At 39.0% G+C, this 72,089-nt stretch overlaps 1 pseudogene; it reads right to left on the reverse strand.

The window, feature by feature from the left end:
* On the reverse strand, positions 18,166–35,419 carry LOC102168402 (annotated as a pseudogene).

Here is a 72,089-nt window from a genome sequence, read left to right on the forward strand (position 1 = left end):
TAACAAAGCAGAGAGGTAACCTTATTTTCTATAAGAGTGCATAGTATAAGTACCATGAACCAGCAGTGGCCTTGGTAGACACCTGCTGCTGCTGCTGCTGCTGCTAAGTCGCTTCAGTCGTGTCCAACTCTGTGCGACCCCAGAGACGGCAGCCCACCAGGCTCCCCTGTTCCTGGGATTCTCTAGGCAAGAACACTGGAGTGGGTTGACATTTCCTTCTCCAATGCATGAAAGTGAAAAGTCAAAGTGAAGTCGCTCAGTCGTGTCCGACTCCTAGTGACCCAGTGGACTGCAGCCCACCAGGCTCCTCCATCCATGGGATTTTCCAGGCAAGAGTACTGGAGTGGGGTGCCATTACCTTCTCCATAGTAGACACCTAGCCATGCAGTTTGTTGCCAGGCAGAAGGTTTAGGTGCACCACTCCAAAACAAAAGTCAATAACTTGGCAAGTTATCCACATGCGTGCATATGTGCTCAGTCATTCAGTAGTATCCGATGCTTTGTGACCCCATGGACTACAGCCCACCAGGCTCCTCTGTCCATGAAATTTTCCATGCAAGAGTACTGGAATGGGTTGCCAGTTCCTCCTCCAGTGAATCTTTGTGGCCCAGGGATGGAACCTACATTTCTTGTGGCTTCTGCATTGGCAGGCGGATTATTTACTGCTGAGCCACCTGGGAAGCCCAAGCTATCCATTCAAATGCCTTATAATTTATGATCTTATGTGGTAAGTTAGCTGATTTAGTTCTCCTGGCATGTATTTTGTAAACAGTGCTCTACAGAACAGCCTGCTATTCAAGATTAACTACTCTAAGGGTACTTTCCTGATACTTAAAAAAATAAATACGACCAAGGAGTAGGTGTGATACTGGGAAAGATTGAAGGCAGAAGGAGAAGATGGTGACAGAGGATGAGATGGTTGGATGGCATCACTGATTCAGTGGACATGAACTTGGGCAAACGCTTAGAGATATTGAGGGACAGGGATACCTGGCATGCTGTAGTCCATGGGGTTGCAAAGAGTCAGACACGGCTTAGCAATTCAACAACAACAACCTTCATTTTCAGGCTAACTCTTTTTGCAACCATCTACTCTTTCATTCTTGCCCGGGTAATCCTGTGGACAGAGAGGCCTAGGAGGCTATAGTCCATGGGGTTGCAGAGTTGGACACTGCTGAGCATATACTCACAACCTTCCACTGCAGAACTTTGGGGAACTTTTGCTCCCTTCATCTGCATATGCAAAATTACATCCCTAGGAATGTCTTACATCTTCTCAGAGGAAGAGAAAGCCTTTCTGTGCACCCTCCATACTGTTGGGCAGGCACACAACTCTTCTAAAGTGAAAGTGAAAGTTGCTCAGTTGTGTTCGACTCTTTGCGACCCCATGGACTATAGAGTCCATGGAATTCTCCAGGCCAGAATACTGGAGCGGGTAGCTTTTGCCTTCTCCAGCGGATCTTCACTATCCCGGAATCAAACCAGGGTCTCCTGCATTGGAGGTGGATTCTTTACCAACTGAGCTATCAGGGAAGCCCAACTTTCCTAAAAGTCCATCCCAATTTAGGTATAAGATTCCAAGCTAAGACAAAGCATCGGACACTTGTGCCTTAGGTCCATGTTAAGGAATATCACCTTAAGGTCCCTGCTGCACCAATTTTATGAAAAACTCACTTGAACAGAAGTATATTTGTAAACATACACACATCACTGTAAGAGTATGTGGTCCAGCTGAGAACTGCATTAACTGACTTCTTTATTGCTGTGACCCCTCATATAATTGCTTTTATTGAGTTATTTCTTTAGTGCAATGCCCCAGCCTACAGTGAGTAATTTTATAAGGAAACAGTCTTATGAAACTTAATGCTATATCTAGTGTAAGAATGTTGAGTTTGTTTCATCACCCAGTGCCATCTTTATGAGGACCCATGGGAGAAGAGTTTCTTGGATTTCTAAACTAGGAATGCCTGCCTTCAGCCACATGTGCCCTCTTCATCCATGTTGTTAACAAGGTACTTGACAGGGCCACTTCTGAATCCTGAACTTCCTGGCTCTGTCCCCCAAGGCCTGCCCTGGCACTGGATTCTAGAAAAGCTAGGGTCAACATATGGCCTTCTTCTAGTGAAGGTCCAGATCCATAGGAAGCTTATGTATTCATTTCAGTCCTGGTATCCACTAATTTCTTCTAGTATTGTTTTCTCTTGGTTTCATTTCTTTATCCTCTTAGTTGAGATTTTATTTTTTCTTAATATATAGATTTTGAAAGCTACCTTAAATTTTTGGAAGTGAGGGTGAGAGTTTGCAGAACAGTTAAGGCCTTAACCTTTCATTCTTCTGTGTCCTTTTGAGTCCAGCGATTCCTGTGTTCCTTAAGCTGACTCTCTGTGTAGTCAGGCTGCACTCCAGATTTGCTCACTGTTCCATCTATAGGGTTTTTTTCTATCGATAAAATGATATTATACCACTTTCCCCATGGAGGACATGAAACATGGTTGGTGTGGAATGTCACATGTGCTATGTTCTTTATGCATATAAATTTTCATATAAATTTTAATGCTTCTTGGAAGTATTGAATTTGGTGAGCTCAATGTTTTTGATGACTCATATTGTCACTCAGTTTCTTGGGTGATTTAATAAAAGATCTGAACTCTTCTCTGAAATGAACATGCTCAATTAAAAAAAAGAAATGTTTACATAATTATCTTGATAGGAGTTGACAGTAAAGCAGAAATTCTGAGAAATGCTAGTAAATATTGTCAGTAAACTCATTCCTCCATTGTCTGAAAATACTTAAATGGCACAGCAGACATTCAGTATATCCTGTGATTCAGTTTACCATTCACATTTTTTGAATAACTAAGAGGAATGTGGGAAAATCTTTCTGAGTATGTTATCATTCATTCACTCGTCCACTTGTTCCTGTTGTTAGTAACTACTCTGTACCCTACACTATTCTCAGTATTGAAGATACATGAAGAAAATTAAAAATCCCTGCCCTTGTAGAACTTATATTCTGTTAATAGCTAGGGGAGACAGATAATAAACACACTAATAAATTCATAAACAACCAAATGAGATAATCTTGGATGGTTTTGAATACTATGAAGAAAAAGAAGTGGCCAAGTGTGGTGATGACTTTAGTTAGAGGAATCAGGACAGGACAATGACCTTTGATAGGAGACCTGAACGTTGAGAGGGAATCAGCCACACAAAGATCAGGGAAAGAATCCTCCAAGCAAAGAGAACAGCTAGTGCAAAGGATCTGAGATGAGAAAAGGGTTGCATGCTCTAGGTCCAGGGAGAAGGCCGGTGTGCTTTGAGCTGAATGTGGTAGACCAGGAGGATGAGGGGCAGGCAGGTAGTGGGTCACTTGGGGTTGTTAACTATTCATGTCTAGTTGTCCTGTCTTAGTTTCCAGAAGCAAATGGGGAGGATTAAAGCTCCTTCATAGGCTTGTTTGTGAAGATTTTGTGTGTTAATCGCTGGTAAATGCTCAGGAGAATGCCTGGCACTTGGTAAGAACTATCTGTGTTGTCTACTATTCTTATGCATATGTGCATGGTACAGTTTTCCTCTAGCTAACAATTTATTGTCCTGATAGACTTTTAAAGCAAGTGTAGGTCTTAATAATCATATCCAGTCTTGATGTTTTACAGATCATACTTTAGCTCAAAGAGGTCAAATGGACACGCAAACTCCCACAACTAGTGAGTAAATGTTTAGACGAGAATCTTGGTCTCTTGACTCTCAAGCCAAGAGCTTTCTCTGTTAGACTGTGTTGGCCTTTAGTTATCAACCTAACGGGCATAGAATTGTTTTCCTTAGTATTTGCCTTATAGGTTTATATTTAGAAATGTATAATTAAACCTGACTTTCTTTGTATAAAGATCAAGATAGTTCCCTGAATTTATAAGTTAATGACTTACTGATAATTGAAAGATATTTGGAAATAATTCAAATTTCAAATGATTCTAACAAATTAGCTGCAGATTTAAATATTCCATTTGTAGCTTTAGCATTTACACTTTTTTGAGTAAGATGGATCTAGGAAAATAGTTTCATTTCATTCATTCATCTCAGCAACTCCTCTGTGCCTATACCCAATACAAAGTGCCTGCCCTCATGGAATCTGTACTTAAAGAAGCAAATAATAAACACATGAATAAACTAACACATGACTAAAAAGGCAATTTCAGAGAAGTCCCCAAGATACTTTAAAATGAGGAAATCAAGTAGTCAGTGATTTGTTATTATGATAGATAAGAATTTTGTCACTAAAATTGGAAAACCTAATCACACTTTAAACCCATTTAAAAAACATTTTGTTTGAGCACTTCTTACCAGTAAACAGATGAATGGTTTATGTAAATTCAAACGTAGTTATGTACATGGTATTATTGAACAGTGGCATTTAAATTAATATGTACGCATGTAAGAATTAAAGATTTTAAAATTTAAAAAATAAAAAAATAAAATTAAAAAAAAATAAATTAATATGTAGCATAGTCTTTGTTAAAGCATCAATTTATAGGGCTACATTTATTTTACCCAAAATGTATGATTTGGTGGCTTAGAATAATTTTAAATTTTAACTTGTCTCTTTTTACAACTTTATAAGTTTTCCTAGTCATAGGAAAATTAGTTTTGGGGACATTTTTCCCCCCCTTTGCTTGCCTTTTTATAGGAGATCCATTACCTGGGAAAGATTTTGTTCTGAAAGTTCATTTGTAAACCATTTTGAACTCATTTGTCATAGAAGCAGGCTTAACATGGTGGTTAGTTTCAAATGCCAGTTCACAGAAATTTATTCCTCATTTTTGAAGCTGAGTGTCTGTAGTTATGATGCTTCCATGAGTTCTGACCCAGTTTGGTTTGGAAGTGAACAGGGGAGAGACATACTTTTCTCCTTCTCTGAGCTCGGACCTTGGACCTAGTCTATTCCTTAAAGCTGAGAAGCTCTCTGCTCCTTACTCACTTCTTTTCTGCACTCCTGCCTCCTATGGCACCCTTCTCTTTAGGCTCTTATAAAATTAAAAGGATTTTTTTCCCAGTAAGAATACCTGTTCCTTACTCTGTTTTCCATTTCATTTGGAGTCATACAAAATTGATAGTTGGGTACACAAAATGAGTATTTGATTTTCAAAATACCAAGCATATATTTCACACTGTTGAAATGATTTCTTTTAACGTTTGTTCAGATACCTGTTTTTAGGAGCTAAGAACTTATATTCTCAATGTTATCTCCTTTTGCTCCCTAACAGCACTCTCCATTCAGTTAGAGCTGCAGTTCACACATCCTTAGATGTTCACAGAATGTCCTTGTTTTTTGCTTTGAGATGGTGTGTTTGTTGTTGTTTAGTCGCTAGGCTGTGTCTGACTAGCACTTGCAACGCCATGGACTGTGGCCTGCCAGGCTCTTGTGTCCATGGAATTTCCCAGCAAGAATATTGGAGTGAGTTGCCATTTTCTTGGGGATCCTCCTGACCCAGGGGATTGCACTTGCATCTCCTACATTGCAGGTGGATTCTTTACCACTGAGCCACCAGGGAAGCCATGAGATGGTATATAGGATTTGAAAATTTAAGAGATTTCACTGAGGGCAAGCTTAGTCCTGTAAGGAAAGGCTGACAAATTATAGCAGTATTATTCGACTGGTTTGAGTCCGCCCTGCTGTTGGCATCTGCTTTGTTTTCTATATTGTCTTTGTGCCCTTTGCTGTCAACTTAGAGAAATAGGCTACATGGAATTCTTGCCGAAGCAGAAACCAAACGGAAGTGGTGAGTGTTTCCTGCTCAACTCTAAGGACAGTGCATAGGTCTGTTGCCCGCCAAAAATAGATGTAGTTCATAGTATGTTCAACTCCATGGCTCATATTTTTTCATTTCCTCTTCCCAGATGAATAAATTGGGAGGAAAGAGAAAAAATTACCCCCATAAAAAGTACATTCTCCCCTCTATGTTCTATTATGGAGGGACATCTATAAACACAGGCATAGAGCCCAGAGGAAAGGAGATATTTTCAAAATGTTGTCTGAGAGTCACTTTAGCTTCCAAATAAAAATTGTTTGAAAATACATTTAGGACATCTAAGCAGAAATATTGACATATGGTATGGGATATTTGGCTGAGTTCGTAGATGATATATGGGCCTGCCTGAAGGAGTTTGCTGGTAATTGTATAACCTAGGAAGAGACTGATTGTCAGAAACACAGACATTCAAGGATCTGTGGAAACTTAATGGTCATGTAGGAGAATTTATTTGGTGATTGAAGGAGTGTAACTTATACAGAATAGAAATAAAATTAATGAGACTTTTTAGAAATAGCTGAACTATTTAGTTTCTGTTTTTGCAAATTCCAAAAGATGCTATTTGCTAGGTCTTCAGGAACCACAGCAGAAATGTGCCCTTTGTCAATATCTACTGTTGAATTCTGCCTTTCAGGCAGTTTAGGGTATGGCACGCATTTGTCCATTGCAGTTTTGCCTCTAAAGAACAAGTCATATATGCTTGTAGCATATTTAAAGTTATACAACCAATAGATTTATGAGAGACAGCAAGGATTGCAACAGTTCATGCTCAAACCTGTATGTACTTGAAAAGTAAAGTGTCAAAGAGATAGTATAGTTTATTGGAATGTACATTTAGTTAAACCTAGGAAACTTGGTTTCTACTTTTGCCATGGAGTTTTATGAGTTTAGATAAGTGACATAACCATTCTTGGATTTATTTATATATCTCTAAAATACTACATATATATATCTAAAATAGAAAGATATATATATATGTATATATATATCTAAAATATTAAAAAGCAGAGACATTACTATGCCAACAAAGATCTGTCTACTCAAAGCTTTGGTTTATCCAGTAGTCATGTATGGATGTCAGAGTTGAACTATAAAGAAAGCTGAGTGCCGAAGAATTGATGCTTTTGAACTGTGGTGTTGGAGAAGACTCTTGAGAGTCCCTTGGACTGCAAAGAGATCCAACCAGTCCATCCCAAAGGAAATCAGTCCTGGATATTCATTGGAAGGGCTGATGCTAAAGCTGAAAGTCCAATATTTTGGCCACCTGATATGAAGAACTGACTCATTTGAAAAGACCCTGATGCTGGGAATGATTGAAGGTGGGAGGAGAAGGGAATGACAGAGGATGAGATGGTTGGATGGCATCACTGACTCAGTGGACATGAATTTGAGTAAGCTCTGGGAGTTGGTGATGGACAGGGATGCCTGGTGTGCTGCAGTCCATGGGGTTGCAAAAAGTCAGATATGACTGAACAACTGAACTGAACTGAAAATGGGAGGAGAGTCTAGTTGATGTCCAAGGTTTCTCCCTTTTCTGACTATCAAATGATTCCCACTGGGATCAAAAAACCTGGAATAAAAAAACCCATTTCCCATGCCAAGAGTAATGACTGCAAAATCTATGAAATTATATAAAAAGTATCTAAATCAATGATCTGTTTCTTTTTTTAGTGTTATGGAAATATAATTAGAAAATAAAATTGCAAGATATTTAAAATGCACATGATGATTTAAATAGCTATACATTATGAAAGGATTCTTCCTATCAAGTTAGTTAACACATTTATCACCTCACCTATTTACTACTTAAAAATCTTTTTTGGTGAGAACATTTGTTTTACACTCTTGACAAATGTCAGTAATACATTACAAACCATCATCACTATGTTATACATTAGATCCTCAGACCTTATTCATCTTAAAGGTTAAAGTTTGTACTGTTTTACTAAATTCTTCCTTTTGTCATTGATTTTTTTAGCATTTATTTTTATGCGATCTGAGACGTATTCTTATATTTATGGTTTTGAATTCAGGAAAAAAGATGTCCCCCTCCTGTTGTAAACACTTTAGTGATAGGTCCTTGAGGAACCATCTTTATCTAGCAGCTGTATCATCATAACCACCTGTATCATTGTCCAAAAACAAGATGATTTATACAGGTAAGGAAAATAAAGAGAGCTTAATGAACTTAAGCAGTTATTGGAAGTTGTACTAGAGTAAAGGATAACTGAAAAGGAATAGCAAAACCTGTTGGAGACAGGCAAGAACAGGGAGTGATGAGCACATTTAGGTCCACAGGATAAAAGAAGAGAGCGGAGATTGCAGTCTCTAGAGAGACTTGTATATAGCTGCAGCTGAAGGTGGGGGCCTCTGACCAGGGCTTTGGTCTTCAGTGAAGAAACTTGGCCACGTCTCAGCAGAAGAGGAATCAGGAAAGAATCAAATCTACTAATCTCTTTCTCCACTGACTCCAGTCTCCTGCTGCTGCTGCTGCTGCTAAGTCGCTTCAGTCGTGTCCGACTCTGTGCGACCCCATAGATGGCTGCCCATCAGGCTCCCCTGTCCCTGGGATTCTCCAGGCAAGAACACTGGAGTGGGTCGCCATTTCCTTCTCCAATGCATGAAAGTGAAAAGTGAAAGTGAAGTCGGTCAGTTGTGTCCGACTCTTAGTGACCGCATGGACTGCAGCCCGCCAGGCTCCTCCACCCATGGGATTTTCCAGGTGAGAGTACTGGAATGGGCTGACATCGCCTTCTCCGCCAGTCCCTTGCTAGTGTCTCCCATTGGCCAAACTCCAGGAGAAGTCAGAGGCTGGGGAGCCAGAGGGATGCAGTCTCGTCTGGTCAATCTCCAAAGGTTCATGACATGAAAGAAAATGCTCAAGAGTGGATCTAGAGGCACAAAAAAAGAATATCAGATAACTCATCATTTCTACATGATAGAAATGTTTTCTTTATCCTGTAAATGTAGTTATACTTGATTTTGATAGGCCTTTAGAATGACCCTTGTCATGATTAACTTTAATGGGAAAGGTCAATTTCTTTGGCTTTGACTTGGGTATTTGTCACTATATTGGTGTTGTGATAATATTATTACTTGGACCCCAACTGACTGTATTGCTGATTTACTTACACCCTTTGAAGAGATAGGTATGTGACCAGACTTAGGAAGGAAGGGACTAGAAACGTATCACAATGTATGTTTATATATTGTTGGATTTAGTTCAGATTATATGCACATTCCGTTCTGAATGAGTATGCTTTCTGTTTCAACAAACTGTAAGTCTTGTATCTCTTCATTATTTCTCATTACAAATAGTTGTATATAATGATACCTATACTATATTTTACTTATTTTTATAGGCCATTGCTCTGCTTTTGTTAGGACCTGAGATTTAAATCCTTGAAAAAAAAACAAATCTGTTGTAGAGTTTGAATTATATTGCAGTATCTGAATTGATGGAATAATAAAATGACTAATGATGATTACTTATTTGAACTTACAAAATTTTATATATGCATATGAAGAGAGATATTCACATATAATTTTATTCTCAGCCCCTTGTGGTATTCTGAGAGCTTTGGTTTAAATTATACGTAAAAGAAATTATTTTATTATGACAGTTAGACAACTGTGGTTGTTATAATTATGTGTGGGCATACTGAATCCATTAGTCCAGGGGCCGTAAAATTGCATGTCCTCATCCCTTTGAGAAGAGAATAATAGCATTTCTATGACTCTTTATCTCACTCATTTAATTTATACTTTGTGTATATTTTTAAAATATCACAATATATTAGAATAGCAATGCATATATAATATTTTTGCATTATACAATTTGAGTCACTGACAATGTGTTGAAAAATGAAAATAATTTGGAAATTAACTCTTTTGGAAACAGAAAATCATCAAAATTTGCTGCGTAAAATGTTACTTAATTTGGGAGTAGTGTAGTTTAGAAAGTAGTTTGTTAGTTGCTCAGTCATGTCTGACTCTTTGATATCTCATGGACTGTCGCCTGCCAGGCTCCTCTGCCCATGGAATTCTTCAGGCAAAAATACTGGAGTGGGTAGCCATTCCCTTCTCCAGGGGATCTTCCCAACCCAGGGATCAAACCCAGGTCTCCTGCATTGCAGGCAGTCTCTGTATCATGTGAGCCACCGGTAAAGCCCAATTTACCCCCAAATTGTTTATGAAATCACTTCAACTGAAGAGAGGGAAAATGTTCAAATTAATCATGTTTGCATGAGTTTGCATAAAGCCTCAGAGATGGAAATAGTTTTGAAGTTGGGCGGAAGGGCAAGAGATTGGATTGTACAGGGTAAACCTTGAATCTGGTATGTAAGAGAGCAAGTTTGCTGCCCTCAGTGGGTTCCTCCTTGTTTTTTTAAATCACCTCCTTTTCTTACTTTTACTCCCTAAATCACCTCCTCTGCTTTGCTATTTCTTTTTCCATAGTACAGATACAGATCGCCTCTTAGCATACTATACAGTGTACTGGACCCATGTTTTTTGTGGGTTATCTGTCTTCCCCAGCTAAAATATAAGTTCCATGAGGACCAATGTCTGCCTGCCTTATTTACTGATGTAAACAACGCACCTATAAGCGTGCTTGAATCAAGTGGGAATTAAGAAAATATTTGTTACATAACCAATGGCTGAGTACTTTGGGCTTCCCTGATGACTCAGATGGTAAAGAATCCACCTGCAATGCGGAAGACCTGGGTTTGATCCTTGGGTTGGGAAGTTCCCCTGGAGGAGGGCATGGCAGCTACTCCAGTATTCTTGCCAGGAGAATCCCCAGGAACAGAGGAACATGGAGAGCTACAGTCCATGGGGTTGCAAAGAGTTGGACATGACTGAGCGACTAAGTACCACGTAGCACAGCAGAGTACCTTAGTGACTGAACAGCAATAGTAGTTTCAGAAGTTAGAGGTTTTTATTAGCTATTGTAACGAAACTGTTCTGCAGTTAATGATGCAAGGTTAAGGCACGTTTCTGTTTTCTTTATCAGCATAAACATAAAGTACATTTGGAGATAAGGTTTTAGACACAATATGCTAGCTAGAATGTACCTTTGAAAAAAAAACCAAACAATGTTAGTAGAGGTGCTTTTTTTTTATCAAAAAATAAGTATATTCCTTTAAGAAAAGTTTCCATATATAGGTGTGTGTACATTTGTTTATACATATATGTATATAAACCAATATATGTTTTAGATATAAAACATAGTGATTGTATGATCATCATACATCTATAACATATATAAAGTTATATTAGTTTCAGGTGTACAGTGTAATTATTTGATATGTGTATATATCGCAGAATGATCACCACAGTAAGTCTGGTTAACATCTGTCACAATACAGCAAAAAGATTTTTTCTTGTGATGAGAATTTTAAGATCTCTTAGCAACATTCAAAAATGCAATAAGTGTATTCATTTTTCAATTTAGTGCAATTAAGTGGGACAAGTCATTCTGAGTCTTAGCATCAAAGAATCATGTTTGAATAGTCGAACTGAATAAGATTTCTCAGTTCTAATTCATATTGAGCTTTCTTGAAGAATCCACCCCTGATTAGGCCCACCTGGCTCCCATCACACTTGGTATGGTGTGTAGGCAGAGATCTGTCTTTAAAGCATATGTTTCTTTTCCACTTGTCCATGCATTTCTGCCTCAACATCTTTCATTGCCTCATCTGTCTTCCTTGTGTTTATTATCAAAATAGGTTATAATTATGGCAGAAGATGTCTAAGTAGCTAGAGTTTCATCTGCTGCCTACTGGGCATTTTGGAAAGAGGCTCAGAGGGAGTTCTTCCAATATTAGAGTTTTACTTTCAGGAGATTAGAAAGATTTTCACTTTCAAGAGTCCATCAATGTGAATATTATCTTAGGACTGAACTCTTTTAATTATTTGATTAGTGATTAGCTGACCTTCTGCTGAAAGTAAGACAATGAAGGGATAGTAAACAAGGGTGGATTCAGGTGAAAGGAATGAGAAACTCTTGGAGGAAGTAGACACATGTTTAAGGAGGGCATTACTTACGTTTTGTTTAGGATTTGGGTCAGTTTGGCTCTGTAAAGGAATGGGTTGTTTTCATTTTATTTCCATTCATCCTGTATGCTTTACAGTGTATGTCTTATTTAAGTGTTGGAAGGGTCCAGTGACTTACTGCTTGTTATCACTGGGTAGTCGTGCTTTGGTTCTTGTATTTGACAGAGTCTAGCAGAGACTTGTGGAGAAGGCAATGCACCCCACTCCAGTACTCTTGCCTGGAAAATCCCATGGGCGGAGGAGCCTGGTAGGCTGTAGTCCATGGGATTGCTAAGAGTCAGACACAACTGAGCGACTTCACTTTCACTTTTCACTCTCATGCATTGGAGAAGGAAATGGCTACCCACTCCAGTGTTCTTGCCTGGAGAACCCCAGGGACAGGGGAGCCTGGTGGGCTGCCGTCTACGGGGTCGCACAGAGTCGGACACGACTGAAGTGGCTTAGCAGCAGCAGCAGCAGCAGAGACTTGAGTGTACTTACTTCTGTGATTTGCTGCAGTGACTTAACATTTTTTGATGATTTCTGGTACAAAGTGAATGAAATACAGGAAAATAAAGTTCAGATGCTTTTGGACAAAGCCTTAGTTTATCTCCTCCCTTGTCTCTGACTTTCCAGCCATTTATTTCCTCATCTAGGCCCATGTTCTTGGATGCCTTTTGACTCTTAATGTCTGCCTCATTCTGTCTGTGTGGTTAAGGCCTATTTCTTTTCCCGTGTCTTTCCTATCCTTTGCTTCTTTCAGCTTGGCAGAGCCCTCTTTGATTTTCCTTTAGTGTCATAATATTCCCAGCTGTTTCTGGGCTGCTGCTTTTTCTCTATGAGTCTCAACACCCACAACCTGTCAGTACCGGTTAATGTTTCTTTTTGTCAATTCTGGACATACTGCTCTCTTGCACTAAAATGTCCTGGTTTCCTGTTGCCTTGCAAAATAATCACAGACTCTCCAATTTGGCATAAATGATCCTCCCTAATGCATAAACAATCCTTATGGGATTTTCTCCAGTGTAACCCTACAATAATGTATGTAGCACATCATGGCAGCATAATAATGAGAGATGTATGTGTGTTAAAAAAATGAATGTTTCTTGTGTTTTTGTCAGACTTGATTATCACTGATACCTTATCAGTTCAGTTCAGTTCAGTTGCTCAGTCGTGTCCAACTCTTTGCGACCCCATGAATCGCAGCACGCCAGGCCTCCCTGTCCATCACCAACTCCTGGAGTTCACTTAGAGTCACGTCCATCGAGTCAATGATGCCATCCAGCCATCTCATCCTTGGTCATCCCCCTCTCCTCCTGCCCCCAGTCCCTCCCAGCATCAAAGTCTTCTCCAATGAGTCAACTCTTCACATGTGCTATATATATTAATATCTCAGCTCCTTTGCTCCCTGATGTAGTAGATATGTACATCATAAGATGATCCTAAATGAATTGACAGGTACTCTTCCTATTTTTGCATATTAATATCCCATCAGTCTCTCAAAACTCCATCATACAGTTATTACAGTGGTGTTACTCCAAAAACTCCTTGTTCTCACATCAAAATGGCTCCTAGCTGGGCTTCAATCCATTGGAACACCTTGTTTGACATCACTTCTTATCCTTACTTTGCTCTGCCATCAGTTGAGTTCAGTCGCTCAGTCGTGTCTGACTCTTTGTGACCACATGGACTGCAGCATGCCAGGCTTCCCTGTCCATCACCAACTCCTGGAGCTTGCTCAAACTCATATCCATCAAGTTGGTGATGCCATCCAGCCATCCCATCTTCTGTCATCCCCTTCTCCTCCTGTCTTCAATCTTTCCCAGCATCAGGGTCTTTTCCAGTGAGTCAGTTCTTCACATCAGGTGGCCAAAGTATTGGAGTTTCAGCTTCAGCAGCAGTCCTTCCAATGAATATTCAGGACTGATTTCCTTTAGGATTGACTGGTTTGATTTCCTTGCTGTCCAAGGGACTCTCGAGAGTCTCCTCCAACACCGAAGTTCAAAAGCATCAGTTCTTCAGTACTCAGCTTTCTTTATGGTCCAACTCTCACATCCATACATGACTACTAGAAAAACCATAGCTTTGATTAGACAGACCTTTGCTGGCAAAGTAATGTCTCTGCTTTTTAATATGCATACTTTTTCTTCCAAGGAGCAAGTGACTTTTAATTTCATGGCTACAGTCACCACCTGCAGTGTTTTTGAAGCCCACCCCCCACCCCCCAAATAAAGTCTGCCACTGTTTCCATCTATTTGCCATGAAGTGACGGGAACAGATGTCATGGTCTTCATTTTTTGAATGTTGAGTATTAAGCTAGCTTTTTCACTCTGTTCTTTCACATTCATCAAGAGGCTCTTTAGTTCCTCTTCACTTTCTGCCATAAGGGTGGTGTCATCTGCATATCTGAGGTTATTGATATTTCTCCCGGCAATCTTGATTCCAGCTTGTGCTTCATCCAGCCCAGCATTTAGTATGATGTACTCTGCATAGAAGTTAAATAAGCAAGGTGACAGTACAAAACCTTGACATGCTCCTTTCCCAATTTGGAAACAGTCCTTTGTTTGGTTCTAACTGTTGCTTCTTGACCTGTATAAGATTTCTCAGGAGGCAGATAAGGTGGTCTGGTATTCCCATCTCTTTAAGAATTTCCCACAGTTTGTTGTTGTCCGCACAATCAAAGGCTTTAGCAGAGTCAGTGAAGCAGAAGTGATGTTTTTCTGGAATTTTCTTGCTTTTTCCATGATCCAGTGGATGTTGGCAATTCGATCTCTGGGTTTCTCTGCCCTTTCTAAATCCAGTTGGAGCATCTGGAAGTTCTTGCTTCATGTACTGTTGAAGCCTGGCGTGGAGAATTTTGAGCATTACTTTGCTAGCGTGTGAGATGAGTGCAATTTTGTGGTAGTTTGAGCATTCTTTGGCACTGCCTTTCTTTGGGATTGGAATGAAAACTGACCTTTTCCAGTCCTGTGGTCTGCCATATAATATAGTAATTTTTGTGTTTATGTTATTCTTTCTTTCTGCACAACTTGAGAGCCATCTTCTGGAAAATAGAGATTTTTTTAAAAGCTCAGTTAAGTCCTTGTTGTCTCCATGACACGTGATTTACTAATCTAATTGGTCACTGAACTTTAGGGTTTTTCATTTTTTCTTTCCGTTCAATAACCACTGCTACTGTTCTTGCTATAGCAGGACCGTTTCTTCAAGTGCAATCTTACTTTAAATCTGTAAAAGAGGGAAAAATCAATGCACTCTGTATAGCAGGGGAATGATTGTTAGATCCACCCCCAATATCCTCTTTTCAGCTACTCCTTGGTGTCTCTACAGAACACCTATGACTCTGCTCCGTATTGTCTGAAATCTCTAGTATTCTGTTTATATGTCATGGTCAAGCAGGGAGACACCTTTCAATATCACCACCTGTGTTGTTGATCCAGAGTCTTAAATTTATACTTGGAATAAGCTTTATAAGAGACAAATACATGAAGACGTGTGGGCTATTGGTGAGTGTATGTCTCCTACAATTGCTTTGTTCCCCTTTATTGCCAAATTTCTCCTCTAATAAATACGATCTTCTTTGCTGGAGATACCTAGACATTGAAGGAAAGAAACTTCAGAGGGTCACACAGTGAAATTAGATATTTCCAGCAATAAATGATTTGGAAAGTGCATACAGGTCTTTCCCGTGATCTTCTGCAAGAAAGATGGCATTTTGCATGCATGCAGGAGCAAAAGGAGAGATTAATGGATTTTTTTTTGAGGCAGAGTATTCTCTCACATTCTGAAAGGTTTGGGTCATCACAGCTAGTGGCAGGAGCAGGACTCAGGCAAAGATAACCCTGGCTTTGAGGGAAGAGATTGGTTTTGCTGGACAGTGTTCCTGTATATGTGTGAAGGGTGTGTATTTATGACGGTAGGAAATTTCCCTAGATTCTGTGCTGAAGAGGTAACAGATTTTGTTCATCCCTAGAACTATGTCAACTCAATCAGTAGCAACAAAAGAATACTCCTAATACAAAGGAAAGTTTCAGAAAAAGAGGAGAAAAGAGAAAGTGGAGGTAAAAGGAGAATTTGAGATGATATTTACTCTTGGGGTATAAAAGTTAAATCATATATATATATACTGGTGCTGCTGCTGCTAAGTCACTTCAGTTATGTCCAACTCTGTGTGACCCCATAGATGGTAGCCAACCAGGCTCCTCTGTCCCTAGGATTCTCCAGGCAAGAGTACTGGAGTGGGTTGCCATTTCCTACTCCAATATCTATATATGGGTCTTTACCAAATACACTCTTCTAGTATTAATAGCATTTAACTCTTCAAAACCCAAATCTTTTATTCATTTTCCCTCTTCTGCTTTTCCGTCCTGTCTTTCTCTTTCCTTCCTCTTCATTCCCCTTTCCCTTCTACCTTTTTATTTCCCATTGTCTTGTTTACTAGAAATTCCTGCTAAAGCCATAAAGATACTGCAAAACCAGCCCAGCAACACTATGGACTTCTCAGGAGAGCTAGCCAAGAGATGGGCCCTCATCACAGTTTGTCTGGAGGCAGTTGAATAAGGTGAGCAACCCTGATTTAGTCACGTCGTTTTAGTCTCTATAGAGACTTAGTATGTTTGGAGGGTTTTGTAATTCAGGGACCTATAGGGGATGTTTGTAAAGCCAAATAATTATTTACAAAGATAGTTACTATACATGGAGGAAAGAATGGTATCTCACTCCTCAGATAAATGTATGTTTATGGATCCAACTTTCTGATCTACTCTATGTCTATGTGACCAGACAGAGAATTGTCCAGAGACCTCAGGAAAGGGGTCAGATGCACACTAGTATTTCTACCATTCGGTTGTTTGGAGTGTTTATGATACATGGGTTTCCTGCAGGTCAGCTAGTGGGTAGCTGACTTCAGGCTAATTAATTCTCCAGAAGGTTCTTACAGAGCGGGGGAAACAGAGAGGCTGTGGTGACTACTGCAGGTGGGGAGCTGTGGGTACCAGAACATTTCCCCTCATTAAAAAAGAACATATGAAGTCCGATATCTCCAACCTGTGAATGTCCGGGAAAATCACAAGGGTGCCCCATAAGAGGGACATTTGTCAGTCAGGGGGAATCCCAGGTCAGTCCCTCTTGACCACCAAAGGGCTACTACAGCACCATGTAAGTCAGTGATGTCAGAACTTTCCCATCTCGTTACCATCTACCTTGTTCCAACATGGCCCCAGGAATGACGATCCAGAGAGGGAGAGAGAAGGAACCTTGCAGAAATGGACACATACGCATTTCCTGGTCGGTCCCCTGGGCCTCAGCAGGGGAGAGGGAAACACTGAATAGGCTGAATATGAGGTGGAGCTGACACTTGACTGACCGGGACTTGGGAAACCCAGAGTGATGGAATGCGTGGAATGGCTGCAAGGTGATGCAGGAGATGAGGATGCAGTGGAGAGTGGGCGACGACAGCCCCTGGGGAGGATGAGCCAGTTCACCTTTGTATCTGCTGTGGTCTCAGCCTTTGTGTCCCCCAGAAATTTCATATGATGAAACCCTGATTCCCATGGTTATGGTAACCCTAGGTGGGGCCTTTGTGAGGTGATGGAGTTACAAGGATGGAGCCTCTTCAATGAGATGAGTGCTTTTATATATGAGAGACACACAGAGCTCCCAAGCCCTCCCTTCGTGTGAGGATACAGTAAGTCGTGTGTGACCAGAAAGGGCCCTGCATGACCACGCTGTGGAAATACATTTCCATTGTTTTTAAGTCTGTGATGTTTTGTTATAGCAACCCAGAAGGACCAAGACAGCAGCCTAACAATCTTTAGACAGTTCAGTAAACCTCATGCTTTATACAAAGGTGCGAAGAACTTATCTTGTCTGGTGTAACACTGTGATAGTTGGCTGACGGTTCGTGGCTGGCTTTCATAAAGAATCTTGAGAATTCCGTCTTTTTGGTGGCATGACCAGAATGATGAACAATTGTCTAATTCTTTGATTCTAATAACTTAACCAGAATAACTGGCTGTGATTCTTAAGTAATCTCTTAATGGTCTTCTTTGTAATGCCAGCTTCTGCTATTTGTGACTAATTTTAATAGGAGCTTCATTCTCTCAATTGTAGGAGTGGATTTTCTTTTGATTTTCTATTAAATGAAGATAAGAAATGTTGACAAATTGCCTTCTTAGATTTTGACATCTCTAGAGAGTCTGTGTTTATTTTTTTAAGAGGAAACCCATTTCACAGAGCATGCATTAAAAAGCTATAAAGGTCAAAGAAACTTGCTATGGTATAGATCATTACAACCATCTCAGAGCTGGATGGGATGGATGTGGATTTAGCACTTGTCATGGAGGAGTCGGCATGTCAGGAGTTTGGTGTAAATGTCAATTTTTCCTGAATCCCTGCGCAGGCAGTGGAACAGGTTAAAAAATGCAGAATGACGCCTGTCTTCATTGCTTGACAGCAGGGATGAGAGTCCTCACCAGACAGTGTTAGCTTAGGCCATCTTCCTCTTGACTGTAAGAATAACCTGAATACCCAAAACATAATGACCTCTTATGTGTTTTATTAGTATTTGCTTATCTTTGTTCCTTCTGATTATCAAATTAAGATTTGGGGAAGACACACGAATATAAAACTCTCTAGATATGGATTTTGGAGCCAGCCTATAAGAAGCCTATTAGGGATCTAAAATGTAGAAACATAGCTCAAGTTTAGTTTTAACTTTCTCTCTTCTTCCTTCCCACTCTCGTCTTTTGATCTGAGGAGAACAGAGAAATAAGACAAGTGGAACTTCAATAGCAGATGTCCTGGGTCACTTTGAAGAAAATGCTGATCTTGGAAATTCTGTTCTCTAGTTCTCTTACTCTTGAAAACATTTCAACCACCTGTGCCCAGGAAGAGGCAAACTTTTGGTGAAATTGTGTGCAATGCAGGGAAGGCTGCCCATGTCAAAAACTGCAGTGAAATTCGGATTCCTTAACAGTAGAATCTATCACTATGAATGGCTAGGTTCCTGCTTTATGTAGTAGCAGTCTAGAATATAGAAGTCATGAATCTTTTTCTTACAAAATGAGATATTTCAAAACTCCTTCCGCATTGCAGAGGTCACCTCTTTCATTCATGAGCAAAGCAAGAAAGCCCTTTGCAGCATGCTCACCTGGCTGAACACCCTCTCTATGAGTGCTTGAAGTTCTTTCACTTTTTTCACATTCTCTCTGGGGCTTGATAGGATAGCATCTGAAACTTCTTTCATACTCTGCAGGTTCGTGACTAGATGGTACAGAGGTTCATTCCAGGAGTACAGTAACATGAGTATCCACTTGCTAAGAACTTCATTCTAAGCAACCGTAAAAAACAGTCTCATTAAAATAATCATAATTCAGTGGTTTTGGTAACATGTGATCTTTGCTCAGAGCAGTTGACCTAAAGAACTCTTGGTTATTCCTATGTGTATGCAGAGATTTTTGAAGGTAGTAAAAGTTACAGAAGTATAAAATGTAACCTATTAGTTCACACTTTGCTGAATTATTAAAAATCTAGGTTATTTTAGGAACTGATTCTGATGTGTTCTAATTTATAACATGAAGAATTTTCTTTTTTCTCTGAAATTCTACCACCACTCAGTGAGTTCTTTTACGTTTGTATATTTGCATGAGAGAATCTAAGTATCTACGGCAAGTCAGTACGTGCCTACAGTGCCTGACCCAGGAAAGAGGGATTCCATCTGTGCCCACATCACTGTCACCCAGTGATTCATTTGTATTAATGAATCAGATGAGTCTTCATATTGATTTTTGATTGGTCATTTATTTTATGATATTACAACAAAGAGACAAGGAAGAAGACATGACATTCCTAAACAGGCTTCTCTCCTCAGCTGATCCCAACACCAGCCCCCTGCTGACTCAGAAGAGTCCGTTTTGTTGACATGTCTCCGGGCAGAAAATGGCACAGCGTTGTCTTTAGTAACAGCATCAGTGGGATTCACAGTGGAGGGTTTCCCCCCTAGTTCACTACTGCTAGCAGAATTGAGCATGAAAATCCTGAGGGCTGAAGATCTCTACTTAATATGCTTGATTTCTTTACAGCCATGAACTGTTTTGCTGGTAAAGAACAGAAAACTGAATAGATTAAATATAGTAATGCACATAAAGTGCTGAGTAAAATGTGAAGCCATGTAGTAACTCTCAATAAACTTTAAATTTAAGCTTATTGACAAATCCCTCCTCCTCTTTGTCTTTGACCTTTTTCCTTTACTTGATCATCCTCATTGTTAATGAGGTTAACAGAGGAAAAGAATGCTGGTATCGTTAAGAAAGTTGTAGAGAGAGAAGATAGTATTCTAAGGGGAGATGCATGTGAAAATATTTTAAATAATGTTATGAGGAAGGATAATGCAGGAAATCAGAAAGGAGAGATTATAACGATGAAAGTTTGGAGCTGCCATAAATGATTGAGGCTTGATATGTAAACTGTGTTGTCCTCAGAACAGAGGCAATCGTTGCGGACATGAGAAGCAAAACAGTGTTTTATAGGCCATTGTGGGGAGACTTACAAATTAAGAATAAAAGGTGACAGAGGAGTCATTGAGAATGACGAATGAAGGTGTCAGAGAAGTAGAAGCAGAATGAGGAGAGCCTTGAGAGGCAGATGCAGGGGCTCTGGTGGTGCAGTATAGGATTCCCACATAGCAGTCACTAGTAACAGGGAGTACGCAAAACTAGGGTGTGTTTCTTACATATTCATGAATTTTGCAATCTTATATTTTACCCATGGAAGTTCATTCATTTCATGTTTTGATACAGTATAATAGCTGCAATCCTGTGTCTAATGCATTGGTTGAACTAAAGTTGTCTGCATGGACAATTTATAGATCTGTTATTTATTTTGCTACTACAAATGTTTAGTCATCCCTTGATTTCACTCATGCTTCATTAATTGCATAATATAATTTCTCTTCAATTGCTGATGGTTCTTCCACCTTTCTGTGCATGTACAATTACCATTGCCTCTAATAATCTGATTCTTGGTAACATCTGTATAGTGTCTCATTTGATCCGGTGAAAAACCCAGGGGTAAAAGACTCACGTGCATGTGTTGGACTTGTTCTTTTTCTTCAGGAGCATGGAGGGAAGTGGTGTGGCAGCTGTTGGTGGTATTGATATAGTACTATCTGCCCTGGGCATACTGTTCATCCTGAAAGTGATCAGGTAATTAGTTAGGGTTGTTGGGCATTCACTAGATGAACCCATTACCAGAACATTAACATGTTTGATAGATGTGTAATTTTTTTTAATGGGTGGGGTCACAAAATTTGAAAGTCTTTCTTTTCCTACTTTTTCTCTACATTGTCTCTATAAAAAATGATTTTACATCTAACTTTTCTAAGTTCAGCCTCTGTTTTATTATCTTTTTTTTTTAATTTAGTATTTGACCCAATTATAGTACATATGTAGGGCTTCCCTGGTGGCCTGCAATGCGGCAGACCTGGGTTCAAGCCCTGGGTCGGGAAGATCCTCTGGAGAAGGAAATGGCAACCCACTCCAGTATTCTTGCCTGGAAAATCCCATGAATGTAGCCTGGTAGGCTACAGTCCATGGGGTCATAAAGAGTCGGACATGACTGAGCGACTTCACTTCCTTGGTGGCTCAGATGGTAAAGTGTCTGCCTGCAATGCGGCAGACCTGGGTTCAATCCCTGGGTCAGAAGATCCTCTGGAGAAGGAAATGGCAACCCACTCCAGTATTCTTGCCTGGAAAATCCCATGAATGTAGCCTGGTAGGCTACAGTCCATGGGGTCACAACGAGCAACTTCAGTTCATAGTACATATGTACCAATATTTGGTGCTTCTCAGGTGATGATAGTGGTAAAGAACATTCCTGCCAACGTAAGAGATAGAAGAAGACTCAGCTTTGATCCCTAGGTGAGGAGAATCCCCTGCAAGATGGTATAGCAGCATACTCCAGGATTCTTGCCTGTCTATGGACAGAATAACCTGTTGGGCTATAGTCAGTAGGGTTGCAAAGAGTCGGACACAACTGAAGTGACTTAGAACACATGCACACACCTATATTTAACCATTTAATCTCTTGTTTACTGTGGGTTGAAGCCAATATATTCCCTTATAAGGAGTTATACAATTATAACTCTGACTTATCTCTGAATCCACACAACAAAAAACTTGGTGTTTATCCCACGTGCAGAATACAATGTTGTTTATGGTGACAAAATGGTACGTCAGAAAAAGATAGTGTAAAGTTGTGGGAAACACTAAGCATCGACTGAGAATAAGAGTAGAAAAATCTAGCTAACACATTGATAGAGAAAAACTAATCTTTAGCGGAAGTTATGAACATTTAAAAAGATTACTTGGAAGAGTTGGAAAAAACATGGACAGTCAAAAATGGAGGATGAAACAAAAACTAGTGCATAAAGCAGCCATGAAATTAAAAGACGCTTACTCCTTGGAAGGAAAGTTATGACCAACCTAGACAGCATATTAAAAAGCAGAGACATGACATTACCAGCAAAGGTCCATCTAGTCAAGGCTATGGTTTTTCCAGTGGTCATGTATGGATGTGAGAGTTGGACTGTAAAGAAAGCTGAGTGCCAAAGAATTGATGCTTTTGAACTGTGGTATTGGAGAAGACTCTTGAGAGTCCCTTGGACTGCAAGGAGATCCAACCAGTCCATCCTAAAGGAGATCAGTCCTGGGTGTTCATTGGAAGGACTGATGTTGAAGCTGAAACTCCAATACTTTGGCCACCTGATATGAAGAGCTGACTCATTTGAAAAGACCCTGATGCTGGGAAAGATTGAGGGCAGGAGGAGAAGGGAACGACAGAGGATGAGATGGTTGGATGGCATCACCAACTCAATGGATATGAGTTTGAGTAAACTCCAGGAGTTGGTGATGGACAGGGAGGCCTGGCGTGCTGCAGTTTATGGGGTCACAAAGAGTCAGACATGACTGAGTGACTGAACTGAACTGAACTGAAAAAGAACTACATGAATTTAATAGAAACCTTTAGCACCTTTTTTTAAAATTAGTTGTCTGCTCTATTGTGTGCTCCTTGATTGACCTAAAAGAATTAACATATAACTTTCCAATACCATCATCAGGAAGAGAATAATTGTTTATAGTTGTAACCCCCCTTCTATTGTAGTTCTAAATTATTCCCTGCAAATCTTAATTTCTGTTGTTTATTCCACTGAGTCTATTGTATTATTTTATGGCATTCCTAGCTGATGAATACAAAATCATTTATTTTGGAAATTTAAAAAAGAAAATGAATGAAAGGAAATAGAAAAAGTTATTGCACTTCTTAGGAGTCTTTGAGATTTCACAAAACTGATCCTTTCTTCAATTTCCACATCTTATGAGCTTGATGGCTTCTTTGACCTAGAGAGTATGTTATTTGAAGTTTGGCTGATGCAGCCTTCTTGTTTAAAGGACAGTATAATTCAGTCACTTACGCAAAGCTTCCTTCTGGGAGTCTGGCAGGCTACAGTCCATGGGGTCACAAAAGTCGGACACAACTTAGCAACTAAACCACCACCACCACAGTACTTACAAACTCCTTGAACATTTTCGAGGAGAGGTTATAGATGTCCTGGGACAGGTTGGTGGCACGGTTAAACAGGTCTTTAAGGGAGTTCAAGCAGAGGTCATCACCATGAGGACAGAGGAATGTGCAGAAGTTGCCTTGGCACAAGAGCAGATTTGACATGACCAGCAGCAGGAGCAGGCGGGACCCTGCTTAAATAAAAACATAAGCCATTCTGAGATTATCTAGTCACTTGCGGTTATCAAATCCATCCTGTGGAGGGAAGCCTTCTGTTTCCCTGTTGCTCTGAGCAGAAATTGGTGCTGTAGTAGCTCGGGTGGGGAAGAAGCAGTGCCTTCTGTGTAAATTTAGACGGATGATGATATTTGCACAGATAGATAGTTGGAGAAGTAGGTTACTACCTGCATTTTTGTATTGCTCCCAGAAGTGCTTCTGTGTTCTGCAAACATTTGGAACTTAATTCTGAGCCAGAGTGTTTAGGCCATTCTTTTAAGACCATTTAATGTTGGGACTCTGCAGACTCTGAGCAGCAAGGCCCTCTAGGAGTTTGTAATTTTTTCACTCTACATAGACTAATGCTTGCATTTTAGACACTGAAATGACAAGAAAAGTCCAGTTGATCTGTGTGGTTTACCATCACGCTGGGGTAAGAGTAAACACACGACTGACTGATCGCTACTATTGAGTACAAAGAGAATACTAAGAGAAAAAGGATACTGTATCTTGGATCTGCTCACTCACCTTAGTAACCCCATGCATGTCTTTGATACTTTCCCAAAAGCTTTAAAAATTTTAAAATTTGTGTTTCACAGTAACCCTGTGAGACAGCCTTATCTTCACTATGATCATCAAGTTATGTTAATGAAGATGCAGTGACTTGGAGAGGGCAAGTGATTTTCCCCAGGTCCCATTATTAGCAGATGCAGGTGACTGGGCACCAATACACTCATCTGTTCACTTCCTGATGTCACATCACACATGCCTGTGGCCGTCGGTCTGCATGTGTGTAACCAGGACCACATCAGGAACTGTGATGACTCTGCTTAAAGAGAAAAATATTTTGTCTTTGACTGCAAAACAAAGCGACCCTAGAACATTGGTTTTATCCACTTGTTCTGCTCTGTCTATAAAACACTCACTGTTACAGTCTCTGACAATTATCATGGTGGGGGCCTGGTTCTCCTGGCTAGCCTTTCTTCTAGGCACCTTGGCAGCTCTTCTACTTTTATGCATCTTTAATCTTCTCGTTAACTTTGTTTCTTTGGGAAAATAGCAAATAAATCTCCAGATGGTAATATAAGAATATTACCTGGTCAGCAACCAAGACAGTGTCATTGGTTCTACAAACAAGCCCTGCCATTTTCTGACTTTGACTTTTTTTACACAAAATTTATTTGTCTGGTTGGGAGTACATCCTGACAACCCATGGGGCTTAGGTTTTGAACCATCTCCAAGCATCTTCTCTTTGACAGTAGAACTAGACCTTCATGCTTCTGTGATGTATTGTAATATTTCAGAAATTATTCCTGGCCCTACCTTTGGCCAACAGAAGCATAAAATCATAGACTCTTGCAAGCATGGTTTTAATATTACTTTTCCTGTCCGTCCTTTTTAAGAAAGCAGAATTTAAGAATGAAGTAGGCAAGAATTTAATTTGGACAAGAGAACTGATAAAATAGAGATTTTACCCTCCTGAATGAGATCTGAACATGATTCTTCTTCTAATTTACTAGAAGAGTGGTAATTTAATTAAGGATAAGATATCAGCATTTACTAGATTTTCTCTGCTCTTATTTCAGAGGGGCATGGTATCTAAGAATAAAATGGTTATTTAAAATTAGGTGATGACTCATTATCAGAGAAATGCAAATCAAGACCACAATGAGATACCATTTCACACCAGTCAGAATGGTTGTGATCCAAAAGTCTACAAGCAATAAATGCTGGAGAGGGTGTGGAGAAAAGGGAACCCTCTTACACTGTTGGTGGGAATGCAAACTAGTACAGCCACTGTGGAGAACAGTGTGGCAGTTCCTTAAAAAACTGGAAATTGAACTGCCTTATGACCCAGCAATCCCACTGCTGGGCATACACACTGAGGAAACCAGAATTGAAAGAGACACGTGTACCCCAATGTTCATCGCAGCACTGTTTATAATAGCCAGGACATGGAAACAACCTAGATGTCCATCAGCAGATGAATGGATAAGAAAGCTGTGGTACATATACACAATGGAGTATTACTCAGCCATTAAAAGGAATATATTTGAATCCGTTCTAATGAGGTGGATGAAACTGGAGCCGATTATACAGAGTGAAATAAGCCAGAAAGAAAAACACCAATACAGTATACTAACACATATATATGGAATTTAGAAAGATGGTAATGATGACCCTGTATGCGAGACAGCAAAAGAGACACAGATGTATAGAGCAGATTTTTGGACTCTTGAGGGAGAGGGAGAGGGTGGGATGATTTGGGAGAATGGCATTGAAACATGTATACTATCATGTAAGAAACATTATCGCCAGTCTAGGTTTGATACAGGACACAGGATGCTTGGGGCTGGTGTACTGGTATGACCCAGAGAGATGATATGGGGAGGTGGGGGCAGTTCAGGTTTGGGAGCTCATGTACACCCATGGTAGATTCATATCAATGTATGGCAAAACCAATGCAGTATTGTAAAGTAAAATAAAAAATAAATTAAAAAAAGAAAAAAAAAAGAAAATTAGGTGATGAAAATAAAAGAAGTGTTTCTCAAAAAGAAGACAAATAAGTTGGAGAAATTTAGGACTGTCTCATCAACTAAATAGCTTATTGCAACAGACAAGGAGAGTAATAGCTTGTATAACATAGACATATTTGTGTGCATATATTTCTGTGTATACATGTATTATGCATAAATATATGCTTAATTCCGACATGGAACTTTGGGCCTTATCAAAATTAGATTTTATAAGAGGCAGTAAATATAGCAGAATACCATAATTCCTAATGCAATATATTATTTATTGGTAGATGACTAACTATATGATTTTTTTCCTATTGAAATGTTATTTCTGTGTTCGCTTTGGTAGCACGTATATTAAAAAATTGCAATAATACAGAGAAGGTTAGCATGGCCCCTGCCCAAGGATGACACACAAATTTGTGAAGCCTTCCATATATTTCTGTAACAGCTTCAAGGGGTGGGATGGGAAGGAGGGTAGGAAGGAAGGTGGGAATGTGGTTCAAGAGCAGGGGACATTGGTACACCTATGGCTGATTCATGTTGATGTTTGGCTGAAAGCAGTGCAGTATTTAAAGCAAGTCCCCTTCAATTAAACATCAATAAATTTAATTATTAAAAATATTATTGGGGATCATATAACAGGTTCAGATACCCAACATATGACTAAAGAGGATCTGACTGGAAACTGATGGTGTCAATTATCATTGATTAGTGATTCATTAACTTTATAATTTATTGAGAAAAATAAACTAACAAACACTATGGTCTTGATTCAGTGTCATAGCAAGCTATAATCCTTGTCTGTGTTCACTTTTAGGTGGTATAGTGCCCAAACTTTGAAACTGAGGCTGTTCCCAGAAGTGCACAGTCGTGAGTCCTGCCCAGGGTTTTTGTTCCTGATCCTGGAGGCTTCTGTTCGCTGGTCACTAAGGCCGAAATTTTCTCTGCTGAGCATTCTCTGGGTCTATCACGTGCACAAGTCTTTATATTTTGGTTTTCTAATTTGACTCTCTTATTCTTTTTATCAGATGACCAAGTCCCTTTACGATTTATTTTTTAGACCCTTTTGTGCTTTGATTTTTCTGATGCTCATTCAGTTCAACTGAGTCGCTCAGTCGTGTCCGACTCTTTGCGACCCCAATCACAGCACGCCAGGCCTCCCTGTCCATCACCATCTCCCAGAGTTCACTCAGACCCACGTCCTTTGAGTCCGTGATGCCATCCAGCCATCTCATCCTCTGTCGTCCCCTTCTCCTCCTGCCCCCAATCCCTCCCAGCATCAGAGTCTTTTCCAATGAGTCAACTCTTCGCATGAGATGGCCAAAGCACTGGAGCTTCAGCATCATTCCCTCCAAAGAAATCCCAGGGCTGATCTCCTTCAGAATGGACTGGTTGGATCTCCTTGCAGTCCAAGGGACTCTCAAGAGTCTTCTCCAACACCACAGTTCAAAAGCATCAATTCTTCGGTGCTCTGCTTTCTTCACAGTTCAACTCCCACGTCCATACATGACCACAGGAAAAACCATAGCCTTGACTAGACAGACCTTAGTCGGCAAAGTAATATCTCTGCTTTTGAATATGCTATCTAGGTTGGTCATAACTTTCCTTCCAAGGAGTAAGCGTCTTATAATTTCATGGCTGCAATCACCATCTGCAGTGATTTTGGAGCCCTCAAAAATCAAGTCAGCCACTGTTTCCACTGTTTCCCCATCTATTTCCCATGAAGTGATGGGACCGGATGCCATGATCTTGTTTTCTGAATGTTGAACTCTCCTCTTTCACTTTCATCAAGAGGCTTTTGAGTTCCTCTTCACTTTCTGCCATAAGGGTGGTGTCATCTGCATATCTGAGGTTATTGATATTGTGTTTCTTCCAGTCCAGCATTCCTCATGATGTACTCTGCATATAAGTTAAATAAGCAGGGTGACAATATATAGCCTTGACGTACTCCTTTTCCTATTTGGAACCAGTCTGTTGTTCCATGTCCAGTTCTAACTGTTGCTTCCTGACCTGCATACAGATGTCTCAAGACTCAGGTCAGGTGGTCTGGTATTCCCATCTCTTTCAGAATTTTCCACAGTTTATTGTGATTCACACAGTCAAAGGCTTTGGCATAATCAATAAAGCAGATATAGATGTTTTTCTGGAACTCTCTGGCTTTTTCCATGATCCAGTGGATGTTGGCAATTTGATCTCTGGTTCCTCTGCCTTTTCTAAATCCAGCTTGAACATCAGGAAGTTCACGGTTTACGTATTGCTGAAGCCTGGCTTGGAGAATCTTGAGTATTACTTTACTAGTGTGAGAGATGAGTGCAATTGTACGGTAGTTTGAGCATTCTTTGGCATTGCCTTTCTTTGGGATTGGAATGAAAACTGACCTTTTCCAGTCCTGTGGCCACTGCTGAGTTTTCCAAATTTGCTGGCATATTGAGGGCAGCACTTTCACAGCATCATCTTTCAGGATTTGAAACAGCTCTACTGGAATTCCATCACCTCTACTAGCTTTGTTCGTAGTGATGCTTTCTAAGGCCTACTTGACTTCACATTCCAGGATGTCTGGCTCTAGATTAGTGATCAGACCATCATGATTATCTGGGTCGTGAAGATCTTTTTTGTACAGTTCTTCTGTGTATTCTTGCTACCTGTTCTTAATATCTTCTGCTTCTGTTAGGTCCATACCATTTCTGTCCTTTATCGAGCCCATCTTTGCATGAAATGTTCCCTTGGTATCTCTAATTTTCTTGAAGAGATCTCTAGTCTTTTCCATTCTGGTGTTTTCCTCTATTTCTTTGCATTGATCACTGAGGAAGGCTTTCTTATCTCTTCTTGCTATTCTCTGGAACTCTGCATTCAGATGCTTATATCTTTCCTTTTCTCCTTTGCTTTTCGCCTCTCTTCTTTTCACAGTTATTTGTAAGGCCTCCCCAGACAGCCATTTTGCTTTTTTGCATTTCTTTCCCATGGGGATGGTCTTGATCTCTGTCTCCTGTACAGTGTCACGAACCTCATTCCATAGTTCATCAGGCACTTTATCTCTCAGATCTAGGCTCTTAAATCTATTTCTCACTTCCACTGTATAATCATAAGGGATTTGATTTAGGTCATACCTGAATGGTCTAGCAGTTTTCCCTACTTTCTTCAATTTGAGTCTGAACTTGGCAATAAGGAGTTCATGATCTGAGCCACAGTCAGCTCCTGGTCTTGTTTTTGTTGACTGTATAGAGCTTCTCCATCTTTGGCTGCAAAGAATATAATCAATCTGATTTTGGTGTTGACCACCTGGTGATGTCCATGTGTAGAGTCTTCTCTTGTGTTTTTGGAAGAGGGTGTTTGCTATGACTAGTGCATTTTCTTGGCAAAACTCTATTAGTCTTTGCTCATTATTTTATTTCCTTCCATGTCTACCTCTGTTCGTGATTTTCAGTATCTACATATACACTACCCTATTCTACTGTCTGGATTTTGGCTTTTAGCATTGTCATATTTTTATGAACTTCATTTTCCTTCTGGTGAGGTTTCTGATATACAGCTTAAGTTGGTTGGCTCACATCTTGCTTGTTTGTGTTGTCGCAGAAACTAGAGAACTCTGCTTTCTTTCTAGGCAATACTGCCCCTGGTTTTGATACCATTGCTAACTTTCTATAATTTCCGTTCCTGCCTCATAAGCTTTGTCTTTCTCAATCTACTGTTACTTGAGTACTGTGTGTCTCTATGTTGGTATTAATATTTTAAATAAATATCAACCTAGTATAGCAGAGAATTAAAGGAAATAAAATTACAGTACTATTAGTAATAATACATTCCCCTGAATTATAATCCAGTAATGCTCCCAGTTTTAAATGAGTTTCTGTCCATGTGTTGTTGAGGTCCCCTAACTCATTTTTCCTTACTAGATATTTCAATTTTGACATAGAATGTAGAAAACAATGGAGTGGAAGATTCTGCAAATCACCCTGTATTTTATATTCCTCAAGATTAAGTATGTAATTATTAGTTTTTTATAGTTAGTAGGGCTATTCTTAGCACATATAGCTCAGTGTAGGGTGATTGTTATTGAGTGAAGGGTGTATACTGTGAACTGTAATCACCAAACAGGTGATTGGAAATAAAGAAAGCAATGCCAGGAAGACACAGGCATTTGTTCTGGAAGGAAAACCTTACAGTGTCTGTCATCTGCAGTCTCATCTTCAGATTTTTCAAAATACTTACTCTTACTTTGCTCATTTAATAATTTGGGTTATTTACTTTTTTTATTCCTACTGAGTTGTATGAGTCTCTTATATGTACATGGATATGAAGCCCTTACCAAATATTGCTGGGAGCCAGCACGAGGAGTCCCACCCATGGCAAAGGTCATGAGGTTAAGGGGCCCGACAGGCAAAGGCGAGTTGGGCCATAAGGGAGCCTTGCTGGGTCTGCTTGTGCATCTGCCCCAAAACCAGAGTCTGCCTGCTTTACTGTGTTATGCTTTCCACGTACTCTTCTGACATTAACAGGGGGCTGTCCCCCCACCACCTTTTTCTGGAAAAAGTTAATTTAGAGCTTTTAGATAATAAGTCTCCTGGGCATAATAAGTGTTTCAATCCAAAAACCCCTCTGATGGCTTTCTAGCCTGCCTGCCAGACTCTTACAGCTGCACATGTGATTGTTTGCGGCCTCCCCACTGCGAGAGGCACAGGAAGCTTAAAACATCCTAGGAATGTAGGGGCTTCCGAGGAATCAAAATCATTAGAATAGGACTGATTAAGGGTTTCATTTGTTGAGCCAATACTTGCTGCCAAGTTTTCATATCTTTTATTTGTAGATATAGTTGGTATATAGAAAAAACAGGTAGTAGCCCTGGCATTAGCAACATTAGATCTTTGAGTTAAGTACTTTCTTTGTTATAACCCACTGCACCTTTGTTCTACAGGAATGTAACTTTATTTAGTACTTTGAGGGTTATGCAGATTAAAGAAAAAACACTTCAGGGGAAAATGAATTTTCTGGTTGATAGACATTTATCTAGGAAAAGAGCCATAAAAATGTTTACAGGCCCCCTGGCCAGAAGATAATGTAAACCACCTGAGACCTTTTGTATACGGGAAGGTATGCAAAAATAAAGTCTGGTCTCCATAAGGGTCAGGACTGCTGCCCCTGCATAACTCTGCATATTCCATTATTTCTTTATGTACAACTTGGGGTATATAAGCTGCTTTTGAAAATAAAGTTGTGGATCTGGCACTGATGCTTGTCTCCCGCATGTCGTTCCTTTCTCCCTTTTCTGGCTGAATTCCCATCTGGAGTGTGGAGGCTCACCGAGTCTACTTATTTGCCCTGGCTTCTAAGACCAAGGCAAGAGGGAGCCCGTGGCGGGGCACCCTCTGCTATTCAAGCGGGCGCTGGTGGCCTACATAGATAATGCAAGTTCCTTGTCTTGGAACTTTATTGGTTTTCCACGTAAACCAAGTTATTCAGCATCTTTTCTTCACTAATTATCCTACTACACTATTCTTCCCTAGTCTCTCTTTATATTTCTAAATAAAAAAGTTTTCCCTCACTGACTCCATCCCCGCTTCGAATTCCCTGGATCCACTGGGGCTGGACCCCAGCAAAATATGTGATTTGCAAATATTTTTTTCATTCTATAGGTTGCCATTTCATTTTATTGATGGCTTCTTTTACTATGCAGAAGGTTTTGAGTTTGATGTGGTCCCACTAGTTTATTTTTGCAGCTCTTGCCTTTGCTTTTAATGATTGAGTTGTATGAACTACTTGCATATTTTGGAAAGCAATCCTTTATCAGTTGTTTTACTTGCTATTATCTTCCATTTTTACCAAAGACACAGACTGGCTGAATGGATACAAAGACGAAACCCATATATATGCTGTCTACAAGAGACCCACTTCAGTCCTAGAGACACATACAGACTGAAAGTGAGAGGATGGAAAAAGATATTCCATGCAAAAGGAAATCAAAAGAAAGTTGGATTGGCAATTCTTGTATCAGAAAAAATAGGCCTTGAAATCAAAACTATTATAAGAGATAAAGAAGGAAACTACCAAATGATCAAGGGATCAGTCCAAGAAAAAGACATAGCAATTGTAAATATTTACATACCCAGCATGAACACCTCAATACATAAGGTAAACACTAACTGACATAAAAGAGGAAATTGACAGTAACACAATAATAGTAGGACAAGTTAACACCGCACCTATACCAATGGACAGATCAATAAAACAGAAAATTAATAAGGAAACATAAGCCTAAAGGGAAATATTAGACCAAATGGACCTAATTGATATCTTCAGCACATTCCATCCAAATGCAGAAGAATATACTTTCTTCTTAAGTGCACATGGAATGCTTTCCTCATCTTGGGTCACAAATCAAACCTCAGTAAATTTAAGAAAATTGTAATTATATCAAGCATTTTCTCTGACCACAACACTGTGAGACTAGATATCAATTAGAGAAAAAAAAAAACTTTAAAGTACACAAACACATGGAGATTAAACAACACATTTCTAAATAATGAGCAGGTTACTGAAGAAATAAGGGAAATAAAAAAATTCCTAGAAACAAAGAACAATGAAAACATGATCTAAACCTATAGGATGCAACAGAAACAGTTCTAAGAGGGAAGTTTCAGTTCAGTTCAGTTCAGTCGCTCAGTCGTGTCCGACTCTTTGTGACCCCATGAATTGCAGCACGCCAGGCCTCCCTGTCCATCACCATCTCCCGGAGTTCACTCAGACTCACGTCCATCGAGTCCGTGATGCCATCCAGCCATCTCATCCTCTGTCATCCCCTTCTCCTCCTGCCCCCAATCCTTCCCAGCATCAGAGCCTTTTCCAATGAGTCAGCTCTTCCATGAGGTGGCCAAAGTACTGGAGTTTCAGCTTCAGCATCATTCCTTCCAAAGAAATCCCAGGGCTGATCTCCTTCAGAATGGACTGGTTGGATCTCCTTGCAGTCCAAGGGACTGTCAAGAGTCTTCTCCAACACCACAGTTCAAAAGCATCAATTCTTTGGTGCTCAGCCTTCTTCACGGTCCAACTCTCACATCCATTAATGACCACTGGAAAAAACCATAGCCTTGACTAGACGGACCTTAGTCGGCAAAGTATAGCAATACAAATCCTACTTCAAGAAACAAGAAACACATTGAATAGACAACCTAACTTTACATATATTTATCTTTTTAAGAATTTCTCTTATCAATGTCTTAAAGGTTTTGTATAAATCTTTCAACACGTTGCTTAAGTTTATTTCTAAGTGTTTTATCTTTTTTTGATAGTAATAGTAAATGGGATTGTTCTCTTTATTCCATTTTCTGTTAGTTCGTTGTTGATATATAGGTAGGCAACTGAGTTTTATATATTGGAATATAGTTAACAAAACGTATGCTACATCTTTAAAGTATAGAAATTTTTCTACTAATAAGACATAGATGATCAAGATGATCAAGAGGTATATGACAAGAGGCTCAGCATCACTAATAATCAAGGAAATGCAGAACAAAAGCAGAAGAGATATCAACTCATATGTTTTTGAATGGCTAGTACTAAAAATGTATGAAATGATAGCTGTTATTGAGGATGTGGAGAAAAAGAAGTGCTTATGCACTGTTGGTAGGGATGCATGTCCATGGAAAAGTACTGTGGAGGTTCCTCAAGAAATTTGAAAGAGAACTGTTATGTGACCCATTATCCCACTTCTGGATATATACTCAAGGAAATGAAATCATTGTCTCAAAGAGAGATCTGTATTCCCATGTTCACTGCAGCATTATTCACAGTAGCCTTGGTGTAGGCAGAACCTGAGTATCTTTCAACAGGTGACTGGATTAAAACAATGTGACGTGACATATATGCTGCTAAGTCACTTCAGTCGTGTCCGACTCTGTGTGACCCCATAGACGGTAGCCCACCAGGCTCCCCCGTCCCTGGGATTCTCCAGGCAAGAACACTGGAGTAGGTTGCCATTTCCTTCTCCAGTGCATGAAAGGGAAAAGTGAAAGTGAAGTCGCTCAGTCGTGTTCGACCCTCAGCGACCCCATGGACTGCAGCCTTCCAGACTCCTCCATCCATGGGATTTTCCAGGCAAGAGTACTGGAGTGGGGTGCTATTGCCCTCTCCATGTGACATATATAGGTAAATATTATTTAGCCATCAGAAAAAGAAAGAAATCCTTCCATTTGTGGCAACATGGATGAAACTGGAGGGCATTATGCTAAGTGAACTAAGTCAGAGAAAGACAAATACCATATGATGTCAATTATAAGAAATCTCAAGAAAAAAAAAAAAAAAGGAACTCAGAGTAGAAAAATGATTGCCAGAGCCTGGAGGGTGGGGGAAATAAGGGATTTTTAGAGGTTACACATTTTCATGTATAAAAAATTAGTAAGCTCTGAGGATCTAATGTTTGAGCCTCATGATCTAATCATGAGATCTAATCATGAGTTTGAGCAAGCTTTGGGAGTTGGTGATAGACAGGAAGCCTGTCTTGCTGCAGTCCACAGGGTCACGAAGAGTTGGACATGATTGAGCAACTGAACCAAGGATCTAATGTATAGCATGGTTACTGTTACTAATAAGATTGTGTTGTATATTTGAAATTGTCTAAGAGAGTAGACATCATCGAATGGCATCACTGGACTTGATGGACATGAGTTTGAGTAAGCTCTGGGAATCAGTGATGGACAGGGAAGCCTGGCGTGCTGCAGTCCAGGGGGTCACAAAGAGTTGGACATGACGGAGCGACTGAACTGAACTAAAGAGAGAGGAACTTGTGTTCTCAAAAAGCAAAAGTTAAACATGTGTGGTGATGGCAGTGTTACTTAATAGACAGGGAAACTCGTTTCTAATACATGCACAAATGGGGGTGGACAAGATGATGGAGAGGTAGGTGGAAGTGGGGTACACCTCTCTCCACGGATGCATCAAGAACGTCTGAAGACGCAGCAGTTCTTACAGAAGACCAGGAATATCTGGATCCATACAGAACTCAGTAGGACAAAGGAAAGAAGGGACAAGGAGGAAGGGGAAAGGAGGAGAGCAAGTGGGACCAGCCTGCACCTGGGGGTGAGGGAGCTGAAGCACAGGGGAGAGATCCCTGTGTCCATGGCCATCCACTGGGACGGGGGAGGCATTTAAAACAGTTGGGGAGTGAACTAACTAATCTGTGACAGTCTGAACGGAGTGAGAACCACATAGACATGCCATGCTGCAGCCTTTCATACCTTGGACAGGGTTGTAAGTCCACTGGTGTCCACGGAAGCTGGGAGCTGGAGCCATGGGGATTGAGGAATGACCCCAGGGTAAGGACTCCTGTTGACCATGGGGAGTCAGCTGGATGGGATGGGATGGAGGAAATCTGCTGCATGGGATGCTTCTTAAGGAAAGCCAGGAGGCCATAAAAGTAGGGTTCCACTGCCTGTGGAGTAGAGCTATCTCTTTCTCCATGCTGGTACCTGCAGGTTGAGCAATAGAGAAAGACTTCAGTGAGGGTGGTCCTTGAGAGCCTGATGCACTAAGCAATGGAGAATTGTGAATGTCTATATACCCACCCCTACCCTATTCTCTGGCCAAATTTTGGTTTTTAGCATCATAATGTTTTTATGAACATAAATTTCTTCAGGTTGAGTTTCTGGTATACAAATTAAGCTAATTTCTCACATCTGACTTGTTCTTGGTGTTTCAAGAAACTTTGAGAACCTTACTTTGTCTCAAGGCAATACCGCCCTTTATTTTAATACCATTGCTGACTTCCCATACTTTGATTTCTTGCCTAATATAATCTATGTCTCTCTCTATTCACAATAACTTTTAGTAGTATTTGTCCTTATGTTGGTATTAATATTTGTAATAAATTACTAACCTGATGCAGCAGAGAATCAAAAAGAATACACTTACAATAGTAATAATAAATTACCTCCAAATTATAATCCATTAAAGCTCCCATTTAAAAATGATTTTCTGTGTGTATATTATTGAGTCTCTTAACTCATTTTTCTTTACTAGATGGCTCAATTTTGAAATGAAATATAGAAAATAATGAAATGGTAAACTCTGAACATTACCTTCCTTTTTATATGCCTAAATAGTAAGTATGCAAATATTAGTGTTTTTTTTCCCCAAGTGGGACTATTCTTAGCACATATCATAGCTTACTGTGCGGTGATTGCTATGAATTGAAGAATGTACACTGTGAACTGTAATTGTCGTGGAGATGAAGAAAGTAATGCCAGGAAGGCACAGGCTGTTGTTGTTCTGGAAGGAGAACCTTGCTGTGTCTTTCATCTACAGTCTAATCTTCAGATTTATCGAAACTTACTTTTCTTATACTCCATTAAAAATTTGGATTATTTCTGTTTTTTGCCCTTGAGTTGTATGAGTGTCATGTATTTTTGAATGTTAAGCCCTTATCAGATATGTGATTTGGAAATATTTTCTCTCAGTCCATAGGTTGCCATTTGATTTTGTTGATGTTCCTTTGTTTTGAGTTTGATGTGGTCCCACTTGTTTATTTTTGCAGCTGTTGCCTTTGCTTTTGGTGTGAAACCCAAAAACTCATTGCAGAGACTGGTGTCAAGGAAGATTACCTTGATGTTTTTTCCTGGGAGTTTAATTGCTTAAAGTCTTATGTTCAACTTTTAATCCATTTTTAGTTGATTTTCGTGTATGGTAAAAGACAGGGGTACAGTTTCATTTTTTCATAGGACTATCCAGTTTTCCCAGGGCCATTTTTGACAAGCTTGTCCTTTCCCCACTGGATTGTCTTGGCTCCTCTTTCATAAGCTCACAGACAATATACAGGTGTGTGTTTCTTTCTGGCTTCTCTGTTCTGCTCTGTTGATCTATGTGTCTGTTTTCGTGCCAGAAGCAAATCATTCTGTTTTGATTACTATAGCTTTCTAATACAATTTGAAATCAGCAACCCTAGTCTTGAACTTTATTCTTCTTTCTCAAGATCACTTTGACTCTTTGGTGATTTAATAAAGCAGAATAGACCAAGAAGAGATGGAAAGAGTACACAGAAGAACCATACAAAAAAATATCTTAATGACACCAAACTACAATGGTGTAGTTTCTCACTCAGAGCCAGACATTCTAGAATGTGAAGTCAAGTGGGCCTTAGGAAGCCCTGCTGCCAATAATGCTAGTGGAGGTGATGGAATTCCAGCAGAGCTATTTAAAATCCTAAAAGATGATGCATTTAAAGTGCTCCATTCAATGTGTCGGGAAATTTGGAAAAGCCAGCAGTGAGTGGCCAGAGGACAGGAAGAGGTCAACCTTTTCCCAATTCCCAAGAAGAGCAATACTAACGAATGTTCAAGCCACTGAACAGCTGAACTCATCTCCCATGCTAGTAAGGTTATGATCAAAATCCTTCAGGCTAGGCTTCAGCATTATGTGAACCCAGAACTTCCAGATGTTCAAGCTAGGTTTAGAAAAGGCAGAGGAACTAAAGATCAAATTGCCAACATTTGCTGGAACATAGAGAAAGCAAGGGAATTCCAGAAAAACATCTGCTTCATTGATCTCACCAAACTGTGTGGATCATAACAAAGTGGAAAATTCTTGAGGAGATGGGCATACCAGACCAACCTTACCTGTCTTCTGAGAAACCTGTGCACAGTTCAAAGAACAACAGTTAGAAGCAGACAAGGAACAATAAACTGGTTCAGAATTGGTGAAGGAGTCTGTTGAGGCTGAATATTGTCACCCTGCTGATTTAACTTATATGCAGAGCATGTCATGCGAAATGCTGGACTGGATGAGTCCTAAAAGCAGAAATCAAGATTTCTGGGAGAAATATCAACAACCTCAGATATGTGAATGATACCACTCTAATGGCAGAAAGCAAAGAGGAACTAAAGAGCCTCTTGATGAGGGTGAAAGAGGAGAGTGAAAAAGCTGGCTTAAAACTCAATATCAGTGTTTTATAGTTTTCTATATATAGGTCTTTAGTTTCTTTAGGTAGATATATTCCTAAGTATTTTATTCTTTTCGTTGCAATGGTGAATGGAATTGTTTCCTTAATTTCTTTTTCTACTTTCTCATTATTCGTGTATAGGAATGCAAGGGATTTCTGTGTGTTGATTTTATATCCTGCAACTTTACTATATTCATTGATTAGCTCTAGTAATTTTCTGGTGGAGTCTTTAGGGTTTTCCATGTAGAGGATCATGTCATCTGCAAACAGTGAGAGTTTTACTTCTTCTTTTCCAATTTGGATTCCTTTTATTTCTTTTTCTGCTCTAATTGCTGTGGCCAAAACTTCCAGAACTATGTTGAATAGTAGCGGTGAAAGTGGACACCCTTGTCTTGTTCCTGACTTTAGAGGAAATGCTTTCAATTTTTCACCATTGAGGATAATGTTTGCTGTGGGTTTGTCATAGATAGCTTTTATTATGTTGAGGTATGTTCCTTCTATTCCTGCTTTCTGGAGAGTTTTTATCATAAATGGATGTTGAATTTTGTCAAAGGCCTTCTCTGCATCTATTGAGATAATCATATGGTTTTTATTTTTCAATTTGTTAATGTGGTGAATTACATTGATTGATTTGCGGATATTGAAGAATCCTTGCATCCCTGGGATAAAGCCCACTTGGTCATGGTGTATGATCTTTTTAATGTGTTGTTGGATTCTGATTGCTAGAATTTTGTTGAGGATTTTTGCATCTATGTTCATCAGTGATATTGGCCTGTAGTTTTCTTTTTTTGTAACATCTTTGTCAGGTTTTGGTATTAGGGTGATGGTGGCCTCATAGAATGAGTTTGGAAGTTTACCTTCCTCTGCAATTTTCTGGAAGAGTTTGAGGAGGATAGGTGTTAGCTCTTCTCGAAATTTTTGGTAGAATTCAGCTGTGAAGCCATCTGGACCTGGGCTTTTGTTTGCTGGAAGATTTCTGATTACAGTTTCAATTTCCATGCTTGTGATGGGTCTGTTAAGATTTTCTATTTCTTCCTGGTTCAGTTTTGGAAAATTGTACTTTTCTAAGAATTTGTCCATTTCTTCCACGTTGTCCATTTTATTGGCATACAATTGCTGATAGTAGTCTCTTATGATCTTTTGTATTTCTGTGTTGTCTGTTGTGATCTCTCCATTTTCATTTCTAATTTTATTGATTTGATTTTTCTCTCTTTGCTTCTTGATGAGTCTGGCTAATGGTTTGTCAATTTTATTTATCCTTTCAAAGAACCAGCTTTTGGCTTTGTTGATTTTTGCTATGGTCTCTTTTGTTTCTTTTGCATTTATTTCTGCCCTAATTTTTAAGATTTCTTTCCTTCTACTAACTCTGGGGTTCTCCAACTCTTCCTTTTCTAGTTGCTTTAGTTGTAGAGTTAGGTTATTTATTTGACTTTTTTCTTGTTTCTTGAGGTATGCCTGTATTGCTATGAACTTTCCTCTTAGCACTGCTTTTATAGTGTCCCACAGGTTTTGGGTTGTTGTGTTTTCATTTTCATTAGTTTCTATGCATATAAAACACTGATGAAAGAAATCAAAGAGGACACTAATAGATGGAGAAATATACCATGTTCATGGATCGGAAGAATCAATATAGTGAAAATGAGTATACTACCCAAAGCAATTTACAAATTCAATGCAATCCCTATCAAGCTACCAGCAACATTTTTCACAGAACTAGAACAAATAATTTCAAGATTTGTATGGAAATACAAAAAACCTCGAATAGCCAAAGCAATCTTGAGAAAGAAGAATGGAACTGGAGGAATCAACTTGCCTGACTTCAGGCTCTACTACAAAGCCACAGTCATCAAGACAGTATGGTACTGGCACAAAGACAGACATATAGATCAATGGAACAAAATAGAAAGCCCAGAGATAAATCCACACACATATGGACACCTTATCTTTGACAAAGGAGGCAAGAATATACAATGGAGTAAAGACAATCTCTTTAACAAGTGGTGCTGGGAAAACTGGTCAACCACTTGTAAAAGAATGAAACTAGATCACTTTCTAACACCCCACACAAAAATAAACTCAAAATGGATTAAAGATCTAAATGTAAGACCAGAAACTATAAAACTCCTAGAGGAGAACATAGGCAAAACACTCTCAGACATAAATCACAGCAGGATCCTCTATGATCCACCTCCCAGAATTCTGGAAATAAAAGCAAAAATAAACAAATGGAATCTAATTAAAATTAAAAGCTTCTGCACAACAAAGGAAAATATAAGCAAGGTGAAAAGAAAGCCTTCTGAATGGGAGAAAATAATAGCAAATGAAGCAACTGACAAACAACTAATCTCAAAAATATACAAACAACTTCTGCAGCTCAATTCCAGAAAAATAAACGACCCAATCAAAAAATGGGCCAAAGAACTAAATAGACATTTCTCCAAAGAAGACATACGGATGGCTAACAAACACATGAAAAGATGCTCAACATCACTCATTATTAGAGTGGCAAATCAAAACCACAATGAGGTACCACTTCACACCAGTCAGAATGGCTGTGATCCAAAAATCTGCAAGCAATAAATGCTGGAGAGGGTGTGGAGAAAAGGGAACCCTCCTACACTGTTGGTGGGAATGCAAACTAGTACAGCCACTATGGAGAACAGTGTGGAGATTCCTTAAAAAATTGCAAATAGAACTACCTTATGACCCAGCAATCCCACTTCTGGGCATACACACCGAGGAAACCAGAATTGAAAGAGACACATGTACCCCAATGTTCATCGCAGCACTGTTTATAATAGCTAGGACATGGAAACAACCTAGATGTCCATCAGCAGATGAATGGATAGGAAAGCTGTGGCACATATACACAATGGAGTATTACTCAGCCGTAAAAAAGAATTCATTTGAATCAGTTCTGATGAGATGGACGAAACTGGAGCCGATTATACAGAGTGAAGTAAGCCAGAAAGAAAAACACCAATACAGTATACTAACACATATATATGGAATTTAGGAAGATGGCAATGATGACCCTGTATGCAAGACAGGGAAAAAGACACAGATGTGTATAATGGACTTTTGGACTCAGAGGGAGGGAGAGGGTGGGATGATTTGGGAGAATGACATTCTAACATGTATACTATCATGTAAGAATTGAATCGCCAGTCTATGTCTGATGCAGGATACAGCATGCTTGGAGCTGTTGCACGGGGATGACCCAGAGGGATGTTGTGGGGAGGGAGGTGGGAGGGGGGTTCATGTTTGGGAACGCATGTAAGAATTAAAGATTTTAAAATTTAAAAAATAAATAAATAAAAATTAAAAATTAAAAAAAAAGGTGAATAAACTCTAATATAAAGCTTAAAAAAATAAATAAATATAGTTAACTGTGCTATAAAAAAAAAACTCAATATCAAAAAGGCTAAGATCATGGCATCTGGTCCCATCACTTACATGCAAATAGAAGGGGAAAAGATGGAAGCAGTGACAGGTTTCCTCTTCTTGGGCTCTAAAATCACTGTGGATAGTGACTGCAGCCATGAAAGTAGAAGACGACTGCTTCTTGGGAGGAAAGCTGTGACAAACCTAGACAGTGTGTTAAAAGCAAAAACATCACTTTGCCGACAGAGGTCTGTATAGTCAAGGCTATGCTCTTTCCAGTAGTCATGTACGCATGTATGAGCTGGACAGACAATAAAGAAGGCAGAGTGCTGAAGAACTGATGTTTTCGAAAAGTGGTGCTGTAGAAGACTCTTGAGAGTCCCTGGGCACCAAGGAGATCGAACCAGTCAACCTTAAAGAAAATCAACCCCATATACTCTTCAGAAGGACTGATGCTGAAGCTAAATCTCCAATACTTTGGGCACCTAATGTGAATAGCTGAGTCACTGGAAAAGACCCTGATGCTTGGAAAGATTGAAGGCAGAAGAAAAAGAGGCTGACAGAGGATGAGATGGTTGGATGGCATCACCAATTCAATGGGCATGAACTTGGGCAAATTCTAGGAGATGGTAAGTGACAGGGAAGGCTGGCGTGCTGCAGTCATGGGATCACAAAGAGTCAGACATGACTTGTCAACTGAACAAAACAACAGTTTTATACAAGTTGTAGAATTTTTTTTTCTGTTTTGTGAAAAACACCTTGGAATTTTGAAACAGACTGCAGTGAATATGTAAGATAGCTTTGGATAGTATGGATGTATTAACAATATTAATTCTTCCAGTCAGTAAATATAAAATATGTTTCCTTTTGTGTCTTTTAAAAATTTCTTTCATGAGTGTCTTGAATGTTTTCATACATAGATATTTCAACACTTTGCTTAAACTTATTTCTAAGTATTTTATTTTTTTGATGCAATTGTAAATGGGATTATTTCTATTTCTAATTTGTTGTTGGTGTATGGATAAGTAATTGAGTTTTATGTATTCAAATACAGTATACAAAATGCATGCTATTTTTTATAGAATAGACAATTTTCCCCCCAATAATACATACAGAATGCTCAAGAAGTATATGACAAGCACTATCAGTGAAGTGCAAATCAATAGTACAACAGATATCACCTCATTCCTGTTTAAATGGCTTTTACCAAAAAGTAAGAAATAAGTGTTGTTGAGGATGTGTAGAAAATGGAGGTCTTACTGGATTATTAGTGGGAATGTATATTGGTGCAACTACCTTGGAATACCTTCTGGAAGTTTCTCATGAAATTTAAAAAAGAACTGTTATGTGGCCATTAATTCCCACTTCTGGATATATATTCACTTCTGAATATGTATTCAAAGGAAGTGAAATAATGATCTCAAAGGAAATCTGTACTCCCATGTTCATTGTCGCAATATTCATAGTAGCCTAGAAACAACCTATTATGGGAACAAGTATCTGTCAACAGGTGAAGAGATTAAAACAATACATGTGAATTTTATTTAGCCATTACAAACAGAAACAAATTCTTCCATTTGTGGCAGCATGGAGGGCCTTATGCTAAGTGAAATAAGTTAGAGAAATACACTGTATGATCTCAATTGTAAGGAATCTAAAAAAATGTGGTACTCAGATACAGATAGGAAAGTGATTGCCAAGGCCTGGAGGGTGGGGAAAATAGGGAGAGGTTTGTAAAAGGTTATACATTTTAACATATGAAAATTATATGGTCTGAGGACCCAATGTATGGCATGATGACTATAACTGATGAAATTGTGTTGTATAATTGATGCTGTCTAGGAGACTGGACGGAGAAGGCAATGGCACCCCACTCCAGTACTCTTGCCTGGAAAATCCCATGGATGGAGGAGCCTGGTAGGCTGTAGTCCATGGGGTCGCTAAGAGTTGGACACGACTGAGCGACTTCACGTTCATTTTTCACTTTCATGCATTGGAGAAGGAAATGGCAACCCACTCCAGTGTTCTTGCCTGGAGAATCCCAGGGATCGGGGAGCCTGGTGGGCTGCCATCTATGGGGTTGCATAGAGTTGGACATGACTGAATCGACTTAGCAGCAGCAGCAGCAAGAGAGTGGAACTTACCTGTATTCTCTTCAAAAAATAAAAGGTAAACATGTCAAATGATAGCTATGTTACTTAAGTTAATGACAAGTGACAAGTGAAGTTGCTCAGTCGTGTCCCACTCTTTGCAACCCCATGGACTGTAGCCCACCACGCTTCTCCGTCCATGGGATTTTCCAGGCAAGAGTACTGGAATGGGTTGCTATTTCCTTCTCCAACTTAAGTTAATAGAAAGGTAAATTCTTTTCTAATACATACATAAATGAGGGTCAGCACTATGGCCGAGGGGTAGGTGGAAATGGCAAGTATACTGGAGTGGGTTGCCATTTCCTCCTCCAAGGAGCTTCCCGACCTAGGGATTGAACCATCTCCTGTGTCTCCTGCATTGCAGGCAGATTCTTTAGCTGCTGAGCCATCAGGGAAGTCCTAACAAAACTACCATATGTCCTAGAAATTCTACTATTGGGCATATACCCTGAGAAAACCATAATCCATAAAGACATGTGTACCCAAAATTCATTGCAACGGTGTTTACAATAGCCAGGACATGGAAGCAATCTAGATGTGCATTGAGAGAGGGATGGATAAAGAAGTTGTGGTACATCTGTACAAGGGAATTTTAATTAATGTTAAAAAGGAGCGCATTTGGGTCACTTGAGCTGAGGTGGATGAATCTACTGCCTGTTATACAGAGTGAAGTAAGTCAGAAAGAGAAAACCAAATATTGTATATTAATGTATATATGGAATCTAGAAAAATGGCACTGGTTAACCTATTTTCAGGGCAGAAAGAGAGACACAGACAGAAAAGACATTTGTGGATACAATGGGGGAAGGAGAGGGCAAGTTGAATTGAGAGAGTAGCGTTGACACATAGTACATTACCAACTGTAAAATATTAATAGATAGCTAGTGGGAAGTGGCTGTGTGACACAGGAAGCTTACCCAGTGCTCTGTGACAACCTAGAGAAGTGGGATGGTGTGCGTGGTGGGGGGATTCAAGCGGGAGGGAATACATGTATACTTATGGCTGATTCACATCATTGTACAGCACAAACCAACACATTGTAAAGCAATTATACTCCAATTAAAAGTAAATTTAAAAAATAATATATACATATATCAAATTATCATGTTATGTACTTTAAATATCTTACAGTTTTATTTGCCAATTCTGTCTCAAAAAATACTCTGCTTGCTAGTCACTATTCATGACATTTGATTTATATATGTCAGTGTCTACATAGGAAAAAGAAAAACTTTGCAGTATCTGCTGAGAAAGGCAAAATGGAGACTTTTTCGATGCTTAAATATCACTTAAGCAAAAGGATTAATAATTAAGTAGTTATCAGTGGACGAATAGCCCCTCAGCCTCTGGCCTCACTTTTAACTGGACCCTCTTCTCCTCTTTCTAGTGCTTTGGTAGGTTCCTTATCTTTGAGGGCAAATTTAACAAGTCAGCTTCCATACAAATGTTATAACTGGGTGCTTAGTCCCCAGAGGTGACAAAGTCCCTTATAACTGAACCTGCCTGTGTGAAATAAAAGCCTCCCAGTATCATTCATGTTTTTAAGGAGATCCAAGAGGCTGAGGGTAGCACTGAGGGGGAGGTTTTGTTTTCCAAGCTGGATCCTCTTGTCAGGACTAGATCAGGGGTGTGTGAAATTTTTCAGGCTGCTTGAGCAACAGTGGCTGTCTTATGCTTGCATACATATGCCCATCATACACACACACACACACACACACACACACACACACAAACACACACACCCCCCACACACAACACACCCCACACAATAAATGACTGGCATGCAGAGGAAAGTTAGGTTCCTGTTTTCCAGTGACTGAAGATAAAAAATTTAGACTTATCTTGTTGCCCTAATTCTCTTCTTTTCAGAGTAAAATGTGAATAAAAAAAGTGAAAATCCCACACAAAACCTTCAAATCAGAAGAGAATTTTAACTTTCCTCCTTCATTATCTTAAAAAATATTCAACAAATATAAATACATAGACATCAATATATTCATACAGATGTACATACAGGGTAGCTGAAGGATCTTCTAACCAGGATGTCAGTAAGTTTGGTGTGGAAGGTCTCTGACAGTGCTATGATTACCAGTCACTGAAAGGTTTGACATTTTTCATGGGGCTGAATATGGTTTTCCTTTTGGACACTGCAGATCATAAAGCCTTTGTGGGGCTACAGCAAAAACCGAGAAACTTGCTCTTGTTTTGCTATCACCACCTCTGATTTTTGAACCTCTGGGGGTGTCTTATCAACAGAAGTCTCATCTGAAATGGCTGCTGTTAAAATGTCCATGTGTTGCATTTGGAAAGATACTTTTATTATTTGTTACCATAATGGCTGGAATTTTCGACTGCTTTTCCTTTCTGTAGGAAGTTTTACATTTTAAAATGTCAGTGTTTGTATTAGTTATAGGGACTTTGCATAAGAGTTTTAAAAAATTAATGCTTTGATCAAATTTTGTAACTGGAAAATAGGATTGGGGTGACCTGATTTCTCTCAATCCTTTTGCTTGGTTACAGAGTGTGAACCACATCAGACAGTGATCATTCTGCTCCTTATACAATTCCTGGGAAGTCAGTCCACAGTCTCCTTTAATGATCCACCCCAGGACTCAACAACCCAGATTGTTGAAATTTCTTATTATATATACCTTGAAGCTTGAAGTCATTCCATGTTTTTTTTTTTTTTCCATTATCCATGGAATTTGAAACCTCTTGAGTCTAATAACTAATTTTCTAAAGGTAAGCCATCTTAAGCATTTAGCATTTCTCATGTCTTCCTTTCCACTCTGTCTTTTGTATGTTTCAGCATATGAATAAATAATCATGATTGAAATTATTTCAAAGCTTCTTAATTTACAAAGCAATTTTTATATCCATGCTGGTCTTAGTCTCATTGTGATAAACAAGGAGACAAGGGTTTCATGCACTTAGGGAAGAAAGAAACCTGGGAAGTAAGGAAGGAAGTTAAGGTGATGTGTAATGAAGGGTTGAATAGAGCAGGAAATGGATGTAAGAACATGAAATAATGGGATGCTTACGTATTTCAGTGGCCAAACTATGTAAGATAGATGGGTCTGCCAAGAATAGTTGCCCTTTTCTGATTCACTAATTTTTGTAGCAACATCAAAGCCTCATATTTTTTGCAGGCTCTTGCCTGATTGAATCCCATCCTGACAAAGTTGGCACACACCTCCGCACATAGGTGTGTACACAGACCTTGACAAGTGAAATGAGCTGATTTGCATTGTGGCTACCAATTGCTCTTTGGTCTGTCCCTCTTTCCCTCCAATTTTCTGTACTCTTCCTGCATGTTCTACCAGGTAGGATGTGGGAAATGGGTAGCTCCAACACACACATTAAAAATTGTAGGGATAAAGTTGACTCCATTACAAATTAAAGTTATACTGCTGGTTCAGCCATAAAGAACCCACCTGCCAATGCAGGGGACCCGGGTTCAATTTCCTGAGTAGTGAAGATCCCCTGGACAAGGAAATGGCAACCCACTCCAGTATTCATGCCAGGGAAATCCCATGGACAGAGGAGCCTGGTTGGTTACGGTCCATGGGGTTGCAAAAGAATCAGACACAAATTAGTGACTAAATAACAAAATCAGGGAAGTCTTTCCCCCATCATTTCCTCCTTCTGATCACTGCTGAATATGATTTAAAAACTGGAGATTTGGAGTTGTATTTGAAAATCAGAAATATATATTAATTTTCCAATTGAAGGAGGAATCTGTTAACTCAGTCCATGAATGTTTAAAATCTTAGAACTTCATTAAGTTGTGATGACTACAGTGAGACAGTCAAGGTTGAGAAATAAAAGCTCAGCCTTCTCTCCCCAGCAAGACAGCTGCCAGATGACGCTGTGCTCTGAGCTTGTTCTCTTGGCCTCTGTTCTGCTCGTCTCCTGCATGCAGAGCAAGAAAACTTAAAAAGCTATTAGGGTTTGGGGGGCTCAGATACTCAATGGCAAACATTTTCCCCAATCCCACAAAGAAAGCAACCTTTTTTTTTTTGAAATTGGAAACTGTAAGGAAAGATTTATGGACCTTCGGGTTTATAAAACCATCTGGTGCTTTGTAGTTTGCAGGCTGGTTGCTTTGAGAGTTCAAAGTTTGGACTGACCACACCACTATTGTTACCACTCCCTCCTCCTTCCTGAATAGTTCAATTTCGTTTCTACAATGATACCTAAGAAGCTAGTCTTTTAAACTTATTGGACAACTTGTAAAAATCAGTAGGATTTAGGAGAATGTACCTGTTGCTTTTTAAGGGCATTTTTACTGTTTGTCCCTTGCTGTATTAAGGAGTCCAGTTGGTGAACTCTGAGTTTTCACTTAGCTTAGCTTCCTTGTGGGAGCACTGCGTAATTTGGGTTTTGTTTTGGCAGTTGGTGACTTTGACCCCTCTCAGTAAAGTGTTTAGGCTAAGGAGGACTGAAAAGAGCTTTCAGATGGGCTATTTCCAACCTCTTCCAAGCTAGAGCAATCTTCCCCTCAGGATAGCAAACCCTTATATAGAAATGGTTTTCAGCCTCTACAGAGTGTTCTGGTGGAGCAAGTCAGATCAAAGGCTTGATATTTGAAAAATGCACATTCACATTGCAGAGCCAAAAAAAAAAAAAATGTTATGCAAGTCAATAATATCACTTCAAAGTGACTCAAGTGTGTTCTCAATTTCAAAAGAAAATGGAGAAAATGAGAACAGGGTGTATAAGTTTTCTGTGCTTAATTCTGTTTGTAAGTACAGTGAAATCTCAACTATCCCTTTACTGCTAGTGACAAGTCCCGAAGGACTCTGGGTGTAGGGCAATCTGCTTATTAATTGCCTGTACCTGTGATAATCTTGTACACTTAGATTACAAGGGTGACAAACTTTGATCCACCTCACACTTTTGGAATGCAAATTAGTTACACTTTATTAAAGGAATAGCATTTTAGGGAAGAAAATAAAATGAGAAACAGAGATAATGTGGATTAGCCCTTTAAATACCTTTAGTCCCAGAAAATTAGTTGTATTCATAGGATTTTTTTTTCTGTTGTTGTTATAGTATTTGTTGAGTACCCATTTTATGGGTGTCTGTCATTCTCCTAGGTACAATGTAATTGTATCTTTAGATTACACAACATTTTAGGGATAGGACTGCTTTTTTTCTTTGCATGTTCAACATGCTTTATGATAACATTAGAAAAAGTCTTCTGTGTGCATCTATGCATGCAAATGTTTTAACGTATTATATTGGTGCTTACTTGACGTATGTGTCTTACATACACTATCTAATTTGCTAGAAACTAAATATTAACCATATTGTGGTGAAAATTAACTCTCCCGACAACTCTTTCTTTCCCCATCTTCTTTTCTGAAATGATGATGGTGAACTATAATATTGTGGAAGTCTATGTTCAGAATGTAAAGCTCAAAACGTGAGACTCAGAGATTGAATCTTGAAGTCTGATCTGTTCCTTAACTTTGCCTTAACCCATTACACATTATGTCAGCTGTTAGGCAAGGCAACATTTTTCCTTCCACAACAGTAGCTCTTATTTTGCTTCTCAACCTCTGATAAATCTACTTGTTTGCATCCTCTTTCCAACACAGTGCTAACATGTCAAAGTTCATATGTAGACTGAGATGAAAACTGAATTGTGGATCTTAAATGATACTACACAGTCATTTGTTTGGAAAATGGGGAGACTCCAGATTGAGCAGATATGATACACAGATATTTGTCTAAACTGGTTCTGGATCTGACTCATCTGTGACTGAATCTTGGTTACCAGACGTGCATTTCATTTCTACTTAAACTCCAAAAGTGCGTCGGAGATTTTGATTAGGTTCTTTTGAATTTACTTTTAGTTAATCCCCTTAGACACAGTTTATAGACTAAGGGGAACCTCCCAACACTTTGCAGAATGAAATTGCATCCCCTAAAATGGTGCCTCCTTGTATTGCTCAGTGACTGATTGGTGTAAGAAAGCAGGCTGACTTGGGCTGCTTTCTTTCCTACTGTTTTGTAGTCAGTATAAAAGCAAAGGGCTCTGTAAGCATAGTTGAGTGAATACACAGCTAGAGGCTCAAGATTTTAGAGTCACCTTTTGCTTACTCACTTCTCCTTTCCTGTCCTCATATCATATCTGTCACCAGTTTTCTGAGACAGTTTCTCCAGAGAGTGGGCGTTTCCACCTGCCTCTGATGCAAAATGCACTGAAAATAGTTTTGAGCTTTGACAGACATATCAACTTCACTTTTTCTAACTAGCAGCACCAAATACATTCTGACCTGGAGATTACTAACCTCATGTTTGACAACGGGTTGATCCATGGTTGCCATCACCATTTAGAAAAGTATATTTGAATATATCACATGATGTGAGTTTCAATTGCAAATTTGGGAGTCTTCAATCCATCTGTTGTCATAACTGAGAAATTTAGAAAATGTTTGAAACTGTATATATGCAATTTTATGTACTGTTTTACATATAGGTATAATTTATAAATATAAACTTAAACATATATGGATGTGAGAGTTGGACTTTAAAGAAAGCTGAGTGCTGAAGAATTGATGCTTTTGAACTGTGGTGTCAGAGAAGACTCTTGAAGGTTCCTTGGACTGCAAGGAGACCCAAACAGTCCATCCTAAAGATCAGTCCTGAGTGTTCATTGGGAGGACTGATGTTGAAGCTGAAACTCCAATACTTTGGCCACCTGATGCGAAGAACTGACTGATTTGAAAAGACCCTGATTCTGGGAAAGATTGAAGGCAGGAGGAGAAGGGGATGGTGACACAGGATGAGATGGTTGGATGGCATCACCAACTCAATGGATATGAGTTTGGATAAACTCCAGGAGTTGGTGATGGACAGGGAGACCTGGCGTGCTGCAGTCCATGGGGTTGCAAAGAGTCAGACATGATTGAGCATCTGAACTGAACTGATGCATATATATATATAAATTGCAAAGTTTTTTTGTATTAAATACTTTTTACCTTTATCAAGAAAGGGCAAAACAAATTCAGTCTTTCATGTTATTGTGTTTGGTCTTTCCTCTTAACCTTCTGAATCAAGTTCTAGTTTTCACTCTAAATTGAGTGGAATCCACACCAAGTTTGGTTTCTCCCTCAGCTTATTAAATACTTCATCATAGGGTCATCTTCATGTATTTTCTGACCTCTAAATTTCACCAGAGCAAACCCACAGTTTGCCTCAAAACCATCATGAGAGTCTGCCAGCCTTGGCCTCTTGATCATTTGTTTGAGATTTTTATACTAACCACGCATTTCTGGGTAAGTAGACACATATATCCATGCTTTTCTGCAATATTATGGCAAAAGCCTTGGTCAGTGGTTTTCACAGGGAGTGGGGAAGCTATATTTTAGTATTAGAGTGACCCCTGGGGCCTGGGTAAAATGCAGATTGCAGAAAAGAAGACATGACCATTCCAAGAACTTTGGCCTTTGACCCAGAAATATATCCTAATGGGTCTCTGGCTGAATTTCTACAGTGATTCTTAGCACAATAAAACTGACAACCATGAGTTTTTCTGAAATGTTTATACTGTAGTTTCTTAACCACATGTGAACACCACTGAAGCATTTATAAATAATCTTTGGATTCTCAAAGTTCACAAACATTTGTCTGACCTTGAAAAAGGCCACAGGCAAATTATATGGAATTCGGAATCCAGAATAACTGAATTAAATGAGATAATGTATGTGATAATTCTCTGTGACTTGTAACTACCAGACTGATGTTGATCATTGGTATGTACAGTTTGATTATTTTCTTTAGGTTCCATGGAATAAGAATTAGGTTAGGTCAGATTATTTGGTTTCTGTATGTGTCATAGTGAAACATAAATTGAATTAGGTTCAGATAACTGATTCTGTTCTTGCTTTGTTAAACCAGTTGTCTGTTGGTTCTACAGTCCTTCTGCCCCTCTTTCTGGGGAATGTTTCTTTCTTCTGCTTTCTTTCTGTCTCTTTCTCTTAGAAATAATCTATTCCCCACCTGAGTCTATGTTTTGGGGATGGGGCTGACCCTATTTCCTCACTCCAGGGATGGCCAGCTGTTTTGATCTGACCGCTCAGGATTCACTTAATTTGTTTGTGGTGGGCTTGTGAGTAGTGCTAACTTAACTATACTTGCCTCTGGGACTTTGCTAGAACTTTTGGGATGAGTAAAGATACAGCTTCTAGTAGTTGCATTTTCTGTTCTGTGGGGACAGCCTGCCTGTCAACCAGGAGCTAAGGAGAGGGTGGAGAAAAGAGACACATTCCTGATAATAAAGGTTGGACTCTGCCTCCTCCCATTCTCCAAGTCAGTCCCACTGAACTCCCTGCTCTGTGGTCCAAAGAACATCTCCATCTTTTTGTCTGTTTAATTTGCTTCAGAGAAGCTTCTGTTCCTGTCAATGGAATATTCTGGTTTCTTCCCATCGTCATTCACTGGCTGCCTAGTGTTTGTGTTACGTGGAACTTGGCAGCCATGTTTCCTCAGGTTCAGTGTTTTCATGTGTAAAAATAAATTGAAGCATTTAGAAATCAAATAAACAGTATACAGAAGTGAAAATATTTCAGGAGTGTTATCAAGTTATGGGAGTTGGGTGCTATTAAATGAGTTGTTTTCAGCCTAGATCCAAAGAAATGGGAGAAGGGGGCATCTGTGGAACTTAAGCAGAGTCCTGCAGAGGAGGACACCTTGAAGAAACTGTGATTGTATCTGGAAAATTTAAGAGGAGGGAGCCAGGGGAATAAGTTCACGGATCTTATTCTGTTTCTTTCCATCCATCTCCTGCCAGGGCTTCCCATTTGTTGATCCCAACAGGAAGACAGAAAGTGAGGGGGCCTGTTGATGTGGTCCCTAGGCCATCCCACAGAGGCCATAAACATGGTGGAGAAGGAAGAAAGTATATCCAGAAGGGCAAAGACAAGCTATCTGGCATGGCAGATAACCTTGGACTTTTCTTTCAGTTCTAAAATTAAATGAGAATGAATAAAACTCTAGAAGGACATGAGATTGGGATTCGTTTGAATTAATGTACACATATGAGTGAGAAAAGAGGAGGGAAATCTTACACCCCCCCTTTTTTTCTGCACATTTATTATTCCAGTTCATTAAAAGCATGACTAATTAGGCCAATGATGTTTTACTGTTTTCAATGACATGGCAAAAGAGTTAGGTAATTTACTAGTTAAATTAGACAATAAATTAATTCAAATTATTCTTGAAAGTTGATTTTAAAAATTAGAATAGGACTTTGAGTGTTGATTTTGAAAATAGATTTAGAAAAGTACTTTTCTTTTTTTTTTCTTTTTCTTTTTACTTTATTTTACTTTACAATACTGTATAGGTTTTGCCACTTTTCTTTTGTATGTAGTAGAGTTGCATATCTTTAACATGTGCTTGAAAAAAAAATCAGAAAAAGTAGACTCACAGATGTGGAGAACAAACTAGTGGTCAGTAGTAGGTGGGGGGTTTTTTAGGGATGGGGGGGTTACAAACTATTGGATATAAGGCTGAAGGATGTTTTGCATAACATGGGTAATGTAGCCAACATTTTGTAGTAAATATAAATAGCAACCTTTAAACATTGTATGTATATATATATATATATATTTAAAGCAGAAGACATACAAAAATTTATTTTTAAAAAGTCACCACTAAATGGAGCCCTAGTGTTTCATCTGGTTTCTCCACTAAAGAGGTAGGAATTTGTCTAAATGCTTCATAAAGCCTGACCATGTTAGGCTTATTGCAAGACCACAAAGTACGTATAAAACCACAGATACCATTCTTTGTGTGTGATTTAAAGAATGTTCAAGAGTAAGTTTTTCGCCATAAAAATTTTCCCCACTTATTTAATTCCTGAATAACATAGAGCTCCATTGTAATGGCACAATAGAATATTTAGAGTTGTTGTTCCATCCTAAATTGTGTCCAACTATTTGCGACTCTACAGACTATAGCATGCAGACTCCCCTGTGTTTCAGAATATTCAGAGAGAATAATTTTGTATAAAGATATGGAGGTCTTACAAATTTAGAAAAAAGCCCATTCAACTCCGGTTCTTTTGTTAGAACTGCATCCTTGTAGATACGAAATCTAAATGTATGCATGTTAACCTATAATACAGAAACACCACCCTCCTCCTTGGTGATAGTGATGGTCTGTGTCTATAGTTAGGGAAGTAAAACAGGCTGCTTCTATTGTGGGATGGTTCTCCTGTGCCTTGCCTACCAAGGCCATCTCCATCTATGGGTATCTTGTCTGTGTGTCAACTGCAGTTCTATAGCACCCCCGGAACTTTGTCTTGGCCACTGGAGGTGCAGACTGCAGAGTCTCAAGATTTTATTCCATCCCAAAGTGTTTCATCAGAAAGATATACCCCATAGGAATAAAAACAGACTCCCTGGAAAAGAATACAAACCGTGATCAAGATCATGGTCTTGAACATCTTCATAAATTTAAGAGAAAAATCTCACCAAACGGATTGATATATATTCTCAAATAACATTTTTTATTGGCTGCCAGCATGTAAAGGTGGAGCATTCATAATCTGGAGATCACAGTGTAGACTGTTTCCACATACACAGCTTCCTGCCACATTCATTTCTATTTGCATTGGTGAACTGCAGTCTTTGAGTCCAATGGTAGAGTGCAAAGAGAAGGGATTTGACCCAGAAAAAAATTCAACCTCACATCACTTGTAAGAAGTGTGAATTGTTATTTCACGCTAAAGGTAGCCATTTTCATTTTTTTGAGTTTCTGCTATGCACTAGGCAATCTGAGAGATGCTTGATGTAGTCTACATTGTCACATTTATATTTTTATTCACACGAGCGTACATGGCAGGGGTGATTCTCTAGTTATCTTATAGCTAGAGAATTTCTTTCTCTCTTGCTTTCCTTATCCCTCCTATATATTAGACTTTGTTGTAAGTTCTAAGCATTCTTTTTCTTAAATCTTTTACAGATTTCTTCTTTTCCTTTCCAGACCTTCTACCACAAACTGCTCCATCAATCTCCTGGGTGATCCCCAGTCCCCAAATTAATATCCCTGGAATCCCCTTCTGCTCCCTCTAATAATGGCTCTGTTCTTCAGTGGAACTTTGTTTTAAACATAGATGTATAATCGTGTTTCTGCTCCTAAACCCTTGGAAGGCTACCCTTTTCCCTAGAGAGAGCCTACTTTTATTCCTGCTGTTCCTGGGTCTCTTTTAGATCTGGCCCTTGCCTGGGCTTCAGTTCCACTCCTGCCCCGTCCTCTCCTCTCTCCAGTCCAGCTACACCAGACCTGACCAGTTCCCTGAACATACCATGGTCCTGCACAATCTTCTTTGCCTTGATTTGCTCTGCTGAGAACGTTTTTTCCTATAGTTTGTTCAGCTTCCTCCCATGTATCTTTTAGACTGTTAGCTTCTGCTTCAGTTCCTTGGACAGTGACTCCTAACCCTTTAGACTAGGAGCCAAGTTCCCTTGCTCTCTGCTCCCACAGTGTGAATCCTTCCTGTTTCCCCATCTCTTCATGTTTGCGATTACTTGTTCAAATACCTGTCTTTTCCACTCGAATATAATCCTAATGAAATCAGTGACCTCATCTGTCCCATTTATCAAAGTATTTTCTTTCTGTAATGTAGAATCTGGTGCTGGGGAAGCATTCAGTAAACAGTTGTCAAATACATAAAGATTTTTAAGAAAACAGAAGACTGGAGAGGTTGAATCTCCTGCCCTGAGTCATATAAGTTATACCTCTGGCCTTACCTGGATTAGAACCCATGTGTGTTTATCAAGAGAGTCCAGCTTTTCCTCCATTTGACTGCTATCTTGTGGAAGGGCTGGTGTGACTGGAAAGGTTCATTTATACTGTTTCCTGTTTTCTGCCCTTGGAACAGTGTTTTGGATCCAGTTTTATATAATGGAAGTTTCTAAGATCTTTGTGATAATAGACTGTATACTTTAAAATAGTATTTTAAAATTATAGATGCCTGCTTAGTGATATTTCTACATGTTTTAGAAAGTTATATAATCTAAAACCTTCTTGTGAAATCTATTATTAACTACTTTGAATTTTCATCTTGAATTTTATGTTAAAATTTAAAGTAAGTTTTTCTTTTTTTTTAATCATCTTCTCAGGGCTTCCTTGGTGGCTCAGATGTGAAAGAATCCACCTGCAATGAAGGAGACCTGAGTTCTATCCCTGGTTGGGAAGATCTCCTGGAGGAGGGCATGGCAACCCACTCCAGTATTCTTGTCTGGAGAATCCTGATGGACAGAGGAGCCTGGTGGGCTACAGTCCATGGGGTCACAGAGTCAGACATGACTGAGCAACTCAACACAGCACAGCACAATCTTTCTTAAGTACAGTTTTTCCTGAAATATTGCTTATAAATCACAATATTACTTCGGTATTTCCTTTTGCATGTGGAATACCAAGTGGAGAGAGGTAAGTTGTTGCCATATAACAGTATTTGTTTTTGTTGATGAGGGGAGAAATTCATTTGTTGACAAGCCTTTGGCATGTGGCAGGTAAGTCTGGTTCCTGGTTTGAGTGATCTATGAAATTTATTAATTCCAAATCCAAACAATGGTGAGTAATAGCAGTGCAAACCTTGGCTCTGGTTTTGTTTAGCTTATTTCTGCTGATATTTATAAATACCTCTTTGAAAGTGAAAGTCGCTCAGTCGTGTCCAACTCTTTGTGACCGCATGAACTATATAGTCCATGGAATTCTCCAGGCCAGAATACTGGAGTGGGTAGCCTATCCCTTCTCCAGCGGATCTTCCTGACCCAGGAATCAAACTGGGGTCTCCCGCATTGCAGGCAGATTCTTTACCAACTGAGCTATGAGGGAAGATCCAGTCATTAGCAATTTACAGATTACAGATTTCTTGAAACCAAAGAATGTGAGGGATGTGCACACATCCCTTCATTTCTCCTCCAGACTTTATTTTTTCAGGCATCTCTTATAAGATGAGAATTTCCTGAAGACATAGAAGCAAACATCTAAGGCTGGCTCATGGTGGGAGAGTAGGTATTTGTTTGCTTTAAATTTTCAGGAGTCATTGACTTTTGATATGTGCTGCCTGGCACTTACCTGCTTCTGTTTGGTGCCAGTTCTACTCTGGAGGGAGGTTGCAGACAGAGCGGGTTTTTGAAATCCCATGAACCTAGCTTTCTCATCAGTGAAAGTTTGAAAAACAGTAGCTGTGGAGATCTTCTTTCAAATACAATATTAGTGGAATTGTTTTTTTCCTGGTAACCAGCATATATTTTGTAACTTTCCTTTGGACACTGTATGGTTTCCAAATTAATTTCATCATCCTCGATGTAGAATTTGTGGTGTTTATTGTGCAACAGTAGCAGTGACAGTCTTTGCATTGTTTGATTTTTGATAGTGAAAAAATTAATCCCAGTGCTAGTGCTCTTTGCTCATAAAACTGACCAGTTATGATTGCATTTGTAACCATATGTGAACTTAGAGCTTTCTTCAATCTCTCACTAACTCTTAAGAAAGAATTTCTTAGGTAAAGACTGCAGAACTAGAAATTTGAGAAATGCTGCAATGTTTCAAATGACTCACAAATGTAGAAGAACATTTTCTGTTGTAGTTCACTTGAAAGATGAACTTGGTTTTGAGTATCAGCAATGGAATTTTAAACCTTTGAGATACTCAATGAGATTCTGTAATTTCTTTCATTAATTCATGTCTTTTGCAGTTTTAGATCTAGGAGGAATATTCTTCAGAGGGAAAAACCCACTGAAAGTGTCATTTTCACTAAGCAGTGAAGAGTTAGTTTATTTTCAAATAAGTAAAGATGTTGGATGGGATACTCTTTACAAAGACTTTCAGTATGTTTCACAAATCAGTTCTCAAAAATGTGAAATATATATATATATATTTTTTTTTTGGGGGGGGGAGGTGAAAATTCTAAGTTGTGAATTCCAATTGCCTGGAACAAACTTCCACTGTGTTTCTACTGCAGTGACATTTTTAGTATTCTTAATTTGTTTGGTGGACCAAATGATTTTACTCATAGGGATAGTCACATGAGTGCTCCCTGTAATAGACAACTTTGTTTTTGAAGCAAATATGCATGTTGTAGAAATCTGACAATGAAGAGACAGAACAAAGCAGATGTGTGAATTGATCATGAAACATAACTAGAACAATGAAGTTATTCACATCATTATTTTTATGACAGCCACTGTAGACAGGTTTTCTCAGGATATTTCCCCATGAATATAGAAATGAGTGATTTTCATGCTACTACATATGGGGCAACTCTATTGCTTCTTACTATCATTCGAAACAGAAGATCCACAATTCTTGGGTGGGAGACAAGAAAAGTCATGACTAGACTCACAATTATTATTTAGGTTGTAGTTAGATAGCATTTAGTATGGATGAAGCTTTGGGTTACATTAGATGAATTAGTTTCCTCATTGGGTGCTATGAACCCAGTTCTTGTGTTTTCTGAAAATTCTTACGTTGAAAACCTAATGCCCAAGGTGATGGTTTTAGGAGGTGGAATCATTGGAAAATGATTAGGTTATGAGGGCAGAGCCCCCATGAATGAGATTAGCGTTCTTTTGAAAGAGGCCTGAAATACTCGCTCATCCCTTCTGTCCAGGGGTGGGAAAAATATCTGTGTCCTTGAAGAGGCTCTCACTTAACCATGCTGGCACCCTGATCTTGGACTTCTAGCCTCCAGAACTGTGATAAATAACATTGTTTATAATTCCCCCCAGCCTTTGGTATTTTGTAAAAGCAGCCAAAATGGACTAAGACACTAGACATGATTAAATGGGGGGGGGGAATTGTCAAGCTTGTTTTCTCTTCCATAGTCGTGAAAGTGGAAGAGGTAGCATAGATAGTCAATTCCAGATAAAGTGGCACATGATAACATACTCCATAGAGCTGTAAATTTCCTTTTGTAGTCCTGTGACATGCTCACCTGGGAAGGCATTTTCTTAGATGTAATTGACATTTAAACCAAAAGATTGTGAATAAAACAAATCACCTTCTATAATGTGGGTGGGCTTTATGCAATCAGTTGTGGGCCTGAAGAACAAAGATTGAGGTTTCCCAAAATAAAAGCAACTCAGCCTCAAGAGTATACCGCTAACTGGTACCCAAATCTCCAGCCTAGTCCACAGAGATGGAGCAACTAGACACTAAGGCCTGTCACTGGGCTCTCATCTAAGTCCTAACATAACTGCTCTTGATTTTAAAAACTTATTTTTACTTCTCTAGGCCTAAGTTTTCTCAGCTACACAGGAAATTAGATTAGAAAATCCTTTACATTTCCAAAGATTATGCAAATATCTGTATAAAACATGATCGCAAGCTGAAGATTTATTTGTGCCTCTCTTGAAAAGAAAATTATTTCTAGTGCAGCTTCCCTGTTAAGAACTCTTACACTCCTTATTATGTGCTCTATCTCATAGCGTATTTCTCTAGCTTAGCTTTAAGAAAATTCCCTTGATAGAAATAATAACTTGATTGTTATGGAATACTATTTTTATCTCTTTGGTCTTCCACGAAAAGCATGAGTTGTAATTAATGCACTCTAGTGAGAGAAATGGCACCCCACTCCAGTACTCTTGCCTGGAGAATCTCAGGGACGGAGGAGCCTAGAAGGCTGCAGTCCATGGGGTCGCTGAGAGTCGGACACGACTGAGCGACTTAACTTTCACTTTCATGCATTGGAGAAGGAAATGCCAACCCAGTCCAGTGTTCTTGCCTGGAGAATTCCAGGGACGAGGGAGCCTAGTGGGCTGCCGTCTCTGGGGTCGCACAGAGTTGGACACGACTGAAGCGACTTAGCAGCAGCAGCAGCAGCAGTGAGAGAAATTGGTTGAAAATGTCAGCGTGTCAACTTGAAGTTTACTAGTTTAAAAATGGGTCTTGGTGTATACAGAAGAGGTATGATTTGCATAGTTTTGTTTCTTGCAACAGTGTTTTTTTCCCAAATAACATATCTGTCCTTTTCTTATTTGCCTGAAGTTATATAGAGTACATAACGCTTTTTGAAAGGGAAAATTGATTAAAAAAGGAACTTTTATCTGGAATAGTAGTTAAGATTTTGTCCAGTTGTCATCTAATCCAAAATATAAATCTCACTGTGGGACCATCATCCCTAGGAAGGTGAAATTCCCACATAAATTTTCCCTAACATCAGTTTGGCCATCATTCGTTTGATACATGCTCCATTGAAATGCTCATGTTACAGAGGAATATAAAGAATTATGACTTCTTTGAGATTCAGATTCCTCATCTCTGAAGTGCTTTTAGTTATAATATTTACTTCAGAAAGAACTAAATAAGCTGGTCTGTGAAAAATACCAGTTTCTGGCATGGTTGAGATACTCAGTAAATAGTAATTTCAGTACAGCTGGTGTGGCCTTTGTAGCCCTAAGGGAACTGAACTAAAGTAGTGGGAATAGGTGTTGTTCAGATCATTAACTGTGATATAAGCCAGAATGTGGTCAGTGAGATAAAAATGATGAGAATGAAATTAGGAAGCCATAAGGAGGGATGGTACTTTTCATCTAGGAAAAGTAGATAATAGTTCATCAAGGAAGTGAATTTCTTTTGGACCGCGGAAGAGAGGTTAGGTGTTTGTGTGCAGTGTAGGAATATTTGATTTGTAGGCTCTCATTAAAGTATTTTTATCAGTCATGATCCGAGAGTACAGCTAAGAAATTGAACTCCTGTGGTAAAGTATAAGAATCCTATGGTAAAAAGTAGATTCAAGTGGCAGATTCAGAGCACTGTCTCTATTCTGTCCTGTTCAGCCTTTTTGACAGTGACTCGATTATCACATTATCTTAGGATGTGAAAGTGGGAAATCTAGTGTATATGAAATGTGGAAGTGAAAGTGTTAGTTGCTCAGTCATGTCCGACTCTTTGCGACCCCATGGACTGTAGTCTGCCAGGTTCCTCTGTCCATGGGATTCTCCAGGCAAGAGTACCAGAGTGAGTAGCCATTCCCTTTTTCCAGGGAATCTTCCTGTCCCAGGGATTTGATCCCAGGTCTCCTTCATGCAGGCAAATCCTTTACCATCAGAGCCACCAGGTATGTGGAATAAGAGACTGCAAATCCAATGGTTTCCATTTAATAAGGTGACAATTGGAGGAATCAACTTGCCTGACTTCAGGCTCTACTACAAAGCCACAGTCATCAAAACAGTATGGTACTGGCACAAAGACAGACATATAGATCAATGGAACAAAATAGAAAGCCCAGAGATAAATCCACACACATATGGACACCTTATCTTTGACAAAGGAGGCAAGAATATACAATGGAGTAAAGACAATCTCTTTAAAAAGTGGTGCTGGGAAAACTGGTCAACCACTTGTAAAAGAATGAAACTAGATCACTTTCTAACACCACACACAAAAATAAACTCAAAGTGGATTAAAGATCTAAATGTAAGACCAGAAACTATAAAACTCCTAGAGGAGAACATAGGCAAAACACTCTCAGACATAAATCACAGCAGGATTCTCTATGATCCACCTCCCAGAATTCTGGAAATAAAAGCAAAAATAAATAAATGGGATCTAATTAAAATTAAAAGCTTCTGCACAACAAAGGAAAATATAAGCAAGGTGAAAAGACAGCCTTCAGAATGGCAGAAAATAATAGCAAATGAAGCAACTGACAAACAACTAATCTCAAAAATATACAAGCAACTTATGCAGCTCAATTCCAGAAAAATAAACGACCCAATCAAAAAATGGGCCAAAGAACTAAATAGACACTTCTCCAAAGAAGACATATGGATGGCTAACAAACACATGAGAAGATGCTCAACATCACTCATTATTAGAGAAATGCAAATCAAAACCACAGTGAGGTACCACTTCACACCAGTCAGAATGGCTGCGATCCAAAAATCTACAAGCGATAAATGCTGGAGAGGGTGTGGAGAAAAGGGAACCCTCCTACACTGTTGGTGGGAATGCAAACTAGTACAGCCACTATGGAGAACAGTGTGGAGATTCCTTAAAAAATTGCAAATAGAACTACCTTATGACCCAGCAATCCCACTGCTGAGCATACACACCGAGGAAACCAGAATTGAAAGAGACACATGTACCCCAATGTTCATTGCAGCACTGTTTATAATAGCCAGGACATGGAAGCAACCTAGATGTCCATCAGCAGATGAATGGATAAGAAAGCTGTGGCACATATACACAATGGAGTATTACTCAGCCATTAAAAAGAATTCATTTGAATCCGTTCTGATGAGATGGATGAAACTGGAGCCGATTATACAGAGTGAAGTAAGCCAGAAAGAAAAACACCAATACAGTATATTAACACATATATATGGAGTTTAGAAAGATGGCAATGACGACCCTGTATGCAAGACAGCAAAAAAGACACAGATGTATATAACGGACTTCTGGATTCAGAGGGAGAGGGAGAGGGTGGGATGATTTGGGAGAATGGCATTCTAACATGTATACTATCATGTAAGAATCGAATCGCCAGTCTATGTCTGACGCAGGATACAGCATGCTTGGGGCTGCTGCATGGGGATGACCCAGAGAGATGTTATGGGGAGGGAGGTGGGAGGGGGGTTCATGTTTGGGAACGCATGTAAGAATTAAATATTTTAAAATTTAAAAAATTAAAAAAAATTAACAAACAAACAAACAAAAAAAAAAGTGCATCCACAGTTCTGTAATTATGTCCAAATGATCAGGCTTAATGGTTTGGGTGGGAAAAAAGAAAAAAAAAACTCAGTGATTTTGGTTCACTGTAAGGTATGGGAGGCAGCATCTAAAAATTCATGGAAATTTTACTCCGAAGGAATAAAATGGATTCATTCAACAAGCGTCTAATGAAGGTCTGCTGAATGCGAAGAATGGACAGCAGTGAAGAGTACACATGTGGACACTGTAACTCAGGACTTAAATTTTAATAGAAAAGCAGACATGAGATAAACTTCAAAGTTCAATGTTGCACCACAATTGGGAGAAACACAGAATGCCATATGTTCACATAACAAGGAGACCTGAGCTGTGTTGGAGTCAGGAAAGGAAAGGCTGCTTTGTAGAAGTGGTTTTTACTGAGATCTGAAAGATGTCAGGGAAGGAGTCAGGTCAAAGACAGAGGGTCTTCCAAGTAGAGGAAAGGGCATTTATAAAGAGCTTTAGCCATATGTGAAAATAGAGAGTGAGAAGAAAAGACACATGAGAATTGAACCTTCAAGTAATTTAGTCTGCTGGGTAAAACTTATGATAACTAGACAACGAATACAAGGTGGAATATGGTCAGTGCTGTGAAAGAGATAAGAATGAAATTTTTCAGAGCATAGGAGATATTCCATTTGTCTGGGAATTTGGTAGAGATTCAGTTAAACTTAGGCAACTTGGTTTCTGCTTTTGCCATTCAGTTTTATGAGTTTAGAAAAGTGACTTAATCATTCTTGGCTTTATTTATATATCTCTAAAATGGGAGGATTGTCTAGTTGATTTCCAAGGTTTTTCATTTTCTGAATATCCAGTTAATCCCACTGGGCAATTATCTGGAATAAAAGCCCCTTTTACCTGCCAAGAGTAATGACTGATGTAGCTAAAAAAAGAAATTATATAAAAAAGTATTGAAATCATTGATTTTTTTTTCTTTTTTCAGTTTCATTGAAATATAATGAACAAACTTGTAGGATATTTAAAGTATACATGATGATTTAAGCATGTATATATTATTAAAGAATTCCCCCATCAGGTTAATTATACATCTATTAATATCACCTCACATATTTACCTTTTTGAGATCTTTCTTGGTAAGAACATTAAAGTTTTACTTTCTTGCATGCCTGCTAAGTCACTTCAGTGTTGTCTGGCTCTTTATGACCCCGTGGAATGCCTGCCAGTCACCTCTGTCCATGGAAATTCTTCAGGCAAGAATACTGGAGTGGGTTGCCATGCCCTCCTCCAGGGGATCTTCCAAACTCATGGATCAAACACATTTCTTTTATGTGTCCTGCATTGGCAGATGGGTTCTTTACCCATAGCACAACCTGGAAAGCCCTTTACTCTTTTAACAAATGTCAATAATACATTACAAACTATAGTCACTATGTAATACACTAGATCCTCAGACCTTATTCATCTTAGAGGTTAAAGTTTGTACTCTTTTACTAAATTCTTTCCTTTCTCATTGATTTTTTAGCATTTATTTTTATGTGATCTGAGACATATTCTTGTGTTTATGGTTTTGAATTCAGGAAAAAGGATATCCCCTTGCTGTTGTAAACACTTTAGTGATAGGTCCTTATGGAACCATCTTTATCTAGCAACTCCACGATCACTTGTATCATTGTCTGAAAACAAGAAGATTTACACAGGTAAGGAAAATAAAGAGAGCTTAGTGAACTTAAGCAGTTATTGGAAGTTGTATCAGAGTTAAGGATAACTGAAAAGGAATAGCAGAAACTTGCAAGAACAGGGAGCGATGAACACATTTATGCCCACAGGGCAAAGGAAGAGAGTGGACCTTGCAACCTCTAGAGAGACTTGTATATAGCTGCAGCTGAAGGCGAGAGCCTCTGACCAGAGCTCTGGTCTTCAGTGAAGAAACTTGGTCACCTCCCAGCAGAAAAGGAGTCAGAGGAAACAATCAAATAACTAATCTCTTTCTCCACTGATTCTCCAATCTCTTGCTAGTGTCTCTCCTTGGCCAAACTCAAGGTGAAGTCAGAGCCCAGGAAAGCCAGAGGGATGCAGTCTGGTCTGGTCAATCTCCAAAGGTTCATAACATGAATGAAAAGGATCAAGGGTGGTTCTAGATGGGCATATAAGGAGTATCCAATGTACCCATCATTTCTACATGGTATAAATGTTTTCATTATCCTATAAATGTAGTTGTAGTTGTTCTTCATAGACATTTAGAATGGCTCTTGGCATTATTAACTTAAGGGTTAATAACCCTTAACTTTAAGGGTTAACTTAACTGTTAACTTTAACAGTCAGTTTCTGATCTGACCTAAATTTGGACATTTGCCACAATAGTGCTGTTAACATAACGCTGTTACTGGGACCCCAACTGACTGTAATGCTGATTTACTTAAACCCTTTGAAAAAATAGGTAGTGTAACCTGACTTAGGAAGGGACTAGAAGCTATCAAGATGTGTTTTTATACACTGTTGGCTTCATTTGGCTAACTTACATGTGTGAGAGTGAGGACTTTTAAGTCCAAGTTTGTGAGTTACTGATCTGTAATTTTCTGTTTTCATGCTGCCTTTGTCTTGTTTTGGTGCAGGGCAATACTGGCCCCACGGAATTATTTTAGAAGGGTTTCCTCCCTTTTGTTTTCTCTAACAGATTATGTCAGCTTGGTCTTAATTTTTAAAATGCTTGTTAGAATTCTCCAGTAAAACCATCTTGGATTAAAGATTTCTTTTTTGAAATTTTTAATGTTACAGTTTCAGTGTCATTAAAGGTTATAGGACTATTCAGATGATCTACTTGGATGGGTTGTGATAATTTATGAATTTTGAGTAACTGTTCATTTCTTCTAACTTGTCACCCCCATGAATATAAAATTATTTATAATATTCTCTCGCTAAAATTCTTAATTTTTGTAAGATCTATATGATATCCCCTGTTTCATTCCTAATATTAGCTGTTCATGTAGTCTTTCTTTTTGTCAGTTTTGCTAGAATTTTATTAATTTCATTTTTTCAAAGCAGCAGCTTTTTGTTTTATTGACTTTTTTTTTTGTTTTCCTGTTTTCAGTTTCATTAATTTTTACTTTTTGTTATTTCCTTCTTTGTGATTGTGTTCAGTTCAGTTCAGTTCAGTCACTCAGTCATGTCCGACTCTTTGCGATTGTGTTGGGTTTATTTAACTCTTCTTTTTTAGTTTCTTGAGGTGTGAAATTTTATTATTAATTTCAAACCCCGATTTCTTATGGATGTAACCATTTAGTGCTAAAAAATTTCTCAGTGCTGCTTTAGCTACATTTCATATATGTTGATATGTTGTGTTTTTGTTTTCATTACAGCTCTGTGTATTGCTGAATTCTATTGATATTTTCTTTTTGACCAGTGGATTTTTAGAAATCTGTTGTTTAATTTACACGTTTAGAGATTTTCTTATTGTCCTTACATTATTGATTTTTTTTCCCATATCATACTTAGAATACATTGTTTTATTTCAACACTTTTAAATCTGTTGAGCTTTGTTTTGTGGCTCAGAATATGGTCTATCTTGGCGAATGTTTCTTGAGTAAAAGCGTGTATTTTGCCAATGTTGGGGATAGCATTATATGTATGTGTGTGTGTTCATGTTTATATATACGTGTATGTGTCATTTAGGTCCTGTTTCCTTGTGACCTTCAGATCTTCAATATCCTTGCTGATTTTCTGTTTAGTAGTTCTCTATTCTCTTAGTTTCTGAGAGGAATGTTAATGTTCTAAATTATAATTACAGATTTATTTATTTCTCTTTTGAGTTCTATCCATATTTGCTCATTTATTTTAAGACTGTGTTGTTTGATGCATACATAGGATTATTATGTATGCCTGTTGGATTGAGTCTTTTATTCTTACGTAATTCCTTTGTGTTCCTCTTTGTCTCTAGGAATTGTCTTTGCTTTGAAGTCTACTTTATCTGATATTAATCTATCCTTTTTATCCTTTTATTTTCAGCATATCCATGTCATTAGTGAGTTTCTTTGAAACAGTATGCAGGGCCTCATGTTCTTCTTTTATTCACTCTGCCAACTCTATCTTTTGATCAGTATGTTTAGACCATTTATATGTTAGGTGATTAATGATATGTTATTGCTTAAGTCTGACATTTTATTATTTGGTTTTGTTTGTTCTGGTTCTTGTTTCTCTGTTTATATTTTATATTTTGTGTTGCTTGAACCCTTTTTAAGATTTTAATTTATTTCTGTGCTTTTGAGTGTCTCTCTGTTCTACGGGTCTATTTCTCTGTCAATCTTTCAGTCGTATCTATGATTTATCATAGCCTATTGGTATCAGTATTTTACATTCCTTGATGAGGAATGGAGACTTCCTTCCATTTAGGGCCTTCCTTACTTTTAAATACCATTCTTGTGAGTTACAGATGATATAATTTTTGCTGCAGTCCTTAAGTATGATTAACAAATATGAGGAAAAGGACAGTCTATTGTATATACTCAGTTCTTTCCATTGTTCTCTTCTCCCAGTGTTCTGAGAGTCTTTCTTTTGCTTTTCCCTTTCTCTGTGAAGACTTTCTTTAGCCAGTTTTAAGGGTAGAGATGCTAGTGACAAATTCTTTTAGTTTTTTTCTTTATTTGAGAATGCTTTTATTTCTCCTTCATTCCTAATGGATAATTTAGCCATGTAAAGAACTTGTAATCGACAGTTCTTTTCTTTAAGGACTTATGACTTTCATAAAGCATCCAGAGTTCATAAGAGACATTCACTGATATAGGAGTTGATGTTTCCCTACAGGTAATACATAATTTCTCCCTGGCTGCTTTCAAGATTTTTCCTTTGTCTTTGATTTTCTGAAATATAATTAGGATGTGCCTTGGTGTGGGTTCCTTTGGGTTTATCCTATTTTGAGTTGCTGTGCTTTTTAAATCTGCATGTTTGTATCTTTTCCACATTAAGAACGTTTTCAGCCATTATTTCTTTTTGTAATCTTCAGACCTGCTTTCTTTCAATTTTTTTTTTTATTCTGGGAATGCGATGAGATGAGTTTTGGATTTTTTATTGTTATCTGACAGATCACTATTTTAAAGATGCTTACTCCTTGGAAAGAAAGTTATGACCAACCTAGTCAGCATATTAAAAAGCAGAGACATTACTTTGCCAACCAAAGTCCATCTAGTCAAGATGTGGTTTTTCCGGTAGTCACGTATGGATGTGAGCGTTGGACTATAAAGAAAGCTGAGCACTGAAGAATTGAGGACTCTTGAGAGTCCTTGGACTGCAAGGAGATCTAATCAGTCCATTCTCAAGGAATGAGTCCTGAATATTTATTGGAAGGACTGATGTTGAAATGCAACTCCAATACTTTGGCCACCTGATGCGAAGAACTGCCTCATTGCTGCCTCATTGGAAAAGACCCTGATGTTGGGAAAGATTAAAGGCAGGAGGAGAAGGGGATGACAGAGGATAAGATGGTTGGATGGCATCACCGACTCAATGGATATGAGTTTGAGTAAACTCCAGGAGTTGGTGATGGACAGGGAGGCCTGGCATGCTGCAGTCCATGGGCTCACAAAGAGTCGGACACGACTGAGTGACTGAACTGACAGGTCACTAGGGTTCTATTCTTTTTTTTTTTTTCAATCTGTATTCTATTTATTATTCAGATTATATGAATTCTATTAATCTATCCTGAAATTCAGTGATTCTTACCTTTTGTCATCCCCATTCTGCAAATTTCTTTTTTAATGCATGTATATGGAATTTATTTTTTTTATTTAAATTTTATTTTTTTTACTTTACAATACTGTATTGGTTTTGCCATACATTGACATGAATCCACCACAGGTGTACATGAGTTCCCAACCCTGAACCCCCTCCCACCACCCTCCCCATATCATCTCTATGGGTCATCCCAGTGCACCAGCCTCAAGCATCCTGTATCCTGTATCAAACCTAGACTAGCAATTAGTTTCTTACATGATAGTATACATGTTTCAATGCCATTCTCCCAAATTGTCCCCCACTCTCTCTCCCACAAAGTCCAATATTGTAACTTTTATGTATGTAATTTTCATTTGATTCTTTTTTATAACTTCTGTTTCTTTGATGAGATTTTTTCTCATTATTTGAAGAGAATTTGTAATTTATCTTGTGTGTATTAATGATAACTGCTTTAAGACTTTTATCAGATAATTATATCTGATTAATTTCAGTGTTGATGTTGGTTGGTTGTCTTTTCTCAGTCCAGTTTTCAGTTTCTTGATTCTTGATATGACAACTCACTTTCAGTTTTTGCTTTGATATTTTGTCCTATGTTAGATGAATCTGGGATCCTATTTAAATCTTGTTTTACCAGAAAGTCATCCTGTTTAGGTTTATTGTGGCTTTCCAGACTTAGTTTGAGGGGTCTGTTTCTATAAACTTTTTTTTTTTTTTTAAGCCTTTGCCATGTTATTTTGATTCGTTTAACTAATCTAATGCTGCTTGGATGTGTCTGAGGAAGAAAAATGGGTTTCCCCAGTCTAGGCCATTGGGTTTCTGTAGATGAAACAAGGCAGTTCAGGGTATTTAGGGAAAAAGGGGCTTCTTGGGCCAGACTTGGTGGTGCAGGATCTCCCCTCCTAGTGCCTCCTAGCTGCTCAATGTTTCTGGACAGAGGCAGGAACTTTTAGGCACTTGAAAACAAAGATTTTCCATGCACTCTGCCTGTATGGTTGAGTCCCTCCTGCTGGTTCTACACACCCCCTCTTGTATTTCCAGTGCAAAAGGGAGTTTCAATCTCGTGGAGGCTTCCCTGGCCAGGTACATGTTCTAACAGAATTGCCCCTGCTCTGGGGGACCATGAGTGCTTCTGAGGCTGGTCTGCGGTTTGTGATGTGGTCACATTACAGGTGCTCTCTGGAGGGGGCTTCCCTGGTGGCTCAGACGGTTAAGCGCCTGTCTACAATGCGGGAGACTCGGGTTCGATCCCTGGGTCGGGAAGATCCCCTGGAGAAGGAAATGGCAATCCACTCCAGTACTGTTGCCTGGAAAATCCCATGGACAGAGGAGCCTGGTAGGCTACAGTCCATGGGGTCGCAAAGAGTCAGACACGACTGAGCAACTTCACTCACTGGAGGGGGCACACAGGCAATGGGGGCAAAAAGGCTTCCAAAACCTGGTTGTTTTATCATGTCTCTTGCCGTGCTGCATGGCAGCCTTGAATGGAATGCTCCCCCAGGACACTACTCCCTATCCATCCTTCTGATGACTTGGCCCAACCCATCTGGTGTTCCTTCATGTTCATTCCTGGGGAGGAAGGGCCCTTCTCAGGCTGCCTTCTGATGCTAGGTTGGAGGTCAGGAATGCGGGGCCCGGGTCGCTTTCTTCTGTTGGGTGCTGCTGTGTTGCTCTTGTCTTCAGGCCCTAATAAACTAGTTTACCCTCTTCTTACTAACTATCAAAGGTCTCCTTTAGTGGCCTCTTGTTATTTCTGGAACAAACAGAGGAGTGGGCACAGAGAGATCAAGTTCATCATGTCTGAACCAGAAATACAAGGTCTGTTTTATAACCCAGGGAAGAGATTTCAGTGAGGGAAGTTATGGAGGAAAGTGGAAGAGAGTCCACAGTAGGCAGGAGATGAAAGTCACGTCACCCTTTTCTTTGGAAGTCACAGGAAGCTCAGAAAGTATTTATTCTAGGTGATATGTACATTCGATTCTGAGTACACTTTCTGTTTCAGCAAACTGTGAGTCTTCTTTATTTTTTCATTAATTTTCCTTACAAATGGGTATGTATAATGATCCCCATACTACATTTATTCTTCTAGGTCAATTGTTCAAATTATGACTTGAGACTTAAACCGATGAAAAAAGAAATCCATTTGGATTATTTAGCAATAGATGAATTGATGGAATAATAAAATGACCAATGATGATTACTTGAGCTTACAAAATTTCATACATGCATATGAAGAGAGATGGACTTTCTTGGTAGCTCAGATACTAAAGAATCTTCCTGCCATGGAGGACACCTGGGTTCAATCCCCGAGTCAGGAAGATTTCCTGGAGAAGGTAATAGCTACCCATTCCAGTATTCTTGCCCAGAGAATTTCATGGACAGAGGAGCCTGGCGAGCTACAGTCCATGGGGTTGCAAAGAGTTGGACACAGGTGAGCAACAAACTCTAACATGAAGAGAAATATTCACAGATAATTTCATTCCTGGTCCCTTGTGGTATTCTGAGAGCTTTGAAGTAAATGATATATAAAATAAATTATTTTATTATGATAAGCTACTGTGGTATAACTATGTCTGTACATTCGGAATCCATTATTCCAGTGGCCTTAAAAATGAGTGTCCTTATTCTTTTGGGAAGGAAATGTTAGCATTGCTATTTATTTTTAGCTTACTGTCATTAACTTATATTTTATGTATATTTTTAAATGTCATAATATATTAGAAGAACAATGCATATATAATATTTCTACATATTATAATTTGGGGCGCTGATAGTGTGTTGTCAGTAAACAGAAAATTATCAAAATTTGTTACATTAAATGTTACTTAATTTGAGGGAATTTATCCCAAATCATTTGTGAAATCGGTTCAACTGAAGGGAGGCAGAATGTTCAGAATATTCATGTTTGTATGAGTTTTCATAGAGCCTGAGAGATGGAAACATTTTTGAGTTTGGGCAGAAGAGCAAGAGATCTGACTGGACAGGGGAAACCTTGGATTTGGGATGCAAGAAAGCACGTTTGCTACCCTCAGGAGGCTCTAACATGTTAGGTGATCTTTAAATCACCTCCTTTTCTTCACCTTTACTCCCTAAACCCCTTGCTCTGCTTTACCATTTCTTTTCCCATAATACCGATCACCTGTTAACATACCATATAATGTTAACATACCGTATAATTTGATTTATGTTTATTGTGGATTATCTGTCTCCCCCCACCTAGAATATAAGTTCCATGAGGACAAGTGTCTGCCTGCTTTGTTTACTGATGTAAACCAAGGACCTGTAAGAGTTCCTGAGTCAAGGAGGAATTAAGTGAATATTTGTTAAATGACCAACAATGGCAGAGTACCTTGCTGACATGTAGGTTTCAGAATTTAGTGGTTTTTATTGTGGCACCCCACTCCAGTACTCTTGCCTGGAAAATCTATGGATGGAGGAGCCTGGTAGGCTACAGTCCATGGTGTCGCTAAGAGTCGGACACGACTGAGCGACTTCACTTTCACTTTTCACTTTCATGCACTGGAGAAGGAAATGGCAACCCACTCCAGTGTTCTTGCCTGGAGAATCCCAGGGACGGGGGAGCCTGGTGGGCTGCCATCTCTGGGGTCACACAGAGTTGGACACGACTGAAGTGACTTAGCAGCAGCAGCAGCATTAGCTATTGTAACTAAACTGTTCTGCAGTTAATATTACAAGGTTAGGATGCTTTTCCATTTGTATATCAGCATAAAGTACATTTGGAGGTAAAGATAAACATGAAGATGCATTTAGACCCAATATGCTAAGTAGAACGTACCTTTGAAAATAAAGCCAGTAACTTTTAGTTGATTTGCTTTCTTTATCCAAAATATTAGTATATTCCTTAAAAAAAAAACTTTCCATATATATGTGTATGTATATATAATTGTTTATATGTAACTTAGGCTTCCCTGATGGCTCAGAGGCTAAAGCGTCTGCCTACAATGTGGGAGACCCGGGTTCGATCCCCAGGTTGGGAAGATCCCCTGGAGAAGAAAATGGCAACCCACTCCAGTACTCTTGCCTAGAGAATCCCATGGACAGAGGAGCCTGGTAGGCTACAGTCCATGGAGTCCCAACT

Source organism: Capra hircus, chromosome 23 (genome assembly GCF_001704415.2).
Source record: "Capra hircus breed San Clemente chromosome 23, ASM170441v1, whole genome shotgun sequence".
Classification (NCBI taxonomy): Eukaryota; Metazoa; Chordata; class Mammalia; order Artiodactyla; family Bovidae; genus Capra; species Capra hircus.